This window comes from Salmo trutta, chromosome 32 (assembly GCF_901001165.1).
Source record: "Salmo trutta chromosome 32, fSalTru1.1, whole genome shotgun sequence".
NCBI classification, from domain to species: Eukaryota; Metazoa; Chordata; class Actinopteri; order Salmoniformes; family Salmonidae; genus Salmo; species Salmo trutta.
In genome coordinates, this window is record NC_042988.1 from 15832019 (window position 1) to 15886296 (window position 54278).

Consider the following 54278-nt stretch of genomic DNA (forward strand, 5'->3'; position numbering starts at 1 on the left):
CATCTGGATTACCCAAAACCCATGTCCAGCTCATTTCTATTCATTCAGCAAGTGTTCCTTAACGTTGATTGCGAAAAGCTCAAATCAAGTTTTGGCCTTGAAAAATAAACTGTAACCTAATTCTAATCTGTTTTCAGGTCAAATGTGCCTGTGGTAAGACAACAGATTTTTTTCTCTTTTTTTCTTCAACCTTAGAAAAGAGAACACAAAGTTTGTGTATGCTTTTTTTGTTATTTCCTTTCATGTGGGTTCTCTTGAAATGTAACCAGAGGAACACAAATTGACAACTGTGAATCTCATGTGTTTGAGATGTTGTTGTGGTATTCTCCAATAATAAATAATATTAATTTGTACAGTTCGACATGAAATTTACACCTGAACCTAAATTATCTATATGGAAGCACGCTGGGAGGGATTGGCTTGTGTGTTGTTGTCTTTTAGCAAGGAGGTAGGCCTAGTAAACTATGACTGTGCTTTTGTAGACTTTGTAAAAAATACATTAAATGTGTACGTTGAAGGGGTTAAATTTGTGTTACACAATAATACTTCATCTATTATGTTTGTTCTAGGTTATATTGCCTAACCAGCAAATACTCACAAGCAGTATTTGAATTATCAGACGTCAATACACTTATTCATTAACTTGAAGTCATTAGACGTTTACAAAGCAAAGCATGATGAACTGCTAAATGGGTTGGCTTTGAACTTTGCTCCCTGGTTTGCTTTGAGAGAACATGCCATCATGATAACCTCTACTTACAGTACTAATGCTGAGCACATTCATATAGCAGTCTATACAGTAACATATTCAGTCATCTGTCTGTTTTATAATATTGTGGTGTTGAGGGAGCCTATGGTCTCCAGGTACTCCTTCAGGCAGTGTTAACAGCAGTGCTCCAACAAGAATTGATTTTGGCATGTTGTGTGGCATCTGCCTGTTCGTTGCACAGCATAAAATTGTTTTCCGCAGGAGGGTTAACTGGTGCATCTGAACATCACTGTTAGTAGGCCCAACTTCTAAGACACACCATACACATCAATTTGAAACTAGGGAAATGGAACGGTTAGGAAAGGGGTGGCTAGTGAGGTCTAAGTCGGTCTCTCTTCCTGCCTATCGTTCCTTCTCCTCTTATGTCTTGTCATCTTACTTGCCTCCTATTGTCTCCTCCCACAACACACACCAGCCACATGTGGATACAGCCAGATAAGAAATGGTTGGTGAGGTCTTCTCATGCCCTCTACTCTTTTGTCAATTTTTTATGCCTTACACAATTTGTCCTCCCTATAGTCTCCCATCAGACAGAGTAAATTGTGCTGTTGTACTGTCCTCTGCAATGACTTGTGTGCTGAGACTAATCTGGCCCTCTATAACATTGTACTCTGTCAGTGCGTGTGGTGTATAGGTGATAGACATGCTTACTCTCTGGCATGATGTAGGCAGAAAAAAGCCTAACAGTGAGAATAATACAAATTGCTAAATGTAGTAATGCCCAAATTGGTTAGGGCCAAACCTATTTGAACGGTGACAAGGTGAGGATGGAGGCCAACTCAAAATGTTTTCAGGAGGCCTATATTCCCCAAATTATGGCACAATTACATTACACATTCAATGTGTCCAGGACATGGTCCTTAAGCTCCTGGTGTCCAATTCAATTTAGATTTTAAAACTGTTTTGCATCTGATTGAGGAAGTGGTCTAGTGTTGACTAAATGTAGCTTGCACCTGGGCCTAAAAGTGATAAACATGGTGTTAATTGGTCATTGGTAATTATTAGATTAGTCATGTAAAGTGTCACTGTGGATTTCTGTCTGTCTCGTATGAAGCCCTGAATTAAGAGTAATGTTTATGTTCAAGTGATATAACCTCTAAAGAGTAAACTGCCTGTGATATAGCAAAGCTGGTTAATTAGATTTTTTGGGGGGGGGCATCTGGAAGGATGTATTCTTTTATACTGAAGCCCGCTCATCGGCCAAAGGCAACATCTTCTCTGTGATCATACAGCACTTTCTCCAAGTGCATGTGCAGTAGTATACCTCACACACTGACTTCCCGCCAAGGTTTGTACGATTACATATATATATATTAAAGCTACATTGCATTAGGGAGCCAATTTCTGAAATAAATAATTAGATCAAAACCATTAAATAGTACAACCGGTCCTATTTTTTTGTAACAAAATTCTGTATGTCAATCCAAAAAAATCTACTATAACTAGAGGGAAAAAAACCAATGCAAAATGGTCTCCTCCATTCCACAGAAATCACATTTATAGTCAATATTCAGCTTGAATCTTTCCAAAAAATGTTTCACAGGATAAATTCTATGTAACATTTTAAATTAAACTTCTTTTACCATGTTACTGATACAATATTTGTTAGCAATTTTCTGTTACGACTTCTGCCGAAGTCGATGCCCCTCCTTGTTCGGGTGGTGCTCGGCGGTCGACGTCACCGGTCTTCTAGCCATCATTGATCCATTTTTCATTTTCCATTGGTCTTGTCTTCCTACACACCTGGTTCCAATCCCATTCATTACGTGTTGTGAATTTAACCCTCTGTTTCCCCTCATGTCCTTGTCAGAGATTGTTGTTATGTGCTCGTGTATTTGTATTGGTGCGCAACGGGTTATTTTACCCATGTTATTTTATTTATGTACGTTGGTTTTTGGAGTTTGTTTTATCTTAATTAAACTACTCCAGTTACACCAAGTTGGTTTCTCCTGCGCCTGACTTCCCTGCCACCTACACACACAATGACATTTTCCATGCTTTCCCCCATTGTATATCACCATAGATATTTTACCAAAAGATGTAGTATATTTAATTCAACTGCTAATAATACTAGGTACATTTCATATTCACAAATGCAAATGGTCTAATTCAAAACCTAACTTTTTTGCACTTTATAAATGAATTGAAACAATGGCACTACTTTAGCTCAAATGAAAAACAAAAAGGCAATTAAAACTTGTATTATTAATGAATATGATTTGTTTCTTTAGGATTCCTGGCAATGTAAACAGTTTATGTATGCTTGTTTGCATGTGACTATTCCTCTTTTGTTTGTTGATAATTGTTTTTTTTATAGATAAATTAGGGAGCCAATTGTGAGCACGGAAATCTAATGTAGTCTCATTATTTAAGTTAGGGAGAAAATTTCCGGGGCTTAGGTAACGTTAACATTAGATAGAGTCGGTTAACTTTTCAGCATCTCATGTTAGCCAAATAGTTTGAGAAGTGCTGCTGGTTTTCATGACCTAGCCTAGCTAAATACAAAATTACCCGAATGGTAAATCGTTTATTTATTTTTAAGAAACTATGCGTAATATATTACATGATTGTCATAATGTTAGTTGCGGAACATTGTGAAAACTTTGTAGTTAGCTTTGGCAAGCATGACTAACGGGTAGCTAGCTAGCCAACTCTGACGGATCAATGTAAAGTTAACATCGATAATTTCATGTTAAAATCCATCTCCGTATTTATTTGATGTTCTAACTGGTTGGCAGCCCGCCTCAACAATTAGCTAGCCTAGCTAACGTTAGGGGGGAGTAAAGCAGTTTTCAATTGCCTTTGTTTTAGGTATGTGCAGAGTACCATCGCATCACAAACCAGCAACTCCGGGATTCGTTTTATTCCATGTTGACCAACACACAGAACGTTTGCTAGCCCTATCCAGAGAAACAGGGAAAGACTGGAAGAAATGGACAGAAGATAGCTGGCATTCTGAATATGTACAGCCAGGTATATAAATGAAGTCAGTAAGCGAAATGTAAAGCAAATGATTGGATTGAAATGTTACATTTTAAGATCAGTGATACCCTTTCACAGATATAATTTGTTTGTAATGTTTCTCTGGAGCAACCACGCGATGCGAACACCGATCGAACTGTTGTCCTCAGATGTCTTCCATCAATACTCCAAGAGGATGACTCTGGAGTGTTCATAACTTGCACGGTGGGTTGTTTTTGTGTGTGAGGTTCAAATATTCTTTGACCCAAAATAAAGGAGGGGAGAAAATACTAATGTATCTTCATAAGTTTATTGTGACATGATAATTACATTTGCATGTTCTTTCTCAGGAGGGAACATCCCAAGACCCTGCAGCCATCGAGACCAGCAGCCATCATCTGTCATTGATGACGATAGAGATGTAGCTGCTGTGCCAGTCCATCCAGGAAGAGTCTACGTGGTCCTTGAGGAGAACGTGTTTCTGAAGGATTTCCGGTGCTGGCCTAATGCACTTGTATGTTTGTACGGGCTAATGTACTCACTCCAACATGGATAACCGAATTGCACGAAGAACACGCTTATGTTTATACAAAAAGTGTTGTTAAACTTGGATGGAGACACAATGAAGCCAAAGGTCCTTGCTTTGAAAAATCAACTGTAAAATACCAATACCAAAAATATTTATGGCGCTAAACAATTGTACATAGTTAAGTTATCCTATAAGGAAAAGAGATTTAGGGATAACATTTTTTAAAAACTACTGAAGACGACTAAATGTTTTGTAGGCAAATGCCAACTAAAATGTCTGCCTGCATTTGATTTGATCTGCGCCTTTAGTCAAACCAGTCACAGAAATGAGAGTCATGTTATACTATTGGCCTTTAATCTTAACATGTACAGAGATACAAGAGTAACTTGACTTCATTTGGTGTAGAGTTTAATTGAAAGTGTTTCTGTTTGGGAAAACTGAACATTGGCATTGTGAAGTTAACTTACAAATCCTTGTATATAGGAAGCTTTGGAGGCATTGGCCACAAATCTCACATTGCTGACGTCATCAAATAAAAAATGGCCGAGGTCTCAGAGGATGAAAATGGATAGTGAGTCTTCGTGGAGTTGTAAGGAGAGGTCGTTTGCATACCTGTGTAGTGTTGTGGACCGGTACATCTAAGAACGTTAGGGGAAACAACGTTCGCACAAACTGTCTACTTGCATTTAGAACGTTTATATGTCCGTTTAATGATTTGGCGTGACACGTTAGTCAGGAATGAAGGTTTAGGACCGAAACATTGCGTGCATGAGTACATTTTATAATCTGCAAGTATTACTTTGTTTTGTAAACATAATGGAGTGAAAATTGTCATGGAGGAAGAAATGTAAATTGTCAACATTAATCTTCATTTTAAACAATTGAATGTAGTCAAGTTGTTAGACTGTGAAATGGATGTCGCACATCACTACCTCATTTTTATTTAAAATGTTTAAATTGAATGGAAGCTACCACATCAGTTGAAAGTGTTAATTGGAGAAGGGACATTATTCTGTGCTTATGTTTTAATAGTTAAGTTGTTGATGGGGAATGTTGCAGTGTTACACAGTATTGAATTGATTGAAAGTTGGAGTTTGTTAATCGGAGTCTTTTAAAAGTTCTGTTCAAATGAGTCATGCTGTACACATTCATCTATTGATGGATGCTAAAATAGATGAATCATGTTTGGTGCATTCATGTAATTAGAGATGCGTTTCTGAAGACGCAGTGTTTTAAAGAAAATGTCATTTTATTTTCTAAGAAAAAAACGGTTGTAAAGCTAACTTGCTTTAGACTAGTTGACAAAGAAAGAACTTGGATTTTAAGAGTAGTTTTTTACTTAAAATGTTGAAGTGCAGCTGGTTTCCACAAATGATTTGAGTTACTTAACAACAAATATCAAGTTACACACACTAACAAATATTGTGCCCTGTTTAATTAGCTTGTTTCGATGTCTTTATTTTCACTCAGGCAGGGATGTCACTTGTCTGGGGTGCATTTAGAAGTACCGGCTGCCCATGGCTGCGACAACCACTTTCATGAACTTCTGCCAGGTTGCCTGGATTTCAGGAGTGAAAGAGGCTCCGAACTTGGCGGCAATGACAATTGTGAGGACGTCAGCCAACACCTGTAGACAAAGGAGGAATATGTTAAATAAGACTGACGGTTTTGTTTTACCTTTGGAATTAGACGTATTGTTCTGAATGCTATATGTGTAGCCTAAAACATATTGCGCAAGACAGAAGACATACCCGGAAATTGTCAGGGTCGACGAAGAGTTTGTTGGCGTGGGTCTCGCTCAGTGACTTGTATGTAGCCAAGATGTTTCCCATGTTCTTCACAGCTTTGTCCAGAGCTCCACACACGACCTTGCCGTGAGCAGCAACTTTGGGGTTGCCCATGATTGCTGCGGGAGTGGACACGTCTCCGAAAGAGCCGAAATAACGCTGAGTCCAGGGGTAGACGATCAGGACTCTGTCATTGCAAGAACACCGAAAAATGTGAATTATTTTGTAATGTATTTCAATTATATGCCTAATTAATACTCTAACATGCTCCATTCAAACTTAACAATATCACCTCAATATTAATAGTAATGATAACAGGACAAGTATAATAGTGTTATAATTACTCATGATCATCTACACTATAAGATATATTAAATGATATATTTGAATGAGGCTGAAGCCATGACCTACCTTGCCAGAGCCAGTGGTCCGACCTCATTGATATCTACTTTGCCCCAGACAGCACTGATGGTGCTCTTCTCGGCGTCTGTCCAGTCAACCATGTTGTCAGTGTTTGTTTTCCGGTTTTGCAACAAGATTAAACAAATTAATGTCTTGTGAAGGGAGACACTGCATGCAATTTATATTTATGAGTGGTCTCCGCCCACTGGAGGCGGCGCATATGATTGGCTCCGGCAAAGATTAGTATTGGCCAAGTGAGCGCTTCAGCTCTCGGACTTGATGACAGCAATTCCAATAAGTTATCTGTTAAAAACAACAGAAAATGTTAATGTATTAGTTGTTACAGAATCAAGTCTGTAGGTTAGATTCTAAAATCCGGAAGCATATGTAAATAGGCCTATACAGTTTTATCTAGATTACCAACGTTTCAAAATTCGCATGATCACTAGCAAAACAGTTTTGTTTATCCAACTGATGCAAGATTATGGCAAAACTATTCAAAATGTTTTCATTGCAGAGTATAAGGCTATTCAAATAAACGTTTCTAAAGGGATGCAATCATTTTTTATGAGCTTTGATAATTTGATAATTCAAGCTAATTCCGGCCTACAATTTGGCAGTTTCCTATCTAGGACAATATTATGCCTTCCTTTTTTTATTGGGGGATTCAGACCGTTCAGCCCATTTTAAGTGATTAATTTCAAGACATGAAATATGATAAACAGGAATGTCCTGTATTATTTGTAGATAGGTGGGTACCCATAACTTCTGACTTTTTTTTCTCCGATCATCATATCGAACTTTAATTGAATACATGTGAAATGTCACTTTGAATAAATATTCTCCAATTGAATGCAGGTCTTTGAAAGTGGATTTGATTTGTACAATTTAATTTACCAAGGTGCATCGTAATTTTAATTAGCTAATTAACTAGTTAACACATTTTTATATTTTGGCAAAAGCAGCTTTAGAATTAGCCTATTGGAAATATATGATTGATTATACAGAAATATTTCGTTTTATGCAACGAAATAAATGATAATTATTATTATGTATTATTATTATTATTATATTTATCAATCAAACAAATTGTAAAATTGTTGACAGCTCTGGTACAATATATTTCCATGCATTGTTTCACAGTACAGTCAGAAGACGAAAACATAGGCAAAAATGTTTCAGAAAAACGTTAATGATGTATATTATTACAAACATAGACCTCTGACATCTTATGGAAGGGCCTAATATAGAAATTCTGACTTACCATTTGATAAAAGCCAAGATAACGTTTCTAACTCTTGGATTTTGACCAAGAGGGCTGCAGTGTAGGGGGAGTGTACCCTAGTAGCTGGGCGTGTCTGCCGCTCTACTGTAATATAAAGGGACCTAGTTGTATAGGCAGTCATCTTCTTCAGTTCATTTCTTGTAGATTTAATACAGGTCAATCAGAAAGGAGCAAAATGAGTCTGACAGCAAAGGACAAATCTGTGGTCAAGGCCTTCTGGGGCAAGATTAGTGGAAAGGCAGATGTCGTCGGCGCTGAGGCTTTGGGAAGGTAAGCCCTCTTAAAGAAAGAATGATGAGATTGATTGTGTTTAACCTGCTGACAGCGGCATATTGCCTGCCCTGACCAAGCATTTTAATATAGAATAAGTAAACTACTTTGATTACATTGTAGACAGAAGACGAGAGGTGTAAGATACGCACAATGCTTAGGAGTTAAGGCAGGGGTGTCAAACGTCCGGCCCACGGGCCGGATCAGGCCCGCAAAGGGATTTAATCCGGCCCGCGAGATGATTTTGTAAAGTATAAAAATGAGCTGCAATTTTTCAATAAAAGAAACTGCTGTTCCAATTGCGTCCACTGGATGGCGCAATAGCAATTGTGTTAAGCAAGCAAACCGTTTATACCGGAGCAGAGCAAGTAGGTCAAGCAAGTGCAGCCAGTCCGGATGAGCTACTTTGTTTTGCCCGCGATATTTATTACGGCTTCTACTTTTAACATGATGTGCTTTGGCACCCTCATTGCCCCAATATGTCTCTGTCAAAAAAGAGAAAAGTGGACGCAGAGTGCAGAGTGTTCCAAGAAAAATGGTCATCCTCCTATTTATTGACGGAATTGAATGGGAAAGCTGTATGTTTGGTGTGTTCACAGCATGTCGCAGTGCTGAAAGAGTATAACCTTCGTCGCCACTATGTGAGTCTTCATGCCGACAAATATGACAACTTTCAAGGACAGCGGAGAAGAGAGAAGGTGAATGAACTGTTGGCGGGTCTGAAGAAACAGCAGTCTGTGTTTACTCACAGCCGAGACATCAGTGACGCTGCAGTGAAAGCTAGCTACCTCATTGCTAATGAAATCGCAGTGCCTTCAAAACCATTTAGTGAGGGTGAATTTGTAAAAACATGCATGATGAAGGCAGCGGAGATTGTGTGCCCTGAAAAGTGCCAGGCTTTTGCAAATAGCAGCCTGACAAGAAACACAGTTGCAGACAGGATTTCCGATCTTTCAGTGGATTTGGACAGCCAGTTGAAGCAAAAAGTAAAGTCATTTATTGGGTTTTCAGTTGCAATTGATGAAAGCACGGACATTACAGATGTTGCACAACTGGCCATTTTCATCCGCGGAGTTGATGACACATTGACCGTCACCGAGGAGTTCGTGGAGTTGGTGCCGATGACAGATACAACGACAGCAGCTGATATTTTCACCGCACTCGTCGGCGCGCTGGACAGGGTCGGAGTGGAGTGGTCCCGCGCTGTCAGCCTGGCTACAGATGGTGCGCCCTCAATGATCGGGAAAAAGCAGGCGTTGTGACAAAGTTCAGAGAGAAAGTGCAATCTGCAAATGGAGGATGTGATTTTTGGACTTTTCACTGTATTTTGCACCAGGAGGCTTTGTGTTGCAAGTCATTAAAGATGGATAACGTCATGAAGGTGGTCATCCAAACTGTTAATTTCATCCGATCCAGAAGCCTGAATCACCGTCAGTTTGACAGCCTTCTCAGAGAGAAAGACCACATCTATGGCCTGCCACACTGAGGTAAGATGGTTAAGAGGTGCTGTGCTTAGGCGTTTCTTTGATTTACGAGAAGAAATTAAACAGTTCATGGAAGAAAAGGGCAAACCAGTGTTAGAATTTCATTCCGCAGAATGGATGCAGGACCTTGCATTTATGGTGGATGTTACAGAGCACCTGAATAACTTGAACAAACAGCTGCAAGGGCGCAACAAAGTCGTCACGCAGTATTATGACAGCATACATTCTTTCAAGTTGAAGCTGTCATTGTGGGAGACGCAACTCGCCGGTGGTGATGCAGCTCACTTCCCCTGTCTGAAAAATGTGTACGCGACCCAACACGTGGCAGACGTGAAGCGGTTCAAAGATAAAATAACGGCACTGTTACGGGAGTTTGAGCAACGCTTTCAGATTTTTGGTGAACTGGAGAAAGACTTCAACGTTTTTTGCTCGCCATTCACCGTGAATCCCTCTGATCTGCCCGTCAGCATCCAACTTGAAATAATAGACTTGCAGTGTGACTTGGATATGAAGGGCAAATTTGCCGCAGCTGGCTTGGACACATTTTATCAGAATCTCTTGCCAGGTTACCCCAACTTGACAGCCCTCGCTGCAAAACTGTTGTGCATGTTTGGAACCACATATGTTTGTGAGCAAGTTCTCTCTGTAATGAGCATAAATTAAACAAAGCTGCGCTCAAGGCTCACGCACAAGCACTTGAATCACATCCTGAAGTTGGCTGCCACTCAGGATGTGACGCCTGATATTGATGCGCTGGTGAAAGCTAAAAGATGCCAGGTATCAGGAGTCAAATAAACTATGCAACCCCACTTAAAGTGCTGCATGAGACACCCTGATATAGTTCTGTGATCTGTGATATACTTCTGTGAATCACTGAGGCATTGTGTGTTTGTGTGTTCTTTTTCTTTAGAATTTTCAAATAAACTTAAGGTGTTTTATGATTAATAGTGATGTTGTGCTTGTACTATTGTGGACACACTGTCCTCAGGCTCCAGCTTTATGTTTTATGTTGATCGTATTAAAACAAAGAAAACAATCTGAAGTTGTTGTTTTTAAGTTATATATACCATGATTTTACCGGTCCGGCCCACTTGGGAATAGATTTTCCTCCATGTGGCCCCTGAGCTAAAATGAGTTTGACACCCCTGAGTTAAGGCATCTAAATACGCCTAAAATGGTATACAAACTAATTTTTACAGGATGCTAACCGCCTACCCCCAGACTAAGACCTACTTCTCCCACTGGGCTGACCTGAGCCCCGGCTCTGCCCCAGTTAAGAAGCATGGAAGCACCATCATGGGTGCAATTGGTAAAGCTGTCGGAGTGATCGACGACCTCGTCGGAGGACTGAGTGCTCTGAGCGATCTGCACGCCTTCAAACTGCGCGTTGACCCTGGAAACTTCAAGGTTTGCTCCCAGATAACTTATTATCTTTATATATATCACTCTCAACTTCAACACTAAGTATGTTGCTGGCTTAATTCGTCAATATTAACTTTTAAAATATACTTTTCAGATTCTGTCCCACAACATCCTTGTCACCCTGGCTATTCACTTCCCTGCGGATTTCACTCCCGAAGTGCACATTGCTGTGGATAAATTCCTTGCAGCTTTGTCCGCTGCCCTGGCTGACAAATACAGATAGATTGGAGGACAGTTCCTGCTCTGTTGTTATCACAATAAAATAGACGGGCAATGAATTACGTTATTTTCTGTTTGTGTCCTTATTCCACCACATTTCACCATCAAGGTCATATTTGAATGTTAGCAATACAACAGGCCAAATACTGTAGAATCACACATTTAAAAAAAATGGAATTACAAAGGAATGGAGACATTATAAAGAAAATAGTGTTTTAGGCCCGGAATGCGCTAGGTCAGTATGTTGTTTCCCATCATTTTGGCTAGCCTATCTAATACGTGTAACATATATTTTGATGAATGTGGAGTAGATGCTGAATGGGATATTACTAGAGACAGCATAGGCACAATGAAAACCTCGAGATGGATAATATTTATTTCACATGAATTTGAATTAAATTAGGATTCTTTTGAGTATTTTGTCATTTGTATTGGGGTAAAATCAACGTGTAATTTGTAACAAGATACTTCAGAGAATGGTATTTAGTATTTTCAATGCAGTGAATTTGGTCCAAAATTGGGAAGTGGACTCGACTTTGAAAGCGAACACGTTATTTACGCTCATTCTGAAAGTCCTGTGCACTCTACAAAATTACGTGCTGTTTGGTTGGCCCAACTGCTGGGCTGCTGGCGTTTGGTGACTTGGTTTGGTTGTTTTTCTTTAAAACGAGCAGTGTTGGGTTGTTGATGCTGGGTTATTGGTGCTGGGTTACTTAGATTTCTAAAATGGGTAATTCGAGCCCTGAATGCTGATTGGCTGACAGCCGTGGTATATCAGACCCTATACCACGTGTATGACAAAACCTTTATTTTTACTGCTCTAATTACATTGATAACCAGTTTATAAAAGCAATAAGGCACCTCGGGGTTTGTGGTATATGGCCAATATACCGCGGCTAAGGGCTGTATCCAGGCACTCGCATTGCATAAGAACAGCCCTTAGCCGTTGTATATTGGCCATATACCACACCCCCTCGGGCCTTATTGCTTAAATTACCCAGAGGGTCAGATCAGAAGATTGGAGACGTAGTTTAGGGGTGTGGCTTTCAAATAATTATGTTTAGCCACCATGAGAGTTAATGTCATTCTTGTTAATCTGTTCTGTTGTATAGTTATCACATGTTAAGGTTGAACATTCACTTTTTTGTATCTTCAATGAGGCTTAGAGAGTGTATGAGTTCCCTAAAAGCCTATGCAAATCCCATTGTTGGGATAAATACCACCTTATTATAATATGTAATACATAATCTGAATATTCTAGAATAATGTTTCAAATGCAAAGATTTTAAAAACTCTTAAATGTAACTAAATGTAATCAAAAATGTAATCTACATAATCCCCAAAATAAATGCTTTATCATGAGAGAGCTATAAACAATAGTAATGCTGCATACTCAAAGAAATGTTAAAATCTCAGCTTTCTGGCAAAAATAGTTATAAATTGCTGAGGTGTAGTCACACAGTACAATTATGAAAATATGAAATATTTTTATGATGTATTTCCTATTGAACAAAACTGTATGAATAAGACTTCAAATGACTTATATGTTTTCTAAATATAGTATAATCAAATTAGAAAATGACTAACTATGAGATTTCACCTTCCTTATAACTGTAAAATACAAAGTTGTATATACAGTGTTAGAGAAAATGTGCATATCTTCTAAAGGTCTCTCTTGATCCAAATGTCTTCCCCCATTGCTGTGAATGTCTCACAGAACTCTTCCTGAACTAATTAGGAATTCGCCTTTCATCTCATTTTCATCTGGTCCATCTATGACAAACAGAAAGTGGTTTTCGTTTGAAATATATGAATTATTTTAGATTACTGTCTATCAATCGATCTCTGAATGTACTACAGCGACGAGACCACTATATCATGTTGCTTTGTGATGTAAGGATTCCAGGCATATGGGTTATAAATTGTTAGTGGCTGTGACATAGTGTTCAGCAAGGAGTTGATGGACAGTGAGTTGATGCAATAAATAATATATATAGGCCTATGTTTTTTGGGGGTTTTTACCCTCCAATTCCGTTATATCTAATTGGTAATTGCAGTCTTGTCCCATTGCTGCAAATCCCATACGTACTCGGGAGAGGCAAAGGTCGAGAGCCATGCGAACCCGGATCTGTAGTGACGCCTCTAGCACTGCGCTGTGCCTTAGACCGCTGCGCTGCGCAATAATTCTTACAGCACTATTTTGTATTTTATCGGATTTGTTTGAATAAAGCTCTGCATCAGTTGCCCTCGTTTTGCAAGACGGCGCGATCTGTCACATTGCTGTGGATAAATCCGGTGATGGTGAGGGCAAGGCTCCAAAATTATATTTTAAATGGATTGTGTTAGGCTGCTCAATTAATGTGTTGAAAATAATTTCACATGATTGGAGTATGACGTTTAAAATGTTGTTAAAAAGATTGACTTAAATGGGTTTTTAGGTCCAAAAATGGTAAAAGCATTTGTTGACAGTGGGTTGCAGTTATTCTAAGGAAATACATATTTAAATATCTAAAACAAAGAAAATACTATTTAAATATACTATAGTTATCATATTACAATTAGAAAACATTATGCGATGGTCGGCAGGTAGCCTAGTGGTTAAAGAGTGTTGTTAACGAAAGGTCGTGTGTGCCATTGAGCAAGGCACTTAACTCTGATTTAGCAGACTCTCTGGATAAGAGCGTCTGCTAAATGTGAAACGTGATCATCTGTCCACGTTTTAGGAAATCATTTATTTTCAAACTTGAAGATGTGTAGGCTAGGCGATGTACATCGCTTATTTGAATCCACTGAGGGCGTAACTAGAACCCAATTGCCATCAGGAAAATTGCAGGAGAGCATTTTCCATCGAAAAACAACACTTCAAAAAGATAAACGCTTTTAAATAGATTTTATTTTTTTCAAATGTGTAGCTATGGCACAGCTTCCAGCCTAACAGACTGGATTGGAGTGTCATCTCTCTTCAATATTGATGCTGTCGAGTGATGCTCTAGTGGTACTGTCTGCCAAGAGCGGACACAACGACAGCCAGGAACTTCTGGAAGGCTTCCTGAGTATCAGCACTGAAAACGGTGGGACCGAGCTTAGCGGCCACGCACACGGTGATGCAGTCGGCGAGGAGCTGTGGAGAGGGGACCATAAAGGAACCAGATGGAGAATGGAATATTGGAATAAGCTTTATATCGGCTCATAACGCTATTTAATTCATAAGACTATTTATTTTTTGTATTTTGTTTCAGTTTGCTTAAGTGTAATACTCACCCTGAAGTTGTCGGGATCCACGTGCAGTTTCTCGGAGTGCATCACACTCAGTGCTGAATAGGCGTTTTTGATGTCATCCAGGTTCTGCACAGCTCTGTCCAGTCCGTGCATCACGGTCTTTCCGTGCTTGGCCACGGCGGGGTTACCCATGATGGCAGCGGGTGTGGACAGGTTGCCGAATGTGCTAAAGTGCCTCTGAGTCCATGGAGACACGATCAGAAGTCTAAAAATGAATAGAACAGGCTGCCATTACAATTATACTTAACAATCAATATGGTCTGTATCGCACCAAAATAACCTAGGTAGCCTATTATCGTGTTATTATTTAATGATATCTACATAAATATTAGAAGAATGTACCTGGCCAGGGCCTGGGGTCCGATCTCATCCACGCTGATCTTTCCCCACAGGCCTACGATGGCACTGCGCTCAGCATCTGTCCAGTCGACCATGTTGACGTTTGTTTGTTGATTTCCTTTGGTACTTGCAAAATGTTACAAGGGATCCCTGAGCTTTTTGTCTCCTGGGACGTCCAATTTATTGATGTTCAGTATCTCCGCCCTGAACACAACACAGGAAATGATTGGATGAATGTCTTGAGGGGGCAAGGTCCTCGAGTGTGGCACATATCGGCATTGAGCCAACTTCCTCCCACCTTTAAAGATAATGCTTTGTCATTTAGGCGTTGCCAAATTCTAATTAATACGGATGGAATAAACAAGTCATGATTAGCCTTCATCGGCATTTTTGTTAAAATGTAGTTATTGACATAGCCTTGTTCTGTTCAATGTTCTCTACATTCTGCATATAGTACTTAATACCCCAATTCATATTGTTAAGTTCAAAATAATATCTGACTCAATCCAATGAAGGTTCGGAACTTTAATGCCAATTATCTCAGGGTAGAACCTTATTTAGCCCTAAATTCTCTTTTCATTTATCGTTGTAATATTCACATTGAATTGCAATATTATCTTTATAAAATGCGAATTATTGACGTAAGTGTTTATTTAGGGTCTCATTAAAAAAAACAGCCTAGTTTGGGAGTAAACTATCAAAGAAAGAGCATGACTCAAATGGTGTTTTATCTTCATATTCAGACCGCCCCACCCATTTGATAGTTCCATATTTCTGGTCGTTTTGAATGATTCATCTAAATGTCAGTTGGTGAAAAGTCGTTTTATCTTCCTTCATCAGGGGAATTAAATGATGGGTTCTAACTGGACACTATTCAATGGGGATATTATCCTATTTACTTCAATCAAACCGCAGCTTTTTGTTAAACCCCACTGAAATACAATGCACGTAGCCTATATATTGTTACAATGTTTAGTGATAGGCCTAGGGTACGCTTTTTAACCGAAATAAAACCTTTCCGATTATCAGGTCTATAATTTGTCTCTGTATTTATGTGTTAACTGTGAATATTGACTTCATAGGCCAAATTGGATATAAGCCAACACGTCTTGATTTGGTTGCTAGTTGCCAATCCAATCACGTTGTAAATATTTGTCAGTGTTGGGGAAGCTAGTCTGAAAATATAGTTTACCAAGTTAGCAATAACTTCACACTGGAAGAAATTAAGCTACACTAAAGCTACCCTTAAGAAACATATAAAGTTACTTTGGCAAAGAAGTTCACTATCCAAACTACTTCGTGAAAAATGATCATATGTAAATCTGAAATGTAATAGAGTAAAAATTGTAAGTCAGAGAACTTTGAGGTAAAATGTTGACAGTGTGTATTTTAGCCTATTAGCAGAAAAACGATGTTTCAAGTCAGAATTAGGCAGGTCTAATGCACCAAAAAAGTAAATGATTGCCTACTTCATCCATATTTTATTTTGCAAAAAAAGTCGTGTGTAGTTCCAGTAGTTACGTTCCAGTAGTTAGCTGCTACATGGGGAAAAAAGTAGTGTGTAGTTCCAGTAGTTAAGTTCCAGTAGTTAGCTACTACATGGGGGAACTACTGAAAACACTAACTAGATTTCAATGTAGTTCAACTACCACCAAGCTACTGCAAAATGTAGTTAAATTACTAGTTGAATTACATGTAGTCCACTACTCCCCAACACTGCCTTTTGTACAGAATCACATGTGAGTATAGGCAATATTAGACCGCACGACTAAACCTCAACTGTAAAGAAAATATTGAGTTATTAAGTGTTTCAAAAACACGTTGTTATTCATTCTATATGAAATAAATACATACAATGTTTACAAACAAAATCGATTATGGACAAATGTCATATTTTGGGCATTATACGAATTGGCTCAGATCCATAACATATAAAAAACATGAATCATGTCTTGGAAAAATGCCCAGAGGAGGAGCTGAGATTATATCGGGGTGTGCCTTCTCTCATGCCTCAATAAAAACAGCCTCTGAGAAGTCTACGCTCACCGCTTCTTTTCTCAGGATCGTCATTAAGTGGATAAACCGACAAAACAGCTATGAGTCTCTCAGCCAAGGACAAAGCCAACGTGAAGGCCATCTGGGGCAAAATCCTCCCTAAATCCGATGAGATTGGAGAACAGGCTCTTTCCAGGTAATTACATAACGATGTATGATAAAGTATAGACTATAACACATAACTCCTCAGTCAAATATAATAGAATCAATGAATGCGTATAGCTATCTCAGCAAAAATATGGTCGGGATCCCCGATCGTGTGAATGATTATTTAAAATGAATTTTGTCTCACCTCATTTCTAATGTCCACGACAGGATGCTCGTCGTCTACCCCCAGACCAAGGCCTACTTCTCCCACTGGGCTTCCGTGGCCCCCGGTTCCGCTCCCGTGAAGAAGCACGGCATCACCATCATGAATCAGATCGATGAATGTGTTGGCAACTTGGACGACCTTTTTGGTTTCTTGACCAAGCTCAGTGAACTGCACGCCACCAAGCTGAGGGTGGACCCCACCAACTTCAAGGTAAGAAGAGAAAAATACACAAAGAAAACACTAAAAAAATCTGAGTTTTTACCTGAATGAAGGTGAAATAATCTATTTCCCTTTTCCATTGCAGATCCTGGCTCACAACCTGATTGTGGTCGTTGCCGCCTACTTCCCCGCAGAATTCACCCCCGAGATCCATTTGTCCGTGGACAAGTTCCTGCAGCAACTGGCTCTGGCCCTGGCAGAGAAGTACCGCTAAACCGGAGTTCAGCTGCTAAACTGTCATCCGAGCTACAAGCTCTCACAGTCTTACATCAGAATTAGACGTTCATCCATGTTTCTCAAACATAATGTCCTTCCGATATTGACACACTGACAATAAACCTAAATGAAACTGAGGTGTTTGTTTTTCATTTTCGTTGTCTCACATTCAATACCCACAGGGGCACGTACCCCCCCCCCCCCCCCCCCCCCCCCCACACACACACAGATTTGTCCTCTTAAAAAACAAAATAATGATAATAATAATATTTTTTTCTCTGTAATACAACTAGCCATTTAGCAATTGTATGAAGTTGGCTTTAGCTAGTTCAGATGGGTTCCCAAACTCATAACTATCTACAATAAGCCATTTCAGGCTATCAATCAAGTTAGAGAAGCAAGTTTGTCAAAAATTCTCCAAATTAGGGACCACCCCACAGCCATCCTGACTTACTTTGTTTCCCCTCAGAATTTTGCGGTGCATGAAGCCCCTGCTCACATTGTCTTGTGATTTATAGTGCATTCGGAAAGAATTCAGATCCATTTACTTTTTCCACATTTTGTTACGTTACAGATTTATTTTAACGTGTACTAAATAGTTTTCCCCCCATAAATCTACACACAATACCCCACAATGACAAATCAAAAACTGTTTTTTAGAAATGTTTGCAAATGTATTTAAAAAAAAAAAAAACTGGAGGAGTCATGTGGGATTGCAGAATTTTAGAGAGCTCCTACCAGCATGTAAATATTGAAATTCAACGGCATACACTTTCATTTGGCTTAATATATTGACTTCAAGTACAGTTTAATATAAAGATAATTTACATTTTGAAACATCTCGCTAAAGTGGCGTTATTGGAATTTCGACACACGATAAAAACGTATTCAAGGCTAACACGCGGTATTCACAGAAGGCCACATCCACTAGCAAACAAACAGTAAGACCTCCCGAACACCCCCACCAAGACATAGATAAACATGTAAATCCAGAGAAATCGGTAAATCTTTAGGATATATTTGAGCAAATGGGAAATTCAACTCGATTTTGTTGGATGTTGCATCCGATGTCTCCATGAGAAAAACAACAACTACCGAGTTGAAGGAAACAGTTGATGCGATACAAGAGAGGATGGATGAGGCAGAGGGACGGATTTCAACAGTGAAAGATGCCATCTCCCGTCTGGAGAAGGGTAATGAGAATCACGTGAAAAAACTGGATATATTGTGGAATCCTGTTGAATCATTTGAGAACAGAAGTAGGAGAAATATGGTGAGATTGGTTCATCTGAAAGAGGGGAGTGAGGCTGGTGGTGGACTAATCTCGTGTGTGCAGAAATTCATCGCAGAAGGATTCGGATTTAATGACAGGCACGAATTCGAAATTGAACGAACACATCGCAGTTTAACGATGCTTGACGAGAATAGGCCCCCGAGAACAGTTAAGTACAAAGGTACTTAAAGCGGCGAAAGAAAGGTGTGGCGTTCAGTGGGAAGGCCGCCGGCTGTCTCTTTCCACCAGACTTGTTCAAGGAACTGGCAATGAAGAGGAAGAAGTTTGCAATGGCGAAGAAACAACTACACGAGCACAAGGTCAGGCACACACTGGCATTCCCAGCGCCCCTGCTATTTTCTTGAAAGGGAAAGAAAATGATTTTCAAGGACAACGTGGAGGCAGAGAGATTATTGCTAGAGCAACGTGTTTAGCCTAGATAAAGAAGACGAGACAAGGTAAAATACAAATTGAATTATATGCCGTTTACTATACAAATTAAGGTAGCCTATGTGTTTGCGGGACTCTGGGGAGTGTTACTAATTTAGCATTTCAAGCTCCTCATGGATCATAAGGAATTTTGAGTTGAGATTATTTTCTGCAGCATCAAAGACAGTTCTGTGATGATTGACTCATCGAGAAGCAACGTTACGTTCCTAGTTGCTTTGTTTTATTTTGGGATAGGTTTTCTACGTTTATTTACACTGTTTTACAGTTCAGCTAGAGCATATATTGTGAAATGTTATATAATGATGTTCATTAGAGTTGCCACGTGTTAAATGGGACACTTCACGCTCACAGGCTATAATTACTCAGCACAAATATGGTTATGTAAACACAATCTCATAGAATATAAATGGTTGTGGTAACCAAGTGAAGAGGAAAAATATGTTGACATATTTAAAATCAAAACAGGCAGATATTGTGTTCATACAGGAATCACATTTAAGACACAGAGGCACTGAAATTTAGAGGAGGCTGGGTTGCAGAAATGTATCATAGCTCGTTTAATTCCAAACAAAATGGGGTTGATTATTCTGATAAGCAAAATACTTAATTTTGTAATGTTGAAGCAACACTCTGAGGAGTTTAGCAGTCTTATCTGCATTGAGGCTTTTATTACGAAAAAAAAAGTATGAAATTGTGTGTTCGATTCCCACGTGGGACCAGTACGGAAATGAAATGTATGCATTCACTACTGTAAGTCACTCTGGATAAGAGCGTCTGCTAAATGACTAAAATGTAAAAATATAAAATGTAAATGAATGGGATTAAGGTAGTGTTATGCAACATATATGCTCCCAACAAGGAGGACCCTGATTTTTCTCATGAGGTCAAAGTAATACTGGGAAATATTGAAGGGCTCCTAATCTCAGCTCGTTACCTGTATAAAAGACACCTGGGAGCCAGAAATCTTTCTGATTAAGAGGGGGTCAAATACTTATTTCCCTCATTAAAATGCAAATCGATTTATAACTTTTTTGACATGCGTTTTTCTGGATTTTGTTGTTGTTATTCTGTCTCTCACTGTTCAAATTAACCTACCATTAAAATGATAGACTGATCATTTCTTTGTCAGTGGGCAAACGTACAAAATCAGCAGGGGATCAAATACTTTTTTCCCTCACTGTAGATTATGAGATAGCCATGTAGAAAACCTGGACTGTAATATACCGGAAGAGGAGGTTAGAGATGCCATGTTATCTATGAAAGCAGGGAAATCACCTGGTCTGGACAGCCTTCCTGTAGAATATTATAAAAAGTATATTGAGATAGTTGTATTGCCAGTGGTTTACCAGGAGGTATTTAAAAATGGCTCCCTTCCGGACACCTTTAATGAGCCTTTGATATCGCTGATTCCTAAAAAGGATAGAGTTACTACAGAACCTGGGAATTTTAGAGCTATCAGCCTCCTTGCGATACGCTTAGAGAAGGCACTACCTTATAATGAAAGGAATTCGTACATAGGGACCAAGTAGGATTTATTAAGAACAAAACCTCAACTGATAATACATCTCATGTGGTTAAACCTCTCAAATATAGTTCCTATCGCTGCTGTCTCCTTAGATGCTGAGAAGGCATTTGATAGGGTAGAGTGGGCTTTTCTCTTAAGAACCCTATAAAAATGTTGTTTTGGACCTGACTTCTGTAAATGGATAGGGGTCCTCTATTCCAATCCTAAAGCAACAGTACTTACGAATGGAATTATGTCTCCTTTTTTAGTCTTTCTAGAGGCACAAGGCAGGGTTGCTCGCTCTCCCCTCTCCTGTTCACCATAGTTTTAGAGCCTCTTGCGACAATGATAAGAACAGATCCAGATATTAGGGGTGTACATTGAGGAGAAAAAGAGCACAAGCTGCTTATGTATGCAGATGATATTCTACTGCTGGTCTCTGATCCTCTTCAGTCTGTACCATGATTACTTACTTGTATTGAATCATATGTTAGTATGTCCGGCTACAAAATTCATTGGAATAAGTCTGAAGTAATGCTAATTAATATCATATGTTACTCTGGAGCCGTTACCCCCATTTAATTTGAGATGGGTTCCTAATTGGATAAAATATTTGGGTATTAAGTTGAGCTCAAATTTGGAGGAAGTCATGGGACTAAATTGTGATCCACTGCTAGTCAAGATTAAGACCAATTTAGAAAAATTGGAAAATATAAAACTTTCTTTATGGGGTAAGATCAACGTGATTAAAATGGTTGTAGTCCCAAAACTTAATTATATCTCTTCAATGTTACCTATGAATAATCCATACCAGTATTTTAAACAATATGACAAATTAACAAATTAACGTTTTGTGGGATAGGAAAAAACCCAGGATTAATATAAAGTGCTCACCAAAGGATGTAGTAGGCTTGGCTTTACCAGATGTTACATTGTACAATTTATCATTTGAAATGGCAAAATTGGTTAAGCATTGGGGCAAAAGGGATGCTGGCTTAGATTGGATTACAATAGAACGGGAACTAAGTTAACCTTTCACCCCTGTTGATACTCTGTCACATAGTCTTACAGGGCAGAGGTCTGTCAAACTCCCAACCCAATTTTGTTACACTCAAAAGAGGTGTGGAGAACAGTACACAAGATAAGTGGAATTTCACATCTAAAACAAGGATACTCATCATCGTGGCACAATCCTAGGTTACGGATAGGAAAGAAGTCTGTGTACTGGAAACAGTGGCCAATGAAAGGAATTCATACTATAGGTGATCTGTACAATGAAGACGTTTTAATATCATATTCAGATTTGGTACAAAAATGATGCGGGTAGACCAGGGACATTTCTGTAAATATTTAGAATTGAGAGAATGTTTGTTAACCGGCTATCAACGGAATCCAGGAAAGAACCCAATAGCTGAGTATTTGGAATTTCCCAAACATAAAGCAGCCATTTCTACTCAATAGTTAGTCATCTGTAGAGTAAAGACTGTAAAACCCTCAGAACAATATGGCAAATTGACCTAAAGTGTGAAATTGAGGATGATACCTGGTTGTAGATCTTGTCCAGCTCAGGGAGGAACATAAGGGAAGCCAGGGGGAAACTTACTCAATACAAGACACTACATAGGTTTGATTGGACCCCAACAAGGCTTCAGAAGATGGGCCTGACCAACAATTCTGTGTCGGAAATGCCAAAAGACACTGGGACATTTTTACACGCAATATGGAAATGTATATTAGTGCTACCTTTCTGGAAGTATGTTTTGAAATATCTGGAGGAATGGTGGGGCTCAACAATTCCAGTTTCACCAAGAATTTGTCTCTTAGGCGATAGAACAGAGTTACCTAATGTAACAAATGAGGAATTTGCACTGATCACTGTTGGTGTGGTTACAGCAGCTAGAATAATACTTAGAATTTGGAAGGGTCATGAGACTCCTACTCTGAAACAGTGGATAGAATCAATGTTGGAGGTAGCATCTTTTGAACAAATGCTTGCTTGAATCACTGGTAGAAACAACAATTCTATAACCTGGACGTGCTTTATTTGTCATGTTTCTAAGACTGGAAGGTGATTACTTATGCTTGTGAACCCATTTAGTTCTGTATTGTAACCTGTGAGATACTATTTGACTGTGTATATGTGCTATGTTGGAGGATATGTCGATGTGATGCTCAATGTTTTTATGCTGCAGTATATTTTATTTTTATGTTTAATAAATACAATTTTAATAACATTTTTTTTTTAAATATAACATTTACATTAGTATTCAGACCCTTTTCTCAGTACTTTGTTGAAGCACCTTTGGCAGTGATTACAGCCTTGAGTGTTCTTGGGTATGTCGCTACAGGATTGGCATACCTGTATTTGGGGAATTTCTCCAATTCTTCTCTGCAGATCCTCAAGCTCTTGTCAGGTTGGATGGGGAGTGTTGCTGCAGCACAGCTATTTTCAGGTCTCTCCAGAAATGTTTGACCGGGTTCAAGTCTCTGGCTGGGCCACTCAAGGACATTCAGAGACTTGTCCCGAAGCCACTCCTGCATTTCTATATTTTTTATGTAACCTTTATTTAACTAGGCAAGTCAGTTAAGAACAAATTCTTATTTACAATGACAGCCTACACTGGCAAAACCCGGACGATACTGGGCCAATTTTGCGCCGCCCTATTGGACTCCCAATCACGGTCGGTTGTGATACAGCCTGGATTCGAACCAGGGTGTCTGTAGTGACACATCTTCAAGACCGCTGCGCCGCTCGGGCTGTGTCTTGGCTGTGTGCTTAGGGTTGTTTTCCTGTTGGAAGGTGAACCTTCGCCCCTGTCTGAGGTCGTGAGTGCGCTGGAGCAGGTTTTCATCAAGAAAACTGAACTTTGTTCCTTTCATCTTTCCCTCGATCCTGACTAGTCTTCCAGTCCCAGCCACTGAAAAACATCCCCACAGCATGATGCTGCCACCACCGTGCTTCACTGTAGGGATGGTGCCAGGTTTCCTTCCGATGTGTTGCTTGGCATTCAGGCCAAAGAGTTCAATCTTGGTTTCATCAGACCAGATAATCTTGTTTCTTATGGTCTGAGACTCCTTTAGGTGCCTTTTGGCTAGAATGTTCCTTTTACTGAGGAGTGGCTTCCATCTGGCCAATCTACCATAAAGGCCTGATTGGTGGAGTGCTGCAGAGATGGTTGTTCTTCTGGAAGGTTCTCCCATCTCCACAGAAAAACTCTGGAGCTCTGTCAAAGTGACCATCGGGTTCTTGGTCACCTCCCTGACCAAGGCCCCTTTCCCCCGATTGCTCAGTTTGGCCGGGCGGCCAGCTCTAGGAAGAGTCTTGGTGGTTCCAAACTTCTTTCATTTAAAAATTATGGAGGCCGCTTTGTTCTTGAGGACCTTCAATGGTGCAGAAATATTTTGGAACCCTTCCCAAGATCTGTGCCTCGACACTATCCTGTCTCGGAGCTCTACAGACAATTCCTTTGACCTCATGGCTTGGTTTTTGCTCTGACATGCACTGTCATCTGTGGGACCTTTATATAGACAGATGTGTGCCTTTTCAAATGTCCAATCTATTGAATTTACCACAGGTAAAGGATGGTCAATGGAAACAGGATCCACCTGAGCTCAATTTGGAGTCTCATAGCAAAGGATCTGAATACTTATGGAAATAAGGTGCCATTTGCAAAAATTATTATATATATTTTTTTTTTCATTTTGTCATTATGGGGTACTGTGTGTAGATTGATTAAATTGTTTTTCCTCATCAATTTTAGAATAAGTCTAATGTCACAAAATGTGGAAATAGTCAAGGGGTCTGAATATTTTCTGAATGAACTGTATGCTGTGGCCAGACATGACTCTGTATTGTCATATAGCCTACAGGCAGGATAGCATGATTGATTTCCCTGCTGTAACTTACCACACAACCACACAAGGCCATTTATGGAACTATAGTGAAATGGGGCCATCTTGGGAACTTTCCCCCCCAGTTGACTGCAGCATAACAACCTTATTTTCTATCTGGGGTCAGACTCAAGTCATAGCCTATAGCACACATCTTTGTATAATTGTATTAAATATTAGGTGGGACGCTAGCGGATTTTTCTCAGGTTTTTGCCTGCCATATGAGTTCTGTTAAACTCACAGACATCATTCAAACAGTTTTAGAAACTTCAGAGTGTTTGCTATCCAAATCTACTAATAATATGCATATTCTAGTTCCTGGGCCCGAGTAGTTGGCTGTTTACAGTTTTTCTCAATTGCTAAAACACAATTTCTGAAACCTTGCTCCATTTCCTGAAAACATTAAACACAAAACCTCATCTTAAAACACTATTTACATAACCTCTGACTCCTCTCTCAAAATGAAACATTCGCCTCAAAACAGTTTTACCTGTGTTCAAAATCAAACACTGCTCTCAAATCAAAAGCAAAGTGATCAAAATGATATACACTCTCAAGCAGTCAGTAAACAATACACCGAAAAATAGAAAACACATTGTTCAAAACATACAATTCTCAGGGAGAAGTACATTTCTCAGGGAGAAGTACATAAAAAAAATATTCATATTTTTCCGTCATTGTCTTTTGATGAACGAATACATGTTCTATCATAGTAGCTCAAAATTAATCAGAAATTACTACTCTGCTTTGCTCTTTGCAATTTTGTTTTTTGTTCTTCCTCCTCCTTGTACCCCTATTTTTACAGTATCCCTGCATCTCACAAACTTGTCCTTTGTCTCTGTGATACTGTAATTCTTGTTCTTTGTTGATATGAACCTGCAACCAGTCAAAATCTACTTCAACAATGGCCCACTGTCCAATCATGTTTCGGCCTCTCCTTCTCCTCTTTGTTAGATTGAAGCCTGCTTCATCGACAAAGATGAACTCATGGGCTCTGTCCAAGGATTCCAAGTCAAATATTGTCTGTGTAGAAATACAATATACTGTATGTAGGATTTTGTAAGTCGTACAGAGACAGTGCTATACTGTAGAGTACAATTAGGCCTACTGTATGCACTTCTGATTCACATACATTGTATGTACTGAAGAGTAATGTCATTCACATAGTATGTGTTAGTACTGTAGACAATCTGGATTACAGTAAATGTTTCTGAATGTACACTTACTTCCACATACTGAGCTCGCAGTTCTTTCACCCTTGGTGAGTTGCGCTCAAAAGGTACTCTGTATACTTGTTTCATTCGCATCCTGTTACGATGGAGAACACGGTCAATTGTGGAAATGCTCACACTGTCGATTCCCTGGAAGTGTGTGTTGTCTTGTATCACTCGTTCCTGGATTTCTCTGAGTCGTATTGCATTATCTTGAAGGACCATGCCAACTATAACGGCCTCTTGCTCCCGAGTGAATATAGCTGTCCTTCCACCTGCATGTGGCAGCCTTGCAATTCTACAAAAAGTAGTTGTGCAGTTACAAAACATATTCATGCAGTACAATACATAGTGATTAACTTTACAAATGTCTATTGAAACAGCTGCATATAGTGTAGTACAGTAAATTAGCAATTACAAAAATACAGTAGCATACTGTACCTGTTCTCTTCTCTGAATGTCCTTACTATGGTGGACACAGAAAATCGGCTCAAATTGGGTTGCACTCTAAGTCCTGCTTCCCTCATTGTCAGTCCATGGACAAGAACATGGTCTATAACTGTTGCTCGAATTTCATCAGATATTTCCACTCTTTGTCTTCCTCTTCGTCCTCCTCTTCCTCTTTCTTGCCCTCCTCCTCTTCCTCCTCATCGCCCACCTCGCATACGCACTCGTCCTCGTCCTCTCACATTGTTTCTTCTATCCATTCTCAGACTTTCTCCTTCCCACCTTCAACAACCTGTTTGCTCTCTGAACTGGCTTATATTGGTTGTGTCGCATCATTTGAAACAGGTTAAATCAATTTTGAGTGGTTGTGTTCAATCAATGACTTGTGTTCTCTATTTGTATTTGATTGTTGCCACTTGTGTTTAGCAGTATGGATGACATGTGCATTAGAGTGCAGAATGTGTTTTGAGAATGAGTTTAGAGTTTTGCTGAAAAGTCTAAGTGAGATCTGCAAATTGTGTTTTACCATGTGAAATGGTTTAAGGTATTGATAACAGACTGCATAATTAGCTAAATGAGTCCAGGCAACTGAGAACTTTGTTCAGCCAATGGGTTTTAGTGTTTTAGCCATTGAGAAAAACTGTAATTTGGGTACGTTTTTCATCCAGCCGAGAAAATACTGCCCCCTACCCAAGAGATATTAACATGAGAATAGGATGTTTGACGTCTTCAAGATGTAAGATGACAACACGGTGTAACATTTTACATTTCAGAATTGAAGGCAATTCATTATCAGTGGGAGAAGGCTACGTTTGCTAGGCAGATCTCAGGAGCTTGTTGGTATTCCAATAGGCCTATGTTGTAGCGGCCTATAAAACCAACAAACATTTTATTACCTACCATATTGTTGCTTTAGTAAAAATCTGGTTTATTAATTATCAATCGACAATGATCAAGAGCTCATTCATGATTTTCAATGAATAAGATTTGACTGCTTATTTGACCAAATCACAGACTTGAATACAGGTTAACCTAGGGTGTGTAGGCAATCACTTTGACTATGGCTGCAAATAGGCTATTGACGGCTTATTATACTTTCTTTACGCAATAATGGACTAAATCACAGATCGAGCACATCATTGCGCACTTGTCACACAACATGAAAAAATTGATGCAAAAAGTACACAGTAGCCTATTGGCAAAATAACTCAATTGATTGAATATGAAATTGAGTTCAGTATGATTGAAAAAGCCTTTATATGCCCATGTATGTAGTTTGTTTTAATACAGTCATCTTGGTTTTCATTTGAAGCATAATTTTATCCTTCACTTGTTTGTAAGAATTGCAGATACTTCGGCAACTTTGTTTTTGTAGTCAGCTTCGTTACGATGTTATCCGCAGTCACCGACAGGCTAGACATATTGATTCTATGTTTAGCAGAGATCTTCTCTAAATGAAGTGACGCAGAAGGGCAAAAAAGCATATAACCATGCACTTTGGCTGCTCTATTAGTGGTCTACTGATAAGAATTTTGTCGTGGAACTGTCCCTGCCACCCCACTCCTTATAAAAAAACACGTTTGTATAAATACAAATACAATAGTTTGTTTCAGCGTCTTTATTTTCACTCAGGCAGGGATGTCAGAACATAATCACGTGTCTGGGGTGCATTTAGAAGTACCGGCTGCCCATGGCTGCGACAACCACTTTCATGAACTTCTGCCAGGTTGCCTGGATTTCAGGAGTGAAAGAGGCTCCGAACTTGGCGGCAATGACAATTGTGAGGACGTCAGCCAACACCTGTAGACAAAGGAGGAAGATGTTAAATAAGACTGACGGTTTTGTTTTACCTTTGGAATTAGACGTATTGTTCTGAATGCTATATGTGTAGCTTAAAACATATTGCGCAAGACAGAAGACATACCCTGAAATTGTCAGGGTCGACGAAGAGTTTGTTGGCGTGGGTCTCGCTCAATGACTTGTATGTAGCCAAGATGTTGCCCATGTTCTTCACAGCTTTGTCCAGAGCTCCACACACGACCTTGCCGTGAGCAGCAACTTTGGGGTTGCCCATGATTGCTGCGGGAGTGGACACGTCTCCGAAAGAGCCGAAATAACGCTGAGTCCAGGGGTAGACGATCAGGACTCTGTCATTGCAAGAACACCGAAAAATGTGAATTATTTTGTAATGTATTTCAATAATATGCCTAATTAATACTCTAACATGCTCCATTCAAACTTAACAATATCACCTCAATATTAATAGTAATGATAAGATAACAGGACAAGTATAATAGTGTTAGAATTACTCATGATCATCTACACTATAAGATATATTAAATGATATATTTGAATGAGGCTGAAGCCATGACCTACCTTGCCAGAGCCAGTGGTCCGACCTCATTGATATCTACTTTGCCCCAGACAGCACTGATGGTGCTCTTCTCGGCGTCTGTCCAGTCAACCATGTTGTCAGTGTTTGTTTTCCGGTTTTGCAACAAGATTAAACAAATTAATGTCTTGTGAAGGGAGACACTGCATGCAATTTATATTTATGAGTGGTCTCCGCCCACTGGAGGCGGCGCATATGATTGGCTCTGGCAAAGATTAGTATTGGCCAAGTGAGCGCTTCAGCTCTCGGACTTGATGACAGCAATTCCAATAAGTTCTGTTAAAAACAACAGAAAATGTTAATGTATTAGTTGTTACAGAATCAAGTCTGTAGGTTAGATCCTAAAATCCGGAAGCATATGTAAATTGGCCTATACAGTTTTATGTAGACTGTCAAAAGTTTCAAAATTCGCATGATCACTAGTTAAACAGTTTTAATGTATCCAACTCATGCAAGAATAAAAGCAAGGTTATGGCAAAACTCTTCCGAAGATTACATTTCCTTCATTGCAGTGTATAAGGCTATTCAAATGAAAAAATAGAAAGAGATGCAATCAATAACAAAACAAAAAAATGAATTTGGAAAGGTGATAATTCATGCCAATTCCGGTTGGGGGAGATTTTCGGCACAACACCGGTCTACTATTTGACACAGTTTCTTATCTACGACAAAATGATGCCTTCCTTTTTTTAATCGGGGTATTCAGACCGGTCCCACCCATTTTAAGTGATTAATTTCAAGACATTAAATATGATAAGCAGGAATGTCCTGTATTATTTGCAGATGGGTGTGTACCCATGTCCTCGCATGACCTCTGTCTTCCTCTGACTTTTTTCCGATCATCATTCGAAGTCCAATCAACCTTATAATTGGGAATCATATCCAACTTCCATTGAACCCCAGAGTAGGCATATCATAGATACATACAGCCCGTCATTGTAAAGAAGAATGTGTTCTTAACTGACTTGCCTAGTTAAATAAAGGTTAAATTAAAAAAACAAATGTTAAACACGTCACTTTGAAAAAATATTTTCCAATTGAATGCAGGTCTTTGAAGGTGGATTTGATTTTTGCAATTTAATTTACCAATGTAATATATATTATAGAACTGCGTCATAATCAAGGCCTATACAATTTCAAATAGCCAATAAATTATTAATGAATTATTTGGTTATTTGGGAAAAAGAAGCTGCATCTTTTGAATTAACTTATTGGATATATATGCTCGTTAGGCTACTCTGAAAGATCTCGTTTATGCAACGAAAAATTAACATAATAATAATTATCTTCATCAAACAAATTGTAAAATTGTTGACATCTGTTTCATCTGGTGCAATTGATTTAAATGCATTATGTTACAGTACAGTCAGAAGATGAAATTGTAGGCTACAAAAAGTTAATTAGGCCCTAATGATGGATATTATTAGAACAAGCCCTATGACATCTTATTTAATATTTCATAAACGCCAAAATAATGGTCCCTACTCTTTCATTATTTAACGTTATTTAGGATATAAAATGACATTTTGCCAATTAACTATAAATTCAATATTTGGCTATTTTGGCAAAAGTAGCTGCAACTTTAGAATTAACCTATTGGAAATATATGCTTTATTACACTGAAATGATTCGTTTTATGCAACAAAATAAATAATCTTTATCAATCAAACTGTAAAATTGTTGCATCTGGTAGACCTACAATTAATGTATATGCATTGCGCAAAAAGGAACAAAATTAATGATGGATATTATTAGAAACATAGCCCTCTGACATCTTATTGAAGTTTTCAATAAAAATCGCTAAATTATTATTTGATAAAAGCCAAGATAACGTTTCTAACTCTTGGATTTTGACCAAGAGGGCTGCAGTGTAGGGGGAGTGTACCCTAGTAGCTGGGCGTGTCTGCCGCTCTACTGTAATATAAAGGGACCTAGTTGTATAGGCAGTCATCTTCTTCAGTTCATTTCTTGTAGATTTAATACAGGTCAATCAAAAAGGAACAAAATGAGTCTGACAGCAAAGGACAAATCTGTGGTCAAGGCCTTCTGGGGCAAGATTAGTGGAAAGGCAGATGTCATCGGTGCTGAGGCTTTGGGAAGGTAAGCCCTCTTAAAGAAATAATGATGAGATTGATTGTGTTTAACCTGCTGACAGCGGCCTATGTGCCTACCCCGAATAAGCATTATAACATACAATAAGTCAACTACTTTCATTACGTTGTAGACACAGACGATGGGAGAAATTTGATACGCGTAATGCTTAGTAGTTCAGCATCCAACAAAAACTCCTATAATAGGAACTATTCTGTACCTTCCTTTGCAGGATGCTAACCGCCTACCCCCAGACTAAGACCTACTTCTCCCACTGGGCTGACCTGAGCCCCGGCTCTGGCCCAGTCAAGAAGCATGGAGGCATCATCATGGGTGCAATTGGTAAAGCTGTCGGACTGATGGACGACCTCGTGGGTGGACTGAGTGCTCTCAGCGACCTGCACGCCTTCAAGCTGCGCGTTGACCCTGGAAACTTCAAGGTTTGCCCCCAGATAACCTATTGTCTGTATATTGATCCCTCTCGAAATCAACTCTGTGTTGCTAAGGCATTAATCCTTCAATATTAACTTTTAAAATATACTTTTCAGATTCTGTCCCACAACATCCTTGTCACCCTGGCTATTCACTTCCCTGCGGATTTCACTCCCGAAGTGCACATTGCTGTGGATAAATTCCTTGCAGCTTTGTCCGCTGCCCTGGCTGACAAATACAGATAAGACCATCATGAAAGTCCATCATTGGACTCCAGTTCCTGCTCTGTTGTTATTACAATAAAATAAACAGCCAATGAATGAAGTTACGTCCTCTGTTGTGTCCTTATTCCACCACAGTTCACCATCACAAAGTCATATCTGAATTTCATCACTATCACATGTAGATTGAATACATTGAATGAAGAAAGGAAGGGATTAAGTAGTAAATAGTGCTTTAGGTCCACCATCCACTAGCTCACTATGTTCTTCTCCATATCTTTGGTTAGCCTATCTAATACGTGTAACATTAATTTTGCTGACCTCATTTAATATTTGATGAATAGGGAGTAGTTACAGATAGGGGTTGGTAATATGAAGACGGTAGAGGCACAATGAAAACCTATTCAGAGATGAACAAATATGTATTTTATTTCTACATGAATTTTAAATAGTTTAATCACTTTTAAAAACTGTAAAAATGACCATATAATTTGCAACAAGATACTTCATAGAATGGGCTATTTTGTATTTTCAATGCAGTTAATTTGGTGGGGGAAGTGAAATTAACTTTGAAAAACGAACACGTTGTGTTATACTGTATATATCACACTATATACTCACTCTCATTCTGGAAGTTCCGTGCCTCGACTTTCTCTCAAACAAAACACCTTTCGGCACTGTGGCATTTTGTAGTTTATTTTGATACATTAATATTTAGGATTGTTTTTTGTTGTTGTAATAAAGTATATTTGCGCATCTCTGAACCTACATGTCTGTAAGTTAAATGGTTTTACTATTTCGTACAAACGTGTATTGTTTTGTGAATTTGTTGAGATTTAGTCTAGTAGGCCTACTAGTAGGATAGTCTCTCGGGCTTTTGTTGCACGCCCTTGTTCCTGATTGTTTTTACGCGCAGGCTTGGTTTTACGCGCAGGCTTGGTTTTACGCGCAGGTTAGGCGCAGACATAGCCTAACATATGGGAGGAAAGATTACACATGAGTATTTAAATTCATATGCAGTTTTGCACCGCAAACTATGTTTGATGGGACTACGTGAATTGATGCAATAATTCTTGGAACACTATTTTGTGTGACTCACCATCATCGGATTTGTATGAATAAATCCCTGCATCAGTTACCCTAATGATGGGTCATCTATCAGTGCGCCTATTACAGTTTTTTACAGTTGTGTATTTTATAGTCATCTGACCTGGACTTATTGGTTCCTGAGTTGCTTGACTCGTTCAGAGTTCCTCTCAAAGGGGACAGTGTACAACTGCTTCATCCTGACTTGATGTTGTTTCAGGACTCTAGAAATATTTGTTATGCTTACATTGTCTGCCAACACTCGTCCCAAATCTCTGAGTTTTATGCCATTATTTCTGATGACCATATCAACGATTGCAGTTTCCTGCACAGCAGTGAAAATCCTACCTCTCCTGCCTGTAGGAGGTAACCGTTGGGTCCTAAGCAGAAATACAAAAACAATTACAATTACACACAAGTAGGTTTGGAGGCTTTGCTCAATTTACTTCTGTAATGTGCAGTTCAGTCAGATGCCCTTGCAGAATGCACATCTTACCTGATGTTTTGCCGGAAATTTCTCAGAATAGATGCCACTGTTGAGCATTGCAGATTTGGCTGCACTCTCAGACCAGCCTCTCTCATTGATAGACCATGATTTATTACATGATCAATTATAGTAGCCCTAATCTCATCTGAGACTACAGCTCTTGATCTTCCTCTCAGGCTTCTTCCACCACGCGTACGTACTCCTCTCCCTCTCCCAGCCACTCTTCTTCCTCTGTCAGCCACCTCTCTCTCTGGCTGGTTCCATGTTTACATTATAGTACCACATTATTCATAAGATGTCCCCTTTTGTATAGATGGTAATGTAATTGAAAGACTAACACCTGGGTAGGTGTTCAGCTACAATGGGAATCAGCTGTGGTTGGTCTAATTGTTTTGATAGTATTTCATTTTTTAGATTTGGAATATATTTCAATATGGTATTACTGTAGAAATGTATGTCTTATTCAATTTTGTGTTGTTTTAGGTTTTGAACTTAAGTATAACAGTTTTGAAAAGAGTATGTAAACATGTGCAAATTGTCCTGTAGGTACATAGAGTTTTGGTGGTGGTTGTGTCTGAGTGAGAAAAGAGTTCATGAAAATTGAAAGATGTAGTCATTGAATGCATTTTGTGCCAAAGCAATGAAAAATGATCCACAGTTTAGCCCACATAGACTGCTGTTGTACTCACTGTGTGAAGAGTTTTGAAAAACTGTGTCACGAGCGGAATGAACCGTTTAAGGAGTGAGTCAAGCGCAGGAGACTGAGGTCCGTTGGAACAAACTTAATTTAATAATCCAATGGCAAGATCCATATATGGCTGAGAGCATAACAGTCAAAAATGACTAAACGAAGCTCCGCTCAAAAGGGGCGCAGCCCGGCAACCCTAATGCCTATACAATAAAAGTAACACCACACGTAACAAAGAACAATCCCGCACGAATCCTAGCTAAACACAGACAGACTAAATACCCCCCCACTAATGACAAACACAAAACAGGTGCAATCACAAAACAGACATAACTAACAGACACTGAAACACAGATCGGTGGCAGCTAGTAGGCCGGCGACGACGACCGCCGCTCGACTGAGGAGAGGCGCCACCTTCTGTGGATGTTGTGACAAACTGACCTAAGTATTGAGAAATGGGTCCTAGCGATTGTAAAAAACTGTAAGTAAAACATCCAAATCATCTTTTAAAATGGATTGTGTTACTCAGTGGCAATTTTAGCATGTAACGCTTGGGGGGGGGGCAAGAAAAATGGGATGCATGCCAGCTGTCACGGCTGTTCAAAGGATCGGACCAAAATGCAGCGTGTTCGTAGTTCCACATATTTATTCCGTGAAACTAAATGCAATACACTAAATACTTGAAACACGAAAAACAACAAACCGTGAAGCAGAGAGGAAAACACACTACTCAAAAGATAATCACCCACAAAAACAGGTGGGACAAACATCTTCATAAATATGACCTCCAATTAGAGGTAACGAGGATCAGCTGCCTCCAATTGGAGATCATCCCAAACAACACCAACATAGAAATAGACAAACTAGAAAAACCACCCAAAACACCCCCTGTCACACCCTGACCACTCTACTATAGAAAATGTCCTCTTACAAGGGTCAGGACGTGACACCAGCAAAGCCAATACACATAAAAACAGCTGATATGCCACACTTGCTTAAACAAATGTGGTTTCTACTGACAATTGAGATGTACAAACAGGCTATAACCTGTTTTATAGGCTATAACCACCAAGTTAGAGCAATAGGCGAAATTAAGAGGTGAAAATAGACCAAATTATTAGCGTGCAGCACATTGAACGGCGTTTGGGTCTTTACCTGTCAAAAAAGATAGTCATATAACACTGTTTGACGCATTAAATAAGCTTTTAACTTGACACGTCAAATAACACAATTATATTATAGAATGTTGTGTGCTGAATTTGCATGTGCAAGCCAAGCACCACAACCTCTATCAGTAGCACTGTCAAAGCTGTACAAAAACAGCAGCCAAACACCATACACCCCGTCACGAACAATGTGTTTACAATCCAGCTCTGGAGAAAATAGACCACATTATTAGGGTGAGGCACATGAGCTACTGACAGCTGTCTACACAACATACACGTAGTATTATTTTCTTAGCTACAGTATACATTTCTCCCTGGCATATTACATCATTTATGCAGCAGCATACAATACATTTTTGGAATCACCTTGTGAAGGTGGTGCAGCGATCCTTTGTTGGTAAATTTTGTCATCAAAGTCACAGCCATTCCATTGAATAGCAGGCTAACATTCGTGGTTTCTTTGCAATACTTGCAGTTAGCCACTGATTCCTTCCAAACGACTCGTTGAATTTGCGATTTCCAACTTGTGTATATCAGGTACCAAGAAGACCCAAGTGCAGACTGTGTGAAGTAACAATGTTTACTATAACCACAGAGGCAGGCAAACGACAAGCCAAGGCAGGCAATGGTCGACAATCCAGAGTAGGAGCAAAAGTACAGGACGACAGGCAGGCTCAGGCAGAGTTCAGTAATCAGGCAAAGGTCAAAAACCAGGAGGACGAGAAAAGACAGGACAAACGCTGGTAAACTTGACAAACAAGATGAACTGGCAAAAGACAGACAGAAAACACAGGTATAAATACACAGGGGATAATGGATAAGATGGGTGACACCTGGAGGTGGTGGGAGACAATCACAAAGACAGGTGAACTAGATCAGGGCGTGACAGTGTAATCTTTATGTACAATGGCCGATGAGCACCGATACGTTTTATCTATAATTTCTCTTCATTATTTATTTTCATATGACAAGGATTAGACCAAAAAAGAGACCTCCTCACTTTACCCCGTCTTTGACTTACTGTCACATTTGTCATAAAGAGTGTACCAAAATATTTATCATCTTCTTCTTTATTGAAGGAAAAACACTTAAACAAAACAAACAACGAAAACAGTCCAGTAAGGTGCACAGACTATACAGGAAACAACCACCCACAAAACACAAGTGAAACAAACCCCAACTAAATATGGCCTCCAATTAGAGACAACGACAACCAGCTGCCTCTAATTGAAGGTCCTACCAAAACTCCAACATAGAAATAGAAAAACTAGATAAACACATAGAAAAAGAAAATGTAGAACATAAACCAAAAAACCCGAACCACACAAAACAAACACCCCCTGCCACGCCCGGACCAAACTACAATAACAAATAACCTCTTTTACTGGTCAGGACGTGACACTTACTGAGTTTCTTTTAACGGTTAACCTCCGCTTTTTAGGGGCTGGCCTGCGCCTTATACCCGGAGGTCTCTTTTTTGGTCTTCGAGACAACATCATAAGCCCCGAGCCTTCTTGATGCTCGGCATCTGGTGACGCCTTTCGGGTCATAGCATTGGCTACAACCTCACTTACTATATTTTTAGCCGCTGATTTTAAATGGGGTTTGGCTATGCTGAGGCCTCTCTTCATAAACGGTAAATCCATCCTAAAGAGGTTATGAAATATACCGTCTATCCCCGAACCGTACATTGTCGGGGATCCATGATAGCCTGGTAGCCCATTACCCACTTGATCAACATAGTATGAGACATAACGGTTAGGGTCGAGATGGTGGGTTGTGTTCCATAACCATTTTAATTTATTTCTATTATGTTTATAAAATATATATATATATATATATATATATATATATATATATATATATATATATATATATATAATACTAATAATATATTATATATGTAGAGAGGTTTTGGTGGGTCTAAAGGGGAGTTTTACAATCGTTTTACCATAAGTAAATTCGATGTTTTCGTTCTGATCCGTTTTAAGCTCAACCAGAATGTTTTCAATATATTTCTTGCTTACAGGTACGTAGTGTGGCTTGTCGTAGATGACAGTGACTACGTCCCCATCCTTTCCCTCTATATGAACTGTTCTCAGGAGGGGCACACAACTGTCTCCTACCCTTTGATAGGATATGATGTCAGTATACACAAATATGTTGTAAAACCCTGCATGTATATCCGCAGGGGCTGGGAATAATTTATCTTTCACATACGTCCATTTATTGGGACCCAGCCCCAACATGTAGGCTAAATTACCGGTGGTCTTTATACCCCTATCCGCAGCCCCTGAGATTTGTACACGTTTATGAATAGGGTTGTAGATCAAGAGTATTTCCGTATTGTTCTGGGTTAGGAGTTCATTCAACTCTGAGACGATCCTGTCGACGGTTCTATAGAACCCTTTTTTAATCTTTATACATTTCGCAGGTTCTGATATCCTTTCGCAATAAAAATCCCGGTCCTTATCCTTGATATTATACCAACTATGGGGGTATGTAATCTCGCAGGCCTCGGATAACTCTATAGGCTTTGGAAAATTGGTTGTATAATTCGAACTTTGGTTATTACGATATATATGTGCAGACGCATTACTGGGGAGGGTCAGGTAGAAGCCGCTGTGTTCCATGATGCACTCCTGTGTACACGCAAATTATGTTGTATTATCATGGATGAGGGTTTAAGTTAACCCCCGATGCCTCCACCACATTGTGCTCTAATACCCAACTGTTGAACTTTTGGGGCCAGTTTTTCCAACGGACCAACACCCATTTTTTACCCTTTTCTCTCTTATGATCTAGAATCTCCTCCACGTGAAAGACTTTGTCTTTACCCATCTGTACCTTCTGTAGTTCCTTCTCATAAAACGATCCCTCTATAAGCTCCCCGTCATAATCTTTTAACTTGTAGACAAGGGGTATGAGCGGTAGACATTCGGTAACGGTGAACACCTCATCGCTGTAACCGTGCTCATATTTTTTGTTGAAAACACCCCTCAACTTGGATATACTGTAACGCCCTGGCCATAGAGAGGGGTTTTTGTTCTTTATTTTGGTTAGGCCAGGGTGTTACATTGGGTGGGCGTTCTATGTTCTTTTTCTATGTTTTTGTATTTCTTTGTTTTGGGCCGTGTGTGGCTCCCAATCAGGCACAGCTGAAGTTTGTTGTGGTTGATCGGGAGTCACACATAAGTGCATGTTTTTCCGTTGGGGTTTTGTGGGTAATTGTTTCTGTCATTGTGTTTCACCTGACAGGACTGTTTGGCTGTCAGTTTCTTATTTTGTAGTTGTATAGTGTTCCGTGTAATAATTAAATATGATGAACACTAACTCCGCTGCGTTTTGGTCCACTCTCTCTTCAGACAGTCATTACATATACGTACCAAGTCCCCCACTATGAATTTAATTTCTTTTTTTCTTTCGGCGAAGGGGGAACAAACCATACAGATTTTTAAAGACTTGAAAAGCGTTTTCAGAAGAGACCTCCGAGGGCTTCATCCGTATACTCTTATGGTAGCTGTAGTTGTAACCCTTTACTAAATCTTGAACTACATCGATAAATCTATGCGTGTTGTGAGCTGTAAAATATCTCCACATCCGCTCCTTCAGAGTTCTGTTAAAGCGTTCAACAACTGAAGCTTTCAAATTCGAGCCTGTAGCAAAATGTACTATATTGTGCTTCTTCATGAGATTCTGAAAATTATTATTAAAAAATTATTTTCCGCCGTCAGTCTGCACTTTCTTGGGGACTCCTCCTTCCTTCAAGATAGAGTCAAAGGCCCGGGTCACCTCTACCCCGTTCTTATTTTTTAAGACCCTTACATATGCTATTTTAGAGAAAATATCTATAACCGTTAGCATTTAGCGATTTCCATAATTTTTATCTGCAAGGGCCTGCATGTCACATAGATCCGCCTGAAACTGGGACAAGGGGAGAGTAGAGAACTATATTTCTTGGAAATTGTTTTCGTACAGGTTTAAGCAGAGTATAAGCATCCTGTTCTGCCAACCATTCATTCACTTGAGCAGCGCCTAACCGGCTACCTGTTTCTACGGCTATAGCTCTTTGTAAACGCTCCTTACCCCCATAAGAGGTAAGAGGGGGTATAATAAATGTTTTTCAACATCTGCTCCGCCATCCTTCTTGCCTCTCTGAGGTACAATAACGTTAATGAGCCCCTTTCAAATAACGACAACATTTCATTTCCATTTTGAAATTGTATTTTTGCAAACATCAAGTATTACGTATACAGATAATTCAGAATTCGTAGCAGGATACTTGTCCCCGTTTTCTCAACGATCCCGGCATGCAACGCCCTGTATATTTGGTTTAGATTTACAGGCTTGTGTCGCTGAATTTTTAAAACACACACATCCGCTATATAAGTATATAAACAACAAATATGATACATGTTACAATTAGACGGTGTTTCAAACAAATAAAGTAAAATCTTAGACAAGGTTGTTTCTAGTTCTTCAGAATCATCCACAAGACGGGAGACCAGTTGTGTCCATTGTAGGCTCTCGCCCGTATGTCGTACATGATTCATGATTTGCTCCATTTTTAGCACACGCTCTGCATTAGCCAAGGTGTTGTGTAGAACGATACATTGTTCACTTTATTTACAATAATTTAATGCATAACATTTGTAAGTTCTCTCAAAAGAAAAAACGTATGAATATAGTTACCCATTGCTTTACATCTAAATAAAAATATGTATTGTTACTCGGTCTCTTGCGGTTTATTGAGCCAGAAAGTCATCACATCAGCCACCACAGCTTCCTTGTATTTGTTGTCATCCACCAGGGTGTGTCGGATTTCTTTGAGTTTCTCGTGGATGTAGATCGCCTTCTTCAGTTCATGTAGGAAAGCCTTGGTTACCCCGTAAACTCTGGGAATAGACTGCACAAGACCCATAGACTCCAGGGCTCTGACCAGCGAAGGTATAAACCGTCTGGACCACAGTCTTTTCACCAACTCCTCAAAATGGTTGAAGAAGTAGTACCTTGGGGGTTTGTATAGGCACGGATGACGTTGTTGGCTGGGGTGATTGATCTCACAACCGATGCATTTTTCTCTTATATACTCTCCAATCACCACGTCTAAATGTGCGGCTACAGATGCCTTGATGGTGTCCACAAAAATAGTACTGACCACCCCATCAAACACATCCTCAGGCTGTGTACATGTAGGGGGTGTCGGGGGTCTTGCCTGGGGGGAGTAGAATGGTGGGCTGCGAGGCATAGAGTCCTTAGGGTTGGGTACCCATGACGTATTGGAGTCCTGGTATGGTACATGAATATCCATGGTATATGCTGAAATGAAGAACCGGAGGCTTTAAGGGCACTCCTTTTATTGTTGAACCAGTCCTTTGGTATCAGGGCGTGGTTAACGCAGCCGCGTACTTAGTGTTCTTCGGGGGCTGCCCCTTCTGAGGATGACCCTTCTTGGGGTTCCTTTCAATCATAATCCTCAGGATTCGTATATATTATGCACTTCCTTAGCCGAAAAATGCTCTGCCGTTGTTGGCTCTGTACAAAAAGAGCGTCCAACAACTCTAACATTTTCAATTCCATTAGATCCCAACTTTTAAAAGGAATTAGCATGCGCAACCTAAAATCCCCAGTCAGGCCACCATCACAAATGTTTTGGTTGTGGGTTTCCTTGTTGCTGATATAGAACTCCACGCATCCACATGGAAGTCTGTTCCTTCTTTGTATTTTCACCCTGTGAAATACTCTTCCTGAGGAGTCAGGGGTACCTTCCCAACGGGTCTCGTAGCCAGTGAACACGCTATACCCCTGTGTGATAACTCTCAGTTTGGGACACACAACCTTGCGAAAAACCTGCCAGTCTTCAAGCCCGTAGTCCATTCGTAAAGTCGGGTCTGTATTTTCTTCTCCTTCGGCTACGGTATAGAGTTTCACTTTACAGGCCTGGTAATCAAACGGATACCCCCATTGCTGTCCATTAGACATCATCACTTGATCTTTCAGCGCAGTTGCGGGCGGTATTTGGGTTCTATACACATTTAGAAACCGCTTTTTTGGCGCATCGTATATTGTTGCATTATACTCTGACCTTTCTCTATGTTTCAGCCGCGGTCCTGCTTCCGTTGTTACGGTCATCACTGCTTTGCCACTGATCACTAAATCCATGTTTAATTTGTTTAGTGGTTTATCATGGTCGCTTGTGTTGTTCTGGGTCTTATTTATAATGTGTCTGCCACCAACACAATCCCCCGGACATTCCTGCTTCATAGACAACAGCCCTAAGGGCAATAAAATAGTGGGTGTGGGGCCATCCTCTTTGAAATGTTCAAACGCATCCCCCCACCAGTTCAATGAGGTCCCTACACATCAATCATCATGACAACTTCAAAGGAATAGATGCAATATATGCATAAATTAACACACACTCTAACACGTGACAACAGGAACACGATGCACTTATACGGGCATAACCATGTAATAACTTCCTGCCAGGATGTCCTAACCGGATGCCCATATTTGGGCATGCACACGTCATCCGGACATAGGGTCATAAATCAAACGTTTGACGCGCATCGTCTACTTTATTCTCTGTAGCCTCAAATAACTTTTTTAATAACCTTTCGGGGTTCATTTTTTGACTACCCCCTCCCCCCCAGTTATTATTCTCATGAATAATAATACGCATAACAATAACAACAATAGCACAATATTTTAGTTCTCGGTGTTTATTATGATTTTAGTGGCAAAGCAGAATTACAAAAATCTAAATATGAGGTAAACTCTCAGCAGTGCCCCAAGTCCAATAGATATATCCTCTGGGCACTGAAAATTGCCCCCAAAAGGTTCTTCCAAGAACCCTATAAGAGGTGGGGTTCATTGAGGAACCTCTTTAGTTGGTGGGGGTTCGTGCAGGAGCCTCACTGCCCAACTGAAACATTTGGATTTGAAAGGGCAGCAGGTGCCGGCACTAATCTGAAAAATGTAAAGATCTCCTCAATTTAAGGTAAGGTTTGACTGGGGTGGCTGGGGTCGTTGACAATTTTTAGGGCCAAAGAGTTCCATCTTGGTTTCATCAGACCAGATAATATTATTTTTCATGGTCTGAGAGTCCTTTAGGTGCCTTTTGGCAACTCCAAGTGGGCTGTATTGTTCCTTTTACTGAGCAGTGGCTTCGGTCTGGCCAATCTACCATAAAGGCCTGATTGGTGGAGTGCTGCAGAGATGGTTGATATTCTGGAAGGTTCTCCCATCTCCACAGAGAAACTCTGGAGCTCTGTCAAAGTGACCATCGGGTTCTTGTTCACCTCCCTGGCCAAGGCCCTTCTCCCCCGATTGTTCAGTTTGGCCGGGTGGCCAGCTCTAGGAGTCTTGGTGCTTCCAAACTTCTTCCATTTAAGAATGATGGAGGCCGCTTTGTTCTTGGGGACCTTCAATGCTGCAGAAATGTTTTGGTACCTTTCCCAACATCTGTGCCTCGACACTATCCTGTCTCGGAGCTCTGCGGACAATTCCTTCGACCTCGTGGCTTGGTTTTTGCTCTGACGTGGACTGTCATCTGTGGGACCTTATATAGACAGATGTGTGCCTTTTCAAATGTCCAATCTATTGAATTTATCACAGGTAAAGGATGCTCAATGGAATAAGGATGCACCTGAGCTCAATTTCGAGTCTCATAGCAAAGGGTCTGAATACTTATTTTGTATACATTTGCAAACATTTAAAAAAAACTGTTTTCGCTTTTTCATTATGGGGAAATGTGTGTAGATTGATGAGAATAAAACAATTTAATCAATTTTAGAATAGGTCTAATGTCACAAAATGTGGAAAAAGTCAAGGGGTCTGAATATTTTCTGAATGAACTGTATGTTGTGGGGAGACATGACTCTATTGTCATATAGCCTACAGGCAGGATAGCATGATTGATTTCCCTGCTGTAACTTGCCACACAACCACACAAGGCCATTTATGGAACTATAGTGAAATGGGACCGTCTTGGGAACTTTCCCCCCCAGTTGACTGCAGCATAAAAACCTTATTTGCTATCTTGGGTCAGACTCAAGTCATAGCCTACAGTTTGCACACATATCTTTGTATAATTTTATTAAAAATTTGAAAGAATCAGGAATCAAACAACCTTGTTTAACATGAGAATAGGATGTTTGACGTCTTCAAGATGTAAGATGACAACACGGTGTAACATTTTACATTTCAGAATTGAAGGCAATTCATTATCAGTGGGAGAAGGCTACGTTTGCTAGGCAGATCTCAGGAGCTTGTTGGTATTCCAATAGGCCTATGTTGTAGCGGCCTATAAAACCAACAAACATTTTATTACCTACCATATTGTTGCTTTAGTAAAAATCTGGTTTAATAATTATCAATCGACAATGATCAAGAGCTCATTCATGATTTTCAATGAATAAGATTTGACTGCTTATTTGACCAAATCACAGACTTGAATACAGGTTAACCTAGGTTGTGTATCACTTTGAGTATGGCTGCAAATAGGCTGTCCCCCCTTCTAAAAAAACACGTTTGTATAAATACAAATACAATAGTTTGTTTCAACGTCTTTATTTTCACTCAGGCAGGGATGTCAGAACATAATCACGTGTCTGGGGTGCATTTAGAAGTACCGGCTGCCCATGGCTGCGACAACCACTTTCATGAACTTCTGCCAGGTTGCCTGGATTTCAGGAGTGAAAGAGGCTCCGAACTTGGCGGCAATGACAATTGTGAGGACGTCAGCCAACACCTGTAGACAAAGGAGGAAGATGTTAAATAAGACTGACGGTTTTGTTTTACCTTTGGAAATAGACGTGTTGCTCTGATTGTTATATGTGTAGGCTTACATCAGTAAAGCCTAAAATATAAGCCTATTTCTCAAGACAGAAGACATACCCTGAAATTGTCAGGGTCGACGAAGAGTTTGTTGGCGTGGGTCTCGCTCAGTGACTTGTATGTGGCCAAGATGTTTCCCATGTTCTTCACAGCTTTGTCCAGAGCTCCACACACGACCTTGCCGTGAGCAGCAACTTTGGGGTTGCCCATGATTGCTGCGGGAGTGGACACGTCTCCGAAAGAGCCGAAATAACGCTGAGTCCAGGGGTAGACGATCAGGACTCTGTCATTGCAAGAACACCGAAAAATGTGAATTATTTTGTAATGTATTTCAATTATATGCCTAATTAATACTCTAACATGCTCCATTCAAACTTAACAATATCACCTCAATATTAATACTAATGATAAGATAACAGGACAAGTATAATAGTGTTAGAATTACTCATGATCATCTACACTATAAGATATATTAAATGATATATTTGAATGAGGCTGAAGCCATGACCTACCTTGCCAGAGCCAGTGGTCCGACCTCATTGATATCTACTTTGCCCCAGACAGCACTGATGGTGCTCTTCTCGGCGTCTGTCCAGTCAACCATGTTGTCAGTGTTTGTTTTCCGGTTTTGCAACAAGATTAAACAAATGTATGTCTTGTGAAGGGAGACACTTTGCCTGCAATTTATATTTATGAGTGGTCTCCGCCCACTGGAGGCGGCGCATATGATTGGCTCTGGCAAAGATCAGTAAAAGCCAAGTGAGCGCTTCAGCTCTCGGACTTGATGACATCAATTCCAATAATTTATCTGTTAAAAACAACAGAAAATGTTAATGTATTAGTTGTTACAGAATCAAGTCTGTAGATTAGATCCTAAAATCTGGAAGCATATGTAAATAGGCCTATACAGTTTTATCTAGATTACCAACGTTTGAAAATTCGCATGATAACAGCTTAATTAACAGTTTTAATTTATTCCACTGATGCAAGGTTATGGCAAAACTCTTCCGAAGATTACACGTCCTTCATTGCAGTGTATAAGGCTATTCAAATGAAAAAATAGAAAGAGATGCAATCAATAACAAAACAAAAAAATGAATTTGGAAAATGTGATAATTCAAGATAATTCCGGACTGCGATTTGGCACAGTTTCTTATCTACGACAAAATGATGCCTTCCTTTTTAATCGGGGTATTCAGACCGGTCCCACCCATTTTAAGTGATTAATTTCAAGACATTAAATATGATAAGCAGGAATGTCCTGTATTATTTGCAGATGGGTGTGTACCCATGTCCTCGCATGACCTCTGTCTTCCTCTGACTTTTTTCCGATCATCATTCGAAGTCCAATCAACCTTATAATTGGGAATCATATCCAACTTCCATTGAACCCCAGAGTAGGCATATCATAGATACATACAGCCCGTCATTGTAAATAACAATGTGTTCTGACTTGCCTAGTTAAATAAATGTTAAATAAAAAATACAAATGTTAAACACGTCACTTTGAAAAAATATTTTCCAATTGAATGAAGGTCTTTGAAGGTGGATTTGATTTTTACACTATAATTTACCAATGTAATGTGTATTATATATGCTCGATTAGGCTACTCTGAAAGATTTCGTTTTATGCAACGAAAAAATATATATATATATATTATAATAATTATCTTTATCAATCAAACAAATTGTAAAATTGTTGACATCTCTGTTGCATCTGGTGCAATTGATTTAAATGCATGACATTTTGCCAATTAATTAAAAATGAATTATTTGACTGTTTCAGGCAAAGGCAGCTGCACCTTTAGAATTAACCTATTGGAAATATATGCTTACAATTAAAGTATTTGCATTACGCAAAAAGGTTAATGATGGATATTATTAGAAACATAGCCCTCTGACATATTTTTGAAGTTTTTAATATAAAACGCTAACTTATTATTTGATAAAAGCCAAGATAACGTTTCTAACTCTTGGATTTTGACCAAGAGGGCTGCAGTGTAGGGGGAGTGTACCCTAGTAGCTGGGCGTGTCTGCCGCTCTACTGTAATATAAAGGGACCTAGTTGTATAGGCAGTCATCTTCTTCAGTTCATTTCTTGTAGATTTAATACAGGTCAATCAAAAAGGAACAAAATGAGTCTGACAGCAAAGGACAAATCTGTGGTCAAGGCCTTCTGGGGCAAGATTAGTGGAAAGGCAGATGTCGTCGGCGCTGAGGCTTTGGGAAGGTAAGCCCTCTTAAAGAAAGAATGATGAGATTGATTGTGTTTAACCTGCTGACAGCGGCCTATGTGCCTACCCCGAATAAGCATTTTAACATACAATAAGTCAACTACTTTCATTACGTTGTAGACACAGACGATGGGAGAAATTTGATACGCGTAATGCTTAGTAGTTCAGCATCCAACAAAAACTCCAATAATAGGAACTATTCTGTACCTTCCTTTGCAGGATGCTAACCGCCTACCCCCAGACTAAGACCTACTTCTCCCACTGGGCTGACCTGAGCCCCGGCTCTGGCCCAGTCAAGAAGCATGGAGGCATCATCATGGGTGCAATTGGTAAAGCTGTCGGACTGATGGACGACCTCGTGGGTGGACTGAGTGCTCTCAGCGATCTGCACGCCTTCAAACTGCGCGTTGACCCTGGAAACTTCAAGGTTTGCCCCCAGATAACCTATTGTCTGTATATTGATCCCTCTCGAAATCAACTCTGTGTTGCTAAGGCATTAATCCTTCAATATTAACTTTTAAAATATACTTTTCAGATTCTGTCCCACAACATCCTTGTCACCCTGGCTATTCACTTCCCTGCGGATTTCACTCCCGAAGTGCACATTGCTGTGGATAAATTCCTTGCAGCTTTGTCCGCTGCCCTGGCTGACAAATACAGATAAGACCATCATGAAAGTACATCATTGGACTCCAGTTCCTGCTCTGTTGTTATTACAATAAAATAAACAGCCAATGAATAAAGTTTCGTCCTCTGTTGTGTCCTTATTCCATCACAGTTCACCATCACAAAGTCATATCTGAATTTCATCACTATCACATCTAGATTGAATACATTGAAGGAAGAAAGGAAGGGATTAAGTAGTAAATAGTGCTTTAGGTCCACCATCCACTAGCTCACTATGTTCTTCTCCATATCTTTGGTTAGCCGTGTAACGAGCCCCTTTTAACGGATCCTTAAATAACCTTTTGAATAACCTTTCTGGGTTCATTTTTGAACCCCAGTTATACTCATGAATAATAACACGCATCACAATAACAACAATAACACTATATTTTAGTTATCAGTGTTTATTATGACTTTAGTGGCAAAGCAGAATTAAAAAATGTAAATATGAGGTAAACTCTCAGCTGAGCCCCAAGTCCAATAGATAAATCCTCTGGCGTGTTGATGTTAATGTGTTGATGTATCCGCAGCCAGAATGATTTATCAGTGTATGGTGATCGAACAGGTTTCCTGTTATACTCAGCAGAGGTGTAGGGAGGGAGAAGTCTGAATCTCCAAAATATTAATTATAAAGATGATAAAAAACATGCACACCGCAGAATTCATACACTCTAGAAATGAGGGGTTCAACAAGGGTTCTTCTAAGATCCCCAAAGTTCTTTGTAGAACCTTAGGGTTCTTGGAACTGAAAATGGCCCCCAAAAGGTTCTTCCAAGAACCCCATGAGAGGTGGGGTTCATTGAGGAACCTCTTTAGTTGGTGGGGGTTCGTGCAGGAGCCTCACTGCCCAACTGAAACATTTGGATTTGAAAGGGCAGCAGGTGCCGGCACTTATCTGAAAAATGTAAAGATCTCCTCAATTTAAGGTAAGGTTTGTCCCTTGTATGATCTAAATGTATATTGTTTTATGATGATCTATCTTTTCATATTTGTGCAAATCTTTCTTAAACAGAAAATGGACACAATTCAATGGATATCAATCAACAAAAAGGTAAGAATATGTAGGCAATAAGAATATGTTGAAGGCTTGGGTGCAGATGGCTGAACTGCTCACTTTTGTGTCAGCAGGTATACAGACAAGGAGGAATAGAAAGGTATGTCAATTGGTATTGGTATGTTATGCAGATCACATTTGCCAACCTTTTTCCTTATCTCATCAATGAATACCCCATAGACCTCTAGATTACGGACAAAGTATGTTTATGAAAACCATCATCAAAACAGTTTTTTTCATTCACATTCCCTAATTTTTAGAGTGTATAAACCATGTGCCATCAGTACAATTGCAGGAGAACGTTTTCCATAAAACACAACACTTCAAAAAGATAAACGCTTTTAAATAGATTTTATTTTTTTCAAATGTGTAGCTATGGCACAGCTTCCAGCCTAACAGACTGGATTGGAGTGTCATCTCTCTTCAATATTGATGCTGTCGAGTGATGCTCTAGTGGTACTGTCTGCCAAGAGCGGACACAACGACAGCCAGGAACTTCTGGAAGGCTTCCTGAGTATCAGCACTGAAAACGGTGGGACCGAGCTTAGCGGCCACGCACACGGTGATGCAGTCGGCGAGGAGCTGTGGAGAGGGGACCATAAAGGAACCAGATGGAGAATGAAATATTGGAATAAGCTTTATATCGGCTCATAACGCTATTTAATTCAGAAGACTATTTATTTTTGTATTTTGTTTCAGTTTGCTTAAGTGTAATACTCACCCTGAAGTTGTCGGGATCCACGTGCAGTTTCTCGGAGTGCATCACACTCAGTGCTGAATAGGCGTTTTTGATGTCATCCAGGTTCTGCACAGCTCTGTCCAATCCGTGCATCACGGTCTTTCCGTGCTTGGCCACGGCGGGGTTACCCATGATGGCAGCGGGTGTGGACAGGTTGCCGAAGGTGCTAAAGTGCCTCTGAGTCCATGGAGACACGATCAGAAGTCTAAAAATGAATAGAACAGGCTGCCATTACAATTATACTTAACAATCAATATGGTCTGTATCGCACCAAAATAACCTAGGTAGCCTATTATCGTGTTATTATTTAATGATATCTACATAAATATTAGAAGAATGTACCTGGCCAGGGCCTGGGGTCCGATCTCATCCACGCTGATCTTTCCCCACAGGCCTACGATGGCACTGCGCTCAGCATCTGTCCAGTCGACCATGTTGACGTTTGTTTGTTGATTTCCTTTGGTACTTGCAAAATGTTACAAGGGATCCCTGAGCTTTTTGTCTCCTGGGATGTCCAATTTATTGATGTTCAGTATCTCCGCCCTGAACAGAACACAGAAAATGATTGGATGAATGTCTTGAGGGGGCAAGGTCCTCGAGTGTGGCACATATCGGCATTGAGCCAACTTCCTCCCACCTTTAAAGATAATGCTTTGTCATTTAGGCGTTGCCAAATTCTAATTAATACGGATGGAATAAACAAGTCATGATTAGCCTTCATCGGCATTTTTGTTAAAATGTAGTTATTGACATAGCCTTGTTCTGTTCAATGTTCTCTACATTCTGCATATAGTACTTAATACCCCAATTCATATTGTTGAGTTCAAAATAATATCTGACACCACTCAACCCAATGAAGGTTCAGAACTTTAATGCCAATTATCTCAGGGTAGAACCTTATTTAGCCCTAAATTCTCTTTTCATTTATCGTTGTAATATTCACATTGAATTGCAATATTATCTTTATAAAATGCGAATTATTGACGTAAGTGTTTATTTAGGGTCTCATTAAAAAAAACAGCCTAGTTTGGGAGTAAACTATCAAAGAAAGAGCATGACTCAAATGGTGTTTTATCTTCATATTCAGACCGCCCCACCCATTTGATAGTTCCATATTTCTGGTCGTTTTGAATGATTCATCTAAATGTCAGTTGGTGAAAAGTCGTTTTATCTTCCTTCATCAGGGGATTTAAATGATGGGTTCTAACTGGACACTATTCAATGTGGATATTATCCTATTTACTTCAATCAAACCGCAGCTTTTTGTTAAACCCCACTGAAATACAATGCACGTAGCCTATATATTGTTACAATGTTTAGTGATAGGCCTAGGGTACGCTTTTTAACCGAAATAAAACCTTTCCGATTATCAGGTCTATAATTTGTCTCAGTATTTATGTGTTAACTGTGAATATTAACTTCATAGGCCAACACGTCTTGATGTGGTTGCTAGTCCGATCATATTGCAAATATTTGTCAGTGTTGGGGAAGCTAGTCTGAAAATATAGTTTACCAAGTTAGCAATAACTTCACACTGGAAGAAATTAAGCTACACTAAAGCTACCCTTAAGAAACATATAAAGTTACTTTGGCAAAGAAGTTCACTATCCAAACTACTTCGTGAAAAATGATCATATGTAAATCTGAAATGTAATAGAGTAAAAATTGTAAGTCAGAGAACTTTGAGGTAAAATGTTGACAGTGTGTATTTTAGCCTATTAGCAGAAAAACGATGTTTCAAGTCAGAATTAGGCAGGTCTAATGCACCAAAAAAGTAAATGATTGCCTACTTCATCCATATTTTATTTTGCAAAAAAAGTAGTGTGTAGTTCCAGTAGTTAGCTGCTACATGGGGGAAAAAGTAGTGTGTAGTTCCAGTAGTTAGCTGCTACATGGGGGAAAAAGTAGTGTGTAGTTCCAGTAGTTAGCTGCTACATGGGGGAAAAAGTAGTGTGTAGTTCCAGTAGTTAGCTGCTACATGGGGGAAAAGTAGTTAACTACTGAAAACCCTAACTAGATTTCAATGTAGTTCAACTACCACCAAGCTACTGCAAAATGTAGTTAAATTACTAGTTGAATTACATGTAGTCCACTACTCCCCAACACTGCCTTTTGTACAGAATCACATAGCCTATACTCACCAATGAGTGCTGCAATATTAGACCGCACGACTAAACCTTAACTGTAAAGAAAATATTGAGTTATTAAGTGTTTCAAAAACACTTTGTTATTCATTCTATATGAAATAAATACATACAATGTTATGACATCATTTTTACAAACAAAATCGATTATGGACAAATGTCATATTTTGGGCATTATACGAATTGGCTCAGATCCATAACATATAAAAAACATGAATCATGTCTTGGAAAAATGCCCAGAGGAGGAGCTGAGATTATATCGGGGTGTGCCTTCTCTCATGCCTCAATAAAAACAGCCTCTGAGAAGTCTACGCTCACACGCTTCTTTTCTCAGGATCGTCATTAAGTGGATAAACCGACAAAACAGCTATGAGTCTCTCAGCCAAGGACAAAGCCAACGTGAAGGCCATCTGGGGCAAAATCCTCCCTAAATCCGATGAGATTGGAGAACAGGCTCTTTCCAGGTAATTACATAACGATGTATGATAAAGTATAGACTATAACATGTATTCCAGTTATTAACACATAACTCCTCAGTCAAATCTATGGAAGCTATGAATGCGTATAGCTATCTCAACAAAAATATGGACGGGATCCCCGACCGTGTGATTTATTATTTCAAATGAATTTTGTCTCACCTCATTTCTAATGTCCACGACAGGATGCTCGTCGTCTACCCCCAGACCAAGGCCTACTTCTCCCACTGGGCTTCCGTGGCCCCCGGTTCCGCTCCAGTGAAGAAGCACGGCATCACCATCATGAATCAGATCGATGAATGTGTTGGCAACTTGGACGATCTCTTTGGTTTCTTGTCCAAACTCAGTCAACTGCACGCCAGCCAGCTGAGGGTGGACCCCACCAACTTCAAGGTAAGACAAAAATAAATTAAAAAAATAACACAAAAAAATCTGAGTTTTTACCTGTGTGAAGGTGAAATAATCTATTTCCCTTTTCCTTTGCAGATTCTGGCTCACAACCTGATTGTGGTCGTTGCCGCCTACTTCCCCGCCGAATTCACCCCCGAGATCCATTTGTCCGTGGACAAGTTCCTGCAGCAACTGGCTCTGGCCCTGGCAGAGAAGTACCGCTAAACCGGAGTTCAGCTGTCAAGCTGTCATCCGAGGAATAATGTCCATCCAATATTGGCACACTGACAATAAACTGAAACTCATACCGAGGTGTTTGTTGTTTGCCATTTTAATTGTCTTACATTGTCTTGTGATTTATATTGTAGGCTACATTTGGATTATCTTGTAGAATGGATTTGTCAAGTCAAGTATAAAATAAAGTTAACAGCCAATTTCACATTATTTCAAGGGCATTTCAGAAAAATGATGCACTTCACAATAAATGTATATTTTTACCCCACCTTTGCATACACCTTGACATTAAAAAGTTCCAAATGAATGTGCCCGAGACCAATATGTTGTGGCCAGACATTACTGTCCGTCATGGACGTCACCAGGACCTGGCTTTCAGGGCTTTAGCCCGCTATGATTTTGGGTCAGCCCTGAATGTTTTGCACTGCTGCAATGGTTAAAAAAAAGTGTAGTCAGCAGAATGCGCCACTTAGTTCATGGAGCTGTGGTGACTCGAATCCCCCGAAGTCACCCAACAGTTATAATCAGGAGTGTAGTGCTGCGGGTGCACAGCGGAGCGACGCTCTGCCACTTCTTAAAAGGGTGATATGTCTCGCAAGATCACTTCATGATTGATTTGTATTCTACATAACGAACCAACTATAATAGCATGATAATGTCCGGCTACTGTTATACCAAAAATACCGTGTCCTTTCTTATGATCATTTAGGATGATTGTGCTGAAACGTTTTTAAATAATGATCATGTGGTGGCTGTGTTTACTGTTCTAAAATGTGATTAGTTAGGCGGGTTAGCCACCCTTACATCATCCAACAAAATTCCAATTAAACTGTTTGGGATCAAATGGTTGGCATGCATGCAGCAGGGACGTTTCACCTGTGCAACGTGAAGAATTATCATTAGACCTAATTTGGTGTTTTAATATTTTAAAAATAGAACATTTTCCTTTAGCCACTTAGAGTATGTGTAGGCATAGGCAATCATGCAGTTTGGATGATGCGGTGTATGTAGCCTACATTCTAGAATTATTTTATCCAATTGGCTTCATGATGGTATGTGTGGTCAACTGATAATTCTAGCAGCGTTTTGATTGGACAGCATCACTGCGCTGCTTTGAGACAAGGAACTCAGCTTGATAAATCAAGAAATCAATCAATGTCAGATGTTTGTTTTCACTGGATCTCCGTTTGGATATTTGGTTACAATTAGGCTGGGAAATGTTCTCATGATCATTAGTCTAGTAATTGAAAGCAACGCAGATCTTCGATACGCACACACGTTAGGTCTACTGTATAGTCTACCTGATGAGATTCCCTGATGTTTTCCTGAACTTTCCAATAATTTTCTGATGCATTTCAGTCATTTAGCCTACTGATGCGAATACACATTTTTACACTTTTCTCATAGGCTAGTCATTTGACATATTTTATACTGTTTAAAAATGTCGTAAGGCCTACGTCGTCTCAACAACAATGTAGTTGAAACCACTATTGGCTTCATTGACTTACTGAGACTACTTGCTGATAGATTATTTTAAATATTATTGTAACAGTAGGCCTACCTACACAATAACCTTATATGGCGTTACTGACCACAATCGATTGAATTATTAAGAAGGGTTGATACATTTATTTGGCTTTGGGGACAGCACAGCGCATGGAAGAAAACAGCGCTGCAGAAAGGGGTCCTGGAAATGATGCAGAGAAATTTAAATACATTTGCCAAATTATATAATTAGGGTGAGTATTTGTAAAATGTGACACTTTCAGAACATGTTTTTTACAGAACACCTTACAGAATCCTCTCATTCTCTTAACACCTGACACGATACTATTCTAAATAGCTTACAAACTCTTCTACACTATACAAAATAAGAAATAAAGAGACCACATTTTTTTAAGTCGATACTGGCAAATTGGGACACCTTGATTGGCAAAGTGGGACACTTAATTCTTTATTGTAAATGATAAATTAAAGACTATATGAGTAATTTCAATATTTTAATGATAAACTTCAATTATTCATACAAATTAAACGTATTAAAATATTATTTCTTTATTTATTATTGTGGAACATTAAGAATTATCATGTATAATAATCATTATTATTATCATTATTATTATTCTTCTTATCATCAACATGCCTGATCATAATTATATGACGTAGCCTGTATGCAATTGTATAGCCTATAAATAAAATATAATGAACTTGATGTAGGCCTATCACCTCAACATTCTCAACACCACATACACTCTAATGGACATGTTCTAGAATGAAACCAGAAAGACCTTACCCCTTAACAATTTCAATGAATGTTTTATTGTCACCAGAGTCAAATACTGCAAAATAAACTTTTTTTGTATGGAAATGAATATAGCTAGGATTTTTTATGTTGGTGAGGTAATATCTTTCTAAGTAAAATGCTGCTTTGCTATCTATTTCTAGCAAGCTAGCTGACAGCAGATTTGAGGAAATTTAGGATGTACATTTTATCCTATTTAGAAAATTGATTTCATCAATAAGTGCATCGATGACGTCGTCCCCACAGTGACTGTACAGTACGTACATACCCCAACCAGAAGACATGGATTACAGGCAACATCCGCACTGAGCTA

The 54278-nt window shown here is 39.5% G+C and overlaps 10 protein-coding genes and 1 long non-coding RNA gene across 14 annotated transcripts; 6 read left to right on the top strand and 5 right to left on the bottom strand.

Annotated features, from left to right (window-relative positions):
* Nucleotides 1-3213: 3213 nt before the first annotated feature.
* On the top strand, nucleotides 3214-5185 carry LOC115171220 (uncharacterized). Of its 2 annotated transcripts, XR_003871157.1 has the most exons (4): nucleotides 3214-3287; nucleotides 3581-3742; nucleotides 3830-3955; nucleotides 4081-5185. It is a non-coding gene; the product is annotated as an uncharacterized LOC115171220 (long non-coding RNA). The 2 variants fall into 2 exon arrangements; XR_003871156.1 differs by having other exon boundaries at nucleotides 3581-3955.
* Nucleotides 5186-5578: 393 nt separating this feature from the next.
* Nucleotides 5579-6622, bottom strand: LOC115171216 (hemoglobin subunit beta-1). The gene is made up of 3 exons (XM_029727814.1): nucleotides 6458-6622; nucleotides 6011-6233; nucleotides 5579-5886 (listed from the first exon to the last, which is right to left on the bottom strand). The coding sequence occupies exons 1-3, from the start codon at nucleotides 6547-6549 to the stop codon at nucleotides 5758-5760; spliced, it is 444 nt and encodes a 147-aa protein (XP_029583674.1). The 5' UTR covers nucleotides 6550-6622; the 3' UTR covers nucleotides 5579-5757.
* A 1211-nt stretch (nucleotides 6623-7833) lies between these two features.
* On the top strand, nucleotides 7834-31564 carry LOC115171219 (hemoglobin subunit alpha). 2 transcript variants are annotated; one of them, XM_029727819.1, is made up of 4 exons: nucleotides 7834-8003; nucleotides 10687-10894; nucleotides 11004-11128; nucleotides 31482-31564. In XM_029727819.1, exons 1-4 carry the CDS (start codon nucleotides 7909-7911, stop codon nucleotides 31483-31485), a joined length of 432 nt encoding a protein of 143 aa, XP_029583679.1. In that variant the 5' UTR covers nucleotides 7834-7908; the 3' UTR covers nucleotides 31486-31564. The 2 variants fall into 2 exon arrangements, with proteins under 2 accessions (XP_029583679.1, XP_029583680.1); XM_029727820.1 differs by lacking the exon at nucleotides 31482-31564 and having other exon boundaries at nucleotides 11004-11132.
* On the bottom strand, nucleotides 14002-14916 carry LOC115171214 (hemoglobin subunit beta-like). The gene is made up of 3 exons (XM_029727812.1): nucleotides 14750-14916; nucleotides 14390-14612; nucleotides 14002-14249 (listed from the first exon to the last, which is right to left on the bottom strand). The coding sequence occupies exons 1-3, from the start codon at nucleotides 14839-14841 to the stop codon at nucleotides 14118-14120; spliced, it is 447 nt and encodes a 148-aa protein (XP_029583672.1). The 5' UTR covers nucleotides 14842-14916; the 3' UTR covers nucleotides 14002-14117.
* On the top strand, nucleotides 16771-17686 carry LOC115171217 (hemoglobin subunit alpha-4). Its single transcript, XM_029727816.1, has 3 exons — nucleotides 16771-16937; nucleotides 17117-17324; nucleotides 17419-17686. Exons 1-3 carry the CDS (start codon nucleotides 16843-16845, stop codon nucleotides 17545-17547), a joined length of 432 nt encoding a protein of 143 aa, XP_029583676.1. The 5' UTR covers nucleotides 16771-16842; the 3' UTR covers nucleotides 17548-17686.
* On the top strand, nucleotides 24311-31564 carry LOC115171218 (hemoglobin subunit alpha-1). Of its 2 annotated transcripts, XM_029727817.1 has the most exons (5): nucleotides 24311-24316; nucleotides 29199-29206; nucleotides 30684-30817; nucleotides 31041-31248; nucleotides 31357-31564. In XM_029727817.1, exons 3-5 carry the CDS (start codon nucleotides 30723-30725, stop codon nucleotides 31483-31485), a joined length of 432 nt encoding a protein of 143 aa, XP_029583677.1. In that variant the 5' UTR covers nucleotides 24311-24316; nucleotides 29199-29206; nucleotides 30684-30722; the 3' UTR covers nucleotides 31486-31564. The 2 variants fall into 2 exon arrangements, with proteins under 2 accessions (XP_029583677.1, XP_029583678.1); XM_029727818.1 differs by lacking the exons at nucleotides 24311-24316; nucleotides 29199-29206 and having other exon boundaries at nucleotides 30648-30817.
* LOC115171215 (hemoglobin subunit beta-1) lies at nucleotides 27929-28866 on the bottom strand. The gene is made up of 3 exons (XM_029727813.1): nucleotides 28702-28866; nucleotides 28250-28472; nucleotides 27929-28125 (listed from the first exon to the last, which is right to left on the bottom strand). Exons 1-3 carry the CDS (start codon nucleotides 28791-28793, stop codon nucleotides 27997-27999), a joined length of 444 nt encoding a protein of 147 aa, XP_029583673.1. The 5' UTR covers nucleotides 28794-28866; the 3' UTR covers nucleotides 27929-27996.
* Nucleotides 31565-43443: 11879 nt separating the features above from the next.
* On the bottom strand, nucleotides 43444-44403 carry LOC115171221 (hemoglobin subunit beta-1). Its single transcript, XM_029727821.1, has 3 exons — nucleotides 44239-44403; nucleotides 43787-44009; nucleotides 43444-43640 (listed from the first exon to the last, which is right to left on the bottom strand). Exons 1-3 carry the CDS (start codon nucleotides 44328-44330, stop codon nucleotides 43512-43514), a joined length of 444 nt encoding a protein of 147 aa, XP_029583681.1. The 5' UTR covers nucleotides 44331-44403; the 3' UTR covers nucleotides 43444-43511.
* Nucleotides 44404-45786: 1383 nt separating this feature from the next.
* On the top strand, nucleotides 45787-46704 carry LOC115171222 (hemoglobin subunit alpha-1). Its single transcript, XM_029727822.1, has 3 exons — nucleotides 45787-45956; nucleotides 46180-46387; nucleotides 46496-46704. Exons 1-3 carry the CDS (start codon nucleotides 45862-45864, stop codon nucleotides 46622-46624), a joined length of 432 nt encoding a protein of 143 aa, XP_029583682.1. The 5' UTR covers nucleotides 45787-45861; the 3' UTR covers nucleotides 46625-46704.
* Nucleotides 46705-48014: 1310 nt separating this feature from the next.
* On the bottom strand, nucleotides 48015-48929 carry LOC115171223 (hemoglobin subunit beta). The gene is made up of 3 exons (XM_029727824.1): nucleotides 48762-48929; nucleotides 48402-48624; nucleotides 48015-48262 (listed from the first exon to the last, which is right to left on the bottom strand). The coding sequence occupies exons 1-3, from the start codon at nucleotides 48851-48853 to the stop codon at nucleotides 48131-48133; spliced, it is 447 nt and encodes a 148-aa protein (XP_029583684.1). The 5' UTR covers nucleotides 48854-48929; the 3' UTR covers nucleotides 48015-48130.
* Nucleotides 48930-50859: 1930 nt separating this feature from the next.
* On the top strand, nucleotides 50860-51873 carry LOC115171224 (hemoglobin subunit alpha-4). Its single transcript, XM_029727825.1, has 3 exons — nucleotides 50860-51027; nucleotides 51225-51432; nucleotides 51526-51873. Exons 1-3 carry the CDS (start codon nucleotides 50933-50935, stop codon nucleotides 51652-51654), a joined length of 432 nt encoding a protein of 143 aa, XP_029583685.1. The 5' UTR covers nucleotides 50860-50932; the 3' UTR covers nucleotides 51655-51873.
* Nucleotides 51874-54278: the final 2405 nt, after the last annotated feature.

Excerpts from the sequence above, each read along its gene's own strand:
- LOC115171216 (XM_029727814.1), bottom strand. The coding sequence starts at position 6,549 with ATGGTTGACTGGACAGACGCCGAGAAGAGCACCATCAGTGCTGTCTGG. Across the intron at positions 6,234-6,457 it reads GGACCACTGGCTCTGGCAAG|AGTCCTGATCGTCTACCCCT; the intron begins GTAGGTCATGGC and ends TTGCAATGACAG. Across the intron at positions 5,887-6,010 it reads TCGACCCTGACAATTTCCGG|GTGTTGGCTGACGTCCTCAC; the intron begins GTATGTCTTCTG and ends CTTTGTCTACAG.
- LOC115171219 (XM_029727819.1), top strand. The coding sequence starts at position 7,909 with ATGAGTCTGACAGCAAAGGACAAATCTGTGGTCAAGGCCTTCTGGGGC. Across the intron at positions 8,004-10,686 it reads GGCGCTGAGGCTTTGGGAAG|GATGCTAACCGCCTACCCCC; the intron begins GTAAGCCCTCTT and ends TAATTTTTACAG. Across the intron at positions 10,895-11,003 it reads TTGACCCTGGAAACTTCAAG|ATTCTGTCCCACAACATCCT; the intron begins GTTTGCTCCCAG and ends TATACTTTTCAG.
- LOC115171214 (XM_029727812.1), bottom strand. The coding sequence starts at position 14,841 with ATGGTCGACTGGACAGATGCTGAGCGCAGTGCCATCGTAGGCCTGTGG. Across the intron at positions 14,613-14,749 it reads GGACCCCAGGCCCTGGCCAG|ACTTCTGATCGTGTCTCCAT; the intron begins GTACATTCTTCT and ends ATTCATTTTTAG. Across the intron at positions 14,250-14,389 it reads TGGATCCCGACAACTTCAGG|CTCCTCGCCGACTGCATCAC; the intron begins GTGAGTATTACA and ends CCCTCTCCACAG.
- LOC115171217 (XM_029727816.1), top strand. The coding sequence starts at position 16,843 with ATGAGTCTCTCAGCCAAGGACAAAGCCAACGTGAAGGCCATCTGGGGC. Across the intron at positions 16,938-17,116 it reads GGAGAACAGGCTCTTTCCAG|GATGCTCGTCGTCTACCCCC; the intron begins GTAATTACATAA and ends TGTCCACGACAG. Across the intron at positions 17,325-17,418 it reads TGGACCCCACCAACTTCAAG|ATCCTGGCTCACAACCTGAT; the intron begins GTAAGAAGAGAA and ends TTTCCATTGCAG.
- LOC115171215 (XM_029727813.1), bottom strand. The coding sequence starts at position 28,793 with ATGGTTGACTGGACAGACGCCGAGAAGAGCACCATCAGTGCTGTCTGG. Across the intron at positions 28,473-28,701 it reads GGACCACTGGCTCTGGCAAG|AGTCCTGATCGTCTACCCCT; the intron begins GTAGGTCATGGC and ends TTGCAATGACAG. Across the intron at positions 28,126-28,249 it reads TCGACCCTGACAATTTCAGG|GTGTTGGCTGACGTCCTCAC; the intron begins GTATGTCTTCTG and ends CTTTGTCTACAG.
- LOC115171218 (XM_029727817.1), top strand. The coding sequence starts at position 30,723 with ATGAGTCTGACAGCAAAGGACAAATCTGTGGTCAAGGCCTTCTGGGGC. Across the intron at positions 30,818-31,040 it reads GGTGCTGAGGCTTTGGGAAG|GATGCTAACCGCCTACCCCC; the intron begins GTAAGCCCTCTT and ends CTTCCTTTGCAG. Across the intron at positions 31,249-31,356 it reads TTGACCCTGGAAACTTCAAG|ATTCTGTCCCACAACATCCT; the intron begins GTTTGCCCCCAG and ends TATACTTTTCAG.
- LOC115171221 (XM_029727821.1), bottom strand. The coding sequence starts at position 44,330 with ATGGTTGACTGGACAGACGCCGAGAAGAGCACCATCAGTGCTGTCTGG. Across the intron at positions 44,010-44,238 it reads GGACCACTGGCTCTGGCAAG|AGTCCTGATCGTCTACCCCT; the intron begins GTAGGTCATGGC and ends TTGCAATGACAG. Across the intron at positions 43,641-43,786 it reads TCGACCCTGACAATTTCAGG|GTGTTGGCTGACGTCCTCAC; the intron begins GTATGTCTTCTG and ends CTTTGTCTACAG.
- LOC115171222 (XM_029727822.1), top strand. The coding sequence starts at position 45,862 with ATGAGTCTGACAGCAAAGGACAAATCTGTGGTCAAGGCCTTCTGGGGC. Across the intron at positions 45,957-46,179 it reads GGCGCTGAGGCTTTGGGAAG|GATGCTAACCGCCTACCCCC; the intron begins GTAAGCCCTCTT and ends CTTCCTTTGCAG. Across the intron at positions 46,388-46,495 it reads TTGACCCTGGAAACTTCAAG|ATTCTGTCCCACAACATCCT; the intron begins GTTTGCCCCCAG and ends TATACTTTTCAG.
- LOC115171223 (XM_029727824.1), bottom strand. The coding sequence starts at position 48,853 with ATGGTCGACTGGACAGATGCTGAGCGCAGTGCCATCGTAGGCCTGTGG. Across the intron at positions 48,625-48,761 it reads GGACCCCAGGCCCTGGCCAG|ACTTCTGATCGTGTCTCCAT; the intron begins GTACATTCTTCT and ends ATTCATTTTTAG. Across the intron at positions 48,263-48,401 it reads TGGATCCCGACAACTTCAGG|CTCCTCGCCGACTGCATCAC; the intron begins GTGAGTATTACA and ends CCCTCTCCACAG.
- LOC115171224 (XM_029727825.1), top strand. The coding sequence starts at position 50,933 with ATGAGTCTCTCAGCCAAGGACAAAGCCAACGTGAAGGCCATCTGGGGC. Across the intron at positions 51,028-51,224 it reads GGAGAACAGGCTCTTTCCAG|GATGCTCGTCGTCTACCCCC; the intron begins GTAATTACATAA and ends TGTCCACGACAG. Across the intron at positions 51,433-51,525 it reads TGGACCCCACCAACTTCAAG|ATTCTGGCTCACAACCTGAT; the intron begins GTAAGACAAAAA and ends TTTCCTTTGCAG.